The 72,089-nt window shown below is 30.1% G+C and overlaps 6 protein-coding genes across 13 annotated transcripts in view; 3 read left to right on the plus strand and 3 right to left on the minus strand.

Moving 5' to 3' along the window:
- The first annotated feature begins 13,623 nt into the window (after positions 1-13,623).
- On the plus strand, positions 13,624-19,817 carry LOC106775796 (putative axial regulator YABBY 2). Of its 5 annotated transcripts, none has more exons than XM_022778554.1 (8): positions 13,772-13,855; positions 13,983-15,556; positions 15,693-15,757; positions 16,034-16,153; positions 16,381-16,510; positions 17,476-17,524; positions 18,020-18,095; positions 19,287-19,817. In XM_022778554.1, the coding sequence occupies exons 2-8, from the start codon at positions 15,457-15,459 to the stop codon at positions 19,389-19,391; spliced, it is 645 nt and encodes a 214-aa protein (XP_022634275.1). In that variant the 5' UTR covers positions 13,772-13,855; positions 13,983-15,456; the 3' UTR covers positions 19,392-19,817. The 5 variants fall into 5 exon arrangements, with proteins under 5 accessions (XP_014518490.1, XP_014518483.1, XP_022634275.1 ...); XM_022778555.1 differs by having other exon boundaries at positions 16,387-16,510; XM_014663004.2 differs by lacking the exons at positions 13,983-15,556; positions 15,693-15,757 and having other exon boundaries at positions 13,624-13,855; positions 16,387-16,510.
- Positions 19,818-38,581: 18,764 nt separating this feature from the next.
- On the minus strand, positions 38,582-43,371 carry LOC106776828. 4 transcript variants are annotated; one of them, XM_014664309.2, is made up of 5 exons: positions 43,141-43,371; positions 42,516-42,771; positions 41,004-41,224; positions 39,792-40,199; positions 38,582-38,900 (listed from the first exon to the last, which is right to left on the minus strand). In XM_014664309.2, the coding sequence occupies exons 2-4, from the start codon at positions 42,754-42,756 to the stop codon at positions 39,837-39,839; spliced, it is 825 nt and encodes a 274-aa protein (XP_014519795.1). In that variant the 5' UTR covers positions 42,757-42,771; positions 43,141-43,371; the 3' UTR covers positions 38,582-38,900; positions 39,792-39,836. The 4 variants fall into 4 exon arrangements, with proteins under 4 accessions (XP_014519795.1, XP_014519801.1, XP_014519807.1 ...); XM_014664315.2 differs by having other exon boundaries at positions 39,823-40,199; positions 42,516-42,788; XM_014664321.2 differs by having other exon boundaries at positions 42,516-42,744; positions 43,141-43,370.
- Positions 43,372-44,763: 1,392 nt separating this feature from the next.
- On the minus strand, positions 44,764-49,760 carry LOC106775942 (putative phosphatidylglycerol/phosphatidylinositol transfer protein DDB_G0282179). Its single transcript, XM_014663201.2, has 4 exons — positions 49,528-49,760; positions 48,388-48,489; positions 47,949-48,109; positions 44,764-45,106 (listed from the first exon to the last, which is right to left on the minus strand). The coding sequence occupies exons 1-4, from the start codon at positions 49,628-49,630 to the stop codon at positions 44,999-45,001; spliced, it is 474 nt and encodes a 157-aa protein (XP_014518687.1). The 5' UTR covers positions 49,631-49,760; the 3' UTR covers positions 44,764-44,998.
- Positions 49,761-50,720: 960 nt separating this feature from the next.
- Positions 50,721-53,302, minus strand: LOC106756321 (dnaJ protein homolog). Its single transcript, XM_014638703.2, has 6 exons — positions 53,040-53,302; positions 52,683-52,851; positions 52,444-52,582; positions 51,635-51,911; positions 51,351-51,549; positions 50,721-51,269 (listed from the first exon to the last, which is right to left on the minus strand). Exons 1-6 carry the CDS (start codon positions 53,187-53,189, stop codon positions 50,947-50,949), a joined length of 1,257 nt encoding a protein of 418 aa, XP_014494189.1. The 5' UTR covers positions 53,190-53,302; the 3' UTR covers positions 50,721-50,946.
- Positions 53,303-63,454: 10,152 nt separating this feature from the next.
- Positions 63,455-67,075, plus strand: LOC106754597. Its single transcript, XM_014636640.2, has 3 exons — positions 63,455-63,902; positions 66,406-66,513; positions 66,603-67,075. Exons 1-3 carry the CDS (start codon positions 63,603-63,605, stop codon positions 66,912-66,914), a joined length of 720 nt encoding a protein of 239 aa, XP_014492126.1. The 5' UTR covers positions 63,455-63,602; the 3' UTR covers positions 66,915-67,075.
- Positions 67,076-71,210: 4,135 nt separating this feature from the next.
- The window catches only part of LOC106756497 (GTPase LSG1-2), a 3,854-nt gene continuing 2,975 nt past the window's right edge, over positions 71,211-72,089 (plus strand). The window contains exons 1-3 of the mRNA XM_014638956.2: positions 71,211-71,625; positions 71,715-71,882; positions 72,066-72,089. The exon at positions 72,066-72,089 is cut by the window's right edge and continues 70 nt beyond it. Of these exons, the coding sequence (XP_014494442.1) occupies positions 71,411-71,625; positions 71,715-71,882; positions 72,066-72,089 (407 nt within the window). The 5' untranslated portion in view covers positions 71,211-71,410. The remainder of the gene's footprint in view (positions 71,626-71,714; positions 71,883-72,065) is intronic.

The raw sequence follows: 72,089 nt of genomic DNA on the forward strand, positions 1-72,089 counted from the left end.
GAAATACACATTAGTAAATGTTTGATTTATATTTTAATTCATAATATTAAAATATTGGCATCAACTGATTTAATTTGTTAATACAACTTAAGTAGAGCAATGTCTGAAATAATTAGGAATATAATCTAATTCAATATAGCAACAAAATATATATTTCACATTTTTTAATGATATTATGGAAAAGATCTAATGGTTGAACGTAATAACTATATGTCACTCTGAAATCATGTGTGTTTGTTTAGTTTAACAAAATTCATATTTAAATATAAAATGACATCTAAATAAAAAAATAATTTAATTTAAACTAATAGTTAATTACTAATACATTTAAGTTTTACTTATCTGATCTGAATAGCTTGGTCAAAAAATTTGGGTAAAATATTAAATATAGGGGTGTTGCTCCTTCCACCCCTTCTCCTTCCAACTCCTCAATTCTCATAAAAAAAATTTAATTACAAAAGTAGTTTTTTTTTATTTTAATCTTATTTTTTTTTGAAGTCCTAAATTTTTACTATTTTTACTTACTCATTTTGATTGACGTAGTCTCACCTCCCACTTTTCTTCTCTTTTTCTAGATTCACATCCCCTTTAACTCTAACCAGATTTCTTTCTTCTCATCTCCCAACTCTTATTTCTCTTTTTTACATCTGTTTGGTTCTTCTCCATAATTCTGTCTCCATATCCGTTTGGTTTCGTGGTGTAGTGGTGTGACTTTTCGTGATGCGAAGGTACAAGGTGTTTGTGGTGGTCATTTGACGGTGCAACGATATATTTCATGACTAACAATAATGAATATTTTTTTACTAACATCATTAAAATATAATTTTATTGACATTGATAAAAAAATTCTAAATGACATCAATAGAAACATATATCATTAATGTTGGTAAAAAAAATGATTTCAAAATAAATATGGAAATTAACCACAATCCATTGTTAACCTGAGAGAAATATTCATTATTGTTAGTAAAATGTGTTAAAGTATTTGTATCTCAATTTCAAAACGATAACGAAATAAAAAAAATAAAAATGTATACATGAATTAATTAAAAATTTTCAAAAGTTCAAAATTCTTACTATTTAATTATAATTTAAAATTTAAATGATCAAATTTCTCCCTTAAAGTTTTAAAATTTCAATATTTTAATTTTCTTATTTAAATGATTATATAAAATGTTTCAACTTTTTTATAAAATTAACTATCCTCCACAATATTTTTTCTGACACATTGCGACATATTTTTCTTCCTCATGTATTAACATTTTTTTTATGTGAGATTGTTTAACTCTTCGTAAACAATTAGAAAGTTCAAAAGATACAACAATGGAAAGAAGCATAAAAAACAGAGAGAGACAGAAGAAAATGAAACATAGAAACATGGGTCCACCATTAAAATGGTTGTGTTGGGTGATGAGATTGAAGAGAGAAAGAAATAGGATGATTGTCAATAACAAATGCTTGTTGGTTAAGCATAAACAAGACCATCACATTCACATAAGGGATTGAAGTGAGTAGAAGTTAAAAAATATTAACTCTAAAAATAAAATTGTACTGAAGGGTAAAATAGGAAGGTGGAGGGAGCAAGGGGTGGAGGTGGAGGGAGTAACACCCTAAATATAGTGTTGTTAAAATGGGTTATAACCTGCGGCCCAATCCGGCTCACCACGGGTTTGAGTTGGGTTCGATTTGAAAAAAATGTAATTTTTTTATAGGGTTATTTTTCAATCCGACTTACTTAGAATCCAGCTTACCGGATTGAACACATGGTGAGCCAGATTGGCTCGTTAACCCACTAAATTTAATTTAATTATTTATTATTTTATGTTTTAATATTATTAGTTAGCATTTTTTTCATTATATTATAGATGATGATAAAGAAGAAGATGTTTCGAGAAAAATATTATAAGTTTATTTATTCAAGACTCTAATATTATAAATGGATAAGTGATACAAAAAATATCAATATTAAAAAACTTACTTGTTCGCCTTTCGTACATGTTTTTGAATCACATTTGGATTGTACGATACTTCTTCTTTTTTTATTTATTTTGAATTGTTTATGAAATTTAAATCATTTTTAGTGTGACACTTATTTAGATTTGAATTAAAAAAAATTGTAATTTTTTATTGTAAAAAACTTATAATTAAATGAGTCAGAGAACCAATCCGTTTAATCCATCAACCTATGACGGGTCGGGTCGAATTCGAATTTTTTCCACTCATCTATAAATGAGACAAGTTAAATTGACTCACTAAATAACTAACTTGTGATAAATCAAGCTAAATTACCCGTTTTGATAGTTCTAATTAAATATGAGAGTAATACGTAAAGTAGAATCATATAATTAAGGTAACGAATAAAAAGAAGTCACAATGTCTAAATGTTTTTCACGACGTGATTCGATTTATTTGTCAGTGGAACTTTTTATTTACTTGTTCATAGGACTTTTTATTAATTTATCTTGAATTTTCCATAAAGGAAGAATGTTTAAAATTTTTGTTTCTATCTCGATATAAACAGATTTTATTGTTTGAGAATAACTAAGTATTATATTTAGAGATATTAAATAATTAAATTATTATAATATTTTGAAAAATAATAAAATATGATAATAAGCTATTATATTATAAAATATTATAAGATATTTTATAATATTTAAGGCATGTATATAGTTTTTTATTTACATTTATTTTTTTTAATTGGTTATATAAATTGAGTTAATTATTAGAAAATCTATTAATTTATTGTCCACATAGTTGAGTTATGTACTTTTTTTATATTACAAGTTGAGTTAGATAGATTTTTTTTAATTAATTTGCAAGGACATAAGTTAATTTTGACATTTGTTAACAATTTAACAATTTCTTATTATTGTTGTAAAATATTAATAGATGTGTGAATCTCACACATCGTTTATAAGTTAGTTTCCATCTATTTTTAAATAAACTTTATGTTTATTGATCTATGAATTAAAAAGGTTCAGATTCAAAACTCGATCTTAAAGCAAGTTAAGGTTAGTGGCAAAGTGGATTTAAATCTATTAAAAATTTTAATTAATTTTAAATATAATATATTGAGTGAGAATAGAAAGTCGAGTTGAATTGATCTAGATTGAAAACTGAGCTGAATCAACCTAAATTGATAGTGAAGTTGAGTTATTATACACTAAAACTTGAGCTTAGTCAATCCAAACTAAAAGTTCAGTTGAGTAGCCAAGGTTGAAAGTCGAGATAAATAGTCTAGATCAAAATTTAAGAAAAAGTTACAAGAGTTGAAGTTCAAGAAAATTGAGTAAGGGTCGAAAGTTGAGAGGAGCCATTCAAGATTGATGGTTACGTTGAGTCAACAAGAATCAAAGGTTGGAACAAGACAACTTAGCCAAGGTAGAGTCAAGTTGGCCCATATCGAACGAGTGGAACCAAATTTGTTGAAGTTGAAGTTGAAGGTCGAATCGAGTTGAAAGGAAGGTTGAGCAGTGTCAACACGAGCCAAAGGTCGATGTGAGTTAGCCGGAATTAAATGGTGGAATTGAGCTAATTCGAGCTAAATAATAGAATTGAGTCATCCTATGCCTAGTCTAACATGTCTATTTTAACCTAAGACAAATTCATACATACTAACCCATAAGTTATTCCTTATCCATAAAACTTTTATTACTATTTTGGTCCTCTAAACTTTTTTATTAGTTTTTTTCAACTTTGTGAGTTTTTTTTAGTTCTTATGAATTAGACAAAAATGACAAATATAAATATTAATAAGAATTAAATATATCTTTTTTCTTTAACTTTCAATAAAAATTAAAATTAGTCAATTTTTAAAACTTTGACCAAATATAGTCTCATAACACATGTGAATTTAATTTTTTTAACAAAATTATATTAAATTTATTTGACATTTCAAATACATTTAATGATAACATTTGATTTATTTACACTATTTAAATAATTTAAATATATTAACTAAAAACCGCAATTAAAACATAAAATAAACTTAACAAAATTCACATGCTTTTAAATTTAAATATTAAATTAGGTCAAATTAAAAAAAAAAATAATTTCAATATTCATTAAAAATTGACAACAAAAAGTCAAATACGGATAGACTTACATTATGAAAACCGTAAATGGAATCTCATGTGAATTCTATCATAGACATTATAAAAAAATTATGCTACATCGTGAAGTAAAGTGGACACTAAATTCAATATCTTATTTTTAACTTTTATTAGTAAAAGAACAATATAAAATACGAAATTCTCCTTGTTAGAAACTAACTATTTATTTAAAAATCTTCTTTTAGTTTTTTATTTTTTATTATGAAAAGTATTTTTAATATTTTTATTATTTATGATATATATATATTATAATGATAATAATAACTTGATTAATTTTTAATTAAATGGATAGAAAAAAGTTTCATCTGATACATTTTATTTACTTTGTCAAGCATTTTTCTATCTCCGTTAGGATTGTGAATATTGATGATTTCTTAAGATATGATGTATTTTAACATTCATGAAAATTTTGTAATCTTTCAAAGTGTTAAAGTTTGAGTACAGTAATGTCAAACAAGAAAGACATATATGATCTGATAGTTTTAAGGGTTTTGTAATACCTTAATTTGATTAGATGTTGGACCTAACTGATATAACACTTTCATAAAAATTAACATCATGATAAACATAATCTTTTTATTTTATGTTAAAATGTTATTAAAAGTGCCTAAAATATCATTTCTCCAAACCTCTTAATTTCTTCTTACACAAATCGCCAAATTCCATTAAATTTGAAAATTTCATCCACTTAAATAGAAACAACCACTAAAATTATATATCGGTGTAAGATTAACCTTTTAATTCAAAAAGTATGAACAAATCCAAAATCTTATTACAAAAAGTTGTGAGTAAATGTATCATTTGGTGTATTTTTTTTTAAAATAAAAGAATCAGTATTTTTTTTTGTTATTACAAGTTTTATTGTAAGTCATGGTATGTGAAAATGACTTCATTATAGTCAAAATAGAAGTTATGGACTATAATAATATTTGAAATTGGATAGATTTATATTAATGTACAATGATTTGATAAAAGCCAAATTAATGTTAACTCATTATTATAAACTCGATTTGTAAAGTAAGATTTACACATTACTTATAGGAAAATGATATTTTAACACTAATTTTTTGACATTATTTTGACACTACACACGTGTCAAAATGTGGTTGGACGATTTTAAATTAAAAAAAAACTTTGGTTTTTCTCTTCCAAATATGTCCTTACCTCAACATTTTTTAATTTGAAATCGTCCAATCACATTTTGACACGATAGTGTCAAAAATTAGTGTTAAAATATCATTTTCCTTACTTATATATTATAATTTGACCTTAAATCTAGTCGACGTGAAACTTTTAACAATAGATTTCACATATCTTAAAAAACAACTTGTCTGCAACCAACAACAACCAACTATCAATCTATCTCACCAGCCACCATATCTTGTTGTAAATATCCCTTCCAACAATATTAGTTAAGGAAATCACCAAAAAGTTCTCCCAACTCCTTTTAGCCATCGTTTATCTGCTTTACATATTACCTTTTAATTAAGCCAATATTACACTCAATCACTTCTCATACAATAATTCCTTTACAATAATTTACTCTCAATCACTTTCTAAACAACCTAGTTTAATATCTTACTTTAAATCATGCCATCATGTTGTGACGATCGATTATAAATCTTTTTTAAACATGATATCATGGCTTTGAACGAATATACAAAAGAAATTTTTTATATTCCTAAGAATATGTTTTAAATTTTAAAATAATTAAGAGAAGATATAATGTAGGTAAGATAGAATAAGAACGTAACTTTGTTTAGACTCGAGATTTTTATTTTTTACAACGTAAAGTGAGAAAATTTAAAATGCATAAAATATATACTTTTTATAAAATTTAGTAGAATGTTTTGGCCATGCATGATTAGTGTAGAGGTACGTTTTGGCTGGAACATAAACCATAACACGACTCACGAGGCTTAGCCACAACTTTTGCTTACAATGAAGTTACATCCACTTTAAAAATTGTCTTCAAAATATCTCCAAACCATTCAATATATATTGTGATGAAAAAGACCTCTGTAATGAAAGCAAGTACTAGGTTCAATTGATCTCTTTTTTTTTGTGTGGTTGTCACTAAATATGAACGTTATATATATATATATATATATATATATATATATATATATATATATATATATATATATATATATATATATATATATATATATATATTAATTAATTATGACTCAAAAGTGTTTACATTAAAATTCAAAGCTCAAAAATCATAAAAATAATAAAATATAAATCACATATGTAAATTTTTTGTCTAATGAGATTGGTTTGTCTAACAAACACAAAGTAAAATTAAAAAAAAATATATTTAATTTCCTAAATTATTTTTCGATTGTACTCATGATCTTTTTATATTCTTTAAATGATCTCTTTCAAATAGCATTATAAGATTCAAGGAGACTGTTTTGATTTTAGATCTTGTCACAGATCTTTTAAATAACAAACGTTTTTCTTCAAGTTCTTCTTATTTATGTTTTAGGAAATAATCCTCTATCTAATAGAACTATTATAAATATAAGTAAAGATTGATCGTATGATCTCGTAAAAGTACATTTTGAGGTAGGAGAAAAAAAAGGAATAAATGAAGTAAGTTGGACCTATGATCATCATGAGTCATACATCACGTTTTTTGTTGAGTTCTGATACGTTGACATGCTTATGTGACAAATACATTCAAATGGCAAGGAATTTGTGAAGCTTTTCTTCCAAAATTAACCTTTTGCTTTTAATAAATATTGGAAAAGATGAGACTCACCGTGTTATTTGAGTGTAAAAGAAAAAAAGCCGTGTCAAAGTATCATTTCACTTCTTTGTTTGAAGGTAATAATGTAGGTAGACAATTAAATAAAATTTCCATGTGAGACTTAATTCTAGTTCTTAACCATAGAATTTTGTTTTGATTAGCATATAATAAGATGAGCCCAAATGTTATTTCCGTTGTTAATCCAATTTTTATCATTTTTAAAGGATGAGATAAATATCACGTATCTGTCCTAATTATTGTTCTCTAATATTTCAAATTGCAATGGATGTTTTACTCAAAGCAATTTTCTTAGCATGTAACATGTGAGTTATATATACTCCATGGGAAAAATAAAATTAGGCTCTGACAACAATAAATTTTGAGAATGCAAGTTCTGATTGTTTTCTTATCGTTCATCTTGTATTTTTCTTTTCAACTGAATATTTGTCATCATTTAAAATATTATTTATTATTATACTAATAAGCTTTTTAATCCGTGAACAAGAATATTTCATATGGGTTATATATTAAAATTTAGAAAATGTAGAAAGTATGATTTTGTAAGATATGAAGAACTGAAATGATATATTTTGGGATAAGTAGGAACTAACCCTAATATCGAAATCCCATAGAATGTCATGTTGGAAGTGACCTTTAACACATGAATGGGGTTTGGGATGATGATGATGATGATGATAATGAGAGAGAGGACAAAGAGACATAGTGTCAGAAGGGTTTTGCATGAATACGATCTTGTACAAAGCTCTTACAAGCGAGAAGGAGGAGCTTCTTGGTGGCCCTGCTCATCGCAAGAACTATACCGCAACAAAAGGAGGCAAGCTATCGTGGCTTTGACAATGAGCTTGAAGAAGAATGAGATTGGTCACCACCTACAAAATTAATAATACATAATATTATACTTTTATTTTTATATATATACTATTTCTTTGAAGAATATCTATATTTCAAATATCATACTAAATATTAATGATAGTACGATAGATTTAAAAAACAATAAATCTAGACTGATAATATGATAATTTAAAAACAACCAATGTTACTAAAATATATAAATCTCATAAAATAAGATTCGAATTCATTTATATATGTTATAATTTGATTTTACTCTAATAAAGGTAGGATCTCCTACACAATAAACATATATTTTCATATAGGACAATAAATAAATTATAGCTTTAACACAATAGTTTCAACTTCTTTGTTTGATTTCCATCAATGGTTACGGTTGACGTGATTAAATACTGTGGTTGATTTTTAAGAATGATCGCGTATATTTTATTTTAATAATACATGTGAAAATTAATAAAATTAATCATTAGCAGAGTTAAAGCAAAATTTTCAAGAATTTTTTAATATTATTGAAAATTTATATCAACTAAAAATAAAAGTTAATTTACGGTATAGAAATGGAAACCTTATATTATAAATTGATTTGGTAGAACTATTTTGTTTTTGAGTGGTGAAAAGTATTATTATGAGAAAATAAGTTTTAATTGTTTTTTTTGACAATTATATAGATTCTGCTATCTATCTCAATTATTTTGGGGGGAAATTATTGGTGGGGTGCTAGTTGTAGGTAGTACGATACGTATCCCTACTTTGTGCTTCTTCACATTTGTAGTTTCGACAACTGCATGTTGTCTTTCCTTTATTCCTTTTCCTAAACCATTTTTTCTAATTAATCAAATATATAACAGGATAATGATACTTAGACAACATTTTTTTTAATTAATCAAATATATAACAGGATAATGATACTTAGACAACATTTTTTTGCCTAAACATCATCTATGTGTCATTGTGTGATTGGTCCATGGTGATGTTTATGATTATTATTATTGATTGTGAAGTAATTTTGGATTAATCACACAATAACACATAAATGATGTTCAAATATTGTCAAAAAAATATTGTCTAAGTATCATTATCCATATAGGATATACGAAGGTCATGTAGTCAAACTTTTATATTTTCTAAAAAAATTTACCTTTCTCCACTTTCATTTATTTATAATTATTCAACTAATATTAACATTTATAGGTTTGAATTCTCACTTTACATTTGTTAATTAAAACTAAGAAACACATACGACAATACTCTCTAAATATGTATTTGATTGGTAGAAATTAATTGTCAAATGTGAATTATTATTATTGAATGTCAATTTTCTATTTTAATTTTTTAATATAATAAATATATGTAACCGGCAACCATTTAAATAGGTACTATGAAAAAAAGAGGGGTCCGGACTAGTGTCCTTCTTTTTGTCATAATCATACTAATTTATAATTGTTTTATAAAGTTATCATTTCGTATTGCGACACATGTTTTGCATTCACAATTTTGTTATGGAATATTTATTTTTACAATATTTTCAATTAGGAAATGATCGTAGTATCAATATGTTATCTATCATGTTTAGAATTATCTAGTTTAGAATAACCTACTCTATTATCCGTTTAACTACTTGTCAAATATTCATGAAAAAATATTTATGTTTTTATTTTTGAGAATATTCAAATTATATCATTGATAATGATTAACAAATAGGAAATATCCACCTATCAACTAAGAGGTAATTAAAATACCCATATTTATTATCCGTATATATGTAAGAATTAAGTTAATAATATATTAGCTAATAATTTACATGAAGTGTTAAGTATACTTAATATATTAGCTAAATCATGGTAAATTGTCCAATCAATTCCCCATCAATTGACAATTCTCTCATTTTCTACTTTACATGAATAATATACGCAACATTTCTAGCTGGATGTTGCGGCATCACCGTTTATTGTAATTATATGTTTCGTGTAATTAAATATATTTCTAATTACCTACTCTATTTTTTCTTACGTCCAACGTACTCTCATTTAATTTAAGCAAAATCTTCAACACTGATAGATCATGTGAATAGACAATAAAAATATTCGTAATTTTACACATTTTTTCATTACTATAGTTACCCCTCCTATATATCCTTTTTTTTACTGTATATGAAACCTGAAAATATAAATAATTTGTTCCAAATTCTTAAAAAAAAAAATGAACGAGAAATAAAAACATTTAAAGATGAGTGAGTGGACTATGAGAAATGAGAAATTCTAAAATGGTATATATTAACTATTGTTATTAGATTTATCATGTGAATTAAAACGTAATTATAATAAAGGCCTGTAATTTAATGCACTGTAATACTAACATGAGTTCAGTAACATTAGTGTGTTATTCGAGTCAATATATTCGAGATCTAAATATTCTGGGAATTGGAAGATTTGAATCCGATAACTAATTATAGAAGAGATATGGTATCAAGTTTTTAACTAATGGTATTATCGACCTAAAAATAATTAATTTAATTATGTTCAACTTTTGGTAATATAGAAATTTTATTATTTCACTTGACAATGGTGAATTAGGTGAATTGATGCAGTTAAAAATGTTTTGTTATTTTAACTTATTTTGCGTATTTTTTATCACAGTATAATGAAGGTCAAGGTGAATTAATTTGACTTTTTTTTTTTATTTATAATCATACAATTAGAATGTATATTTATTTGACCAAACATTGTATAACATTATTATAAATATAGTAATTGAAAATTAAAATATCAATATATATATATATATATATATATATATATATATATACTTTGATAAACAAACAAATTAAACTATTCAAATATTATTAAACAATACAAAAATATCAATTTGTTGATTTATATAATTAGAAATAATAAATAATTATGATAATAAAATTATAAAACAAGGTAAAAAAGTACCAAATATTTGTTGTTGATGGATTATAAGTTAATCCATTGAACTCAACTCAAACTTGTTTAATTTGTAAGTTAAGCAAGTCAATTTGAATTTGACCTACAATTAAAGAAAAAGAAACAAATTCTTTTCAACTTAACCATTCTTAAACTTATGATTGTTTAAATATAATTTATTTTTAACCTATAATTTTAATATTTGAAGTTGGAAGAGTTACTCACAATTTATTCCATTTTAAGTTTCTTCAATTACATCTTTTCGTATTATATATAGGATAATGATACTTAGACAACATTTTTTTAACAACATTTAAACATCATCTACGTGTCATTCTGTGATTGGTCCATAACAATGTTTATGATTATTATTATGGATTGTGAAGTAATTTTGAACCAATTACAAAATGACACGTAAATAATATTCAAATATTATAAAAAAAATATCGTGTAAGTATCATTATCCATATATATACTTGAACCTGAATGACAGAATGAATGAATTATGCAAAAAGTTGTGTGTGTAGAGGGTGTCTTTTATCGAGCAGCTGGCGCGCATAATTTGGTAATTATTTGTTTAGAATAATGAATGATGTTGAATGAAAGAATATGAAGTTGTGCAAAGGTGATGCAGGCGTGTCTTGCACACACACAACGCAGGCATAAACTTTTAAGCCGCTACAAGTTATAACTAAATTTAGAAAACCCCCTAAGTTCTTCTAACCATATTTGTGAGTGTTAACTCTTCTCTCAAACACAAACTCACATCATAATTTTCAACACTTTATTTTCTATTTAAACTTTACAACATCCTCTTTTTGGAACAAACAATCTGTTGCTCCAATTTTGTTCCTCACTCCTACTTTCTCAAAAAGGAATGTTTAGTATATAGTGTGAAACTAAACCAATGAATATAATTATACTATTGAATTTATAGAGCAATACTATTTCTATAGTGATTTTAAATAAAGAAAATACACATGATAAACTTGATAGAATGAAAAAAAAAAGAGTAAAAATGTTGAACACATTTTAATACTTTTTAATTTATAATATGCACAACTATATATATTAAAATTTTCAAAATCACATAAAAATACCCGATAAACTTGTTAATATGTTTGATTTTACATGAAGGACTTAATTAATCTATACATGATTGCGAGATGAATTAACTTTAAATAATTTTTGTTTAGTCCTAAAAAATTATCATAAATTTGTTTAGAAGAAAATCATTAAATAACAACCAGTTTTAAAGAAAAAAATAATTAGTCACTATATTGTTAAGTTAGATACTATTTTATAACAAAAAATTATTAATATTAAAAATAGGTTTTATTATGAATAAAAGATTATTATTACTTTTTAAATTAGAATTTAAATTGATCTCTACTAAGATTTTAGCTAATTAGTATTATTGATGCTAAATTAGTCTCTAATTTTGAATTAAATATATTAATTTAAACATTAATATTAACTAAAACTTTAGTAACTAATATTAGAAATTAATTTATAAATTTTAAATATAATAACTAATTACTTTTACCTCTAAAATAATTGTTATTTAATGATTTTATTTTTTAATTTTTGTCTACTAACTTTTTTTATAATAGAAATTACACATAGATTAAATCATTACTAAAATCCAATTTTAATGCAATCAAATTTATTGAAAGATGTATTATGTTTTATTTTAATTAATTTATTATTAATTTTTATTTGTATTTTAAATTTAATTATATATATATTTTTTACTATATAGTAACTTTCTAAATTTGTTCAAAAATGTTTTTTAAATTAATATTTCGCTTTTTATATTTTTCATAAATTATTAATAATTTAGTCTCACTCAGAAATAAGTATTTTCACTGACTTCTTATTCTACATAAAGGAACAAAACATTGATTAAGTAATTAAGATCTGTTAAAAAAAAATGTCCTAATAAGAATTATAGTGACCAAATATTTATAGATAGAAATAGACAGGGAATTGAAAGAGCTAGCTTATGAATATTTAACGACATGATCATTGTGAATGATGTCAGCCAATGTTGGTGACAAATGCACATGTTCACTCTGTTTAGTTTTGGATCTGAATATGATTAGGGTTTTATTTTACGAAGGAAACGAATAAAAAATGATTCTAATTATGGTGACAAATTCCACGTGGAGAGTTTGACGGAGATGAATGTGTACAAGAACACGTCTAATCAGTACACTACACCGCCATAGATAAGCAGAAACAAAAATGGACAAAAGTTATTTTCCACCACTTCCTATTTCCATACTCTTTTCCACCTCATGCTTAATTACATTAAAAATCTTAATTAATTTTCTTAATCCCACCTGTTCCATCATTATTTTATATTATTTTAAGAAAAAGAACATACCTTATTTTCTTTATATTCGAAACAATCCAAAAGTAACAAATACAATAAGACAGAGAGAAAGTTAAAGAGTTAAGTTTTGAAAAAGTTTCCTTGAAAACTAGAAAGACAATAATTATCTTTAAAAACCCTGCTTAGCTAGGTATCTATCACTCTTGAACTCTTTGAAGTAAAATGAATTGTTTCATTCCACACATAACAACCTTAATTATAGATGGTTTTTTTAATGTTTTTTGTTTTGCTAATGTTAGATTGAATTATGAATAGTTTATTGGTTTGGAACACATCCCTAAACATTCATTCCAAATTTCTAAGCATTCATAGCTCGCCCCCCTCGTCCGCTACAGAAAGCCAGTATGGTTAGAGATGGGTCACTCCCACCCACTCATTCTCTCAATCATAACACACACCCACTCTCTCATCGCACGTGTCACTCACACGCGCACACTTCCCATAATCCATCTTTTCTTCCTCTAACCCCACCCCACTTCCCCGACCATACCACACTACTTCCTCTCTCTCTTCTTAAATAACACAACAATAATAAGTAAATAAATTATTTATTTATTTTTTATTTCTTTATTTATTTTCTCTTCCTTCCGCGTCTTCTGTAAATCGTTGATGATCATGTTCACTTTTCTTTCAGCCAAGTGATTCTCTCCCCCGTGATCTGCCTATAAATCCACCAAGCACTCACTCAAAGGACACAGTCACATATAGATTAAAAATGTCAATGGAAATGATGGCAACGGAACGTGTTTGTTATGTTCACTGCAACTTCTGCAACACCATTCTAGCGGTACAGAACTCTCTTTCTCTTTCTCTTTCTCTTTCTCTCTCTATATCTATCTACCTATCTATCTCTCTCTTTGCTTATTTCTTTCCATACTCTTCTGAGCTTTCTCTTGCGCCACGCCCTTCACCAGCTAATTTGGCAACTCTGGTTTTCTCTAATTTCTTTAATCGATCGAGATTCTGAGATGATACAAGAGCCAGGAATAAAGAAAAAGCGCTTCTGGGTACCCCTCAAAAAGCGAAATTCAGTGCAGACCTAATCAGAATGCATGTCTCTGTGTGTGTGTATATATATATATATATATATCCACATATATACATATTACATAAATGGATGAAAACTTAACTGTTGGAAAGCATGCAACAGAAATACCCCAATTTATACATAAGGTTAACTTAATTATCGGGAAAACACTCCAATCTATCACTTAAGTGAATAAATTCTGTAAATGGTGTGGTTTTTTGTACCGAGGATTCCACTAGTATGTAATATTTTATGAGAAAGTGTAACTGGGTTTTGCTCCCTAACCTCTACCTTGATATGAGTGGTGCTAGTTTGGTCAGCGGCAAGAGATATATATGTATATATATTTATATTATATATGCAGCCAAAGTAATAGCAGAAAGTTATGAAATTAAATAATTGAAACCCCTACCCGTACCTAACAACAGAATTGTGAGAAATAAAGGAATTGTGGAAGAAATTTTGAGATGCTTATTATTAAAAATGCGTACACAGGCACAGCCTTGAGATCTATATACTAGGGTTATTCACAGGTATTAGGGTTCCCCTCTTTTGTTCAACTTTGAAATAAATAATAATTTGAAGAATAAACAGCAACAAGTATATGAGTATATGATTTCATTTGGTATATGGTATTTTTTATTCTTTGTTGGTCTGTGTACTTGTGTGCTAAATTAACACGGCTCAGAAAATTAAATCTGAACACAACAAATCCATGTGATGGTACGCAGTGCAGTTTCTCTCTCCTCAGTCTTTGATTTGATCCCTTAATTGCCTTTCTGTGGCGATGAGGGTGAAGCATCATATCGTCTTTTATGATATCGTATATATCATCAAGTTTTTTCACGGTTTCAGCCTTGTTGCTTCCCTTAAGTACAGAGGCAGTGTCCTCTCTTTCTTTCTACAAGAACTTGTAGGGATTCTGATAAATTCATATTTCACCACCAGAACAAGCTATATCACATCATATCATATGCCCCCTTTCTCCTTTTCTTGAGTATTTCTTGTTACTTTCTTTTCTTTCTCTCCTTTCATCATAGCATGTTGAAATTATAATTACCCCTTTTGAGAAAGCATTCTCTTGAGATCTTATACCATGGCCTAAAGGGCTAATCTGCTTCATCATGATACATCACTCTCCTCTGGTGGCAAGCACTAGTGGTTAACGGTGGTGTAACCCTTCAAGGCCTTGATGGATTCCGTTCCAGTCAAGTCGTTTTCACCCTCTCTCTTTCTTCCACACTATGTGCAACAATTTCTATCTTTTATCATCTTGCCTTGTAGTGTCAGCAAAAAGTGATGCGCACCCACAACAAGGGGACATTGTGAGAGATTGAGAGTACTGAATTTTAAATCGCCCCATGTCAGGTTCAGAGCGTTGCTGCTATTATATGGATGTATTCAATGTGCCACACCACACCACACTCTCCCCAGCTGGACACTGCACACACACCCTTAAAAGTATACCTCTCTCAGAATGAATGAGAAAAAATTACTGCATTCGCTTCCCTCTCTAGTTTATTTATCTTCTTCCTATAACCTCTTTCTTCTGGCAGCTATGCATTTTGTCTTTTTCTCTGTTCATTTTTCATTGCAGTGCTGCATGGTGTGCTTTGGAAGCACTTTTCTTGGGAATGTGAAAGCTTCACTTATCCTATACATGTATAAACGCTAACCTCTTTTGACAATGTCAAGACCCGTATATGTATGTATACACACATATCTATATATATAATACACACACACACACTTAAGTGTGTCCATTGGTGATCAAAATTGTACAGCTTTAAGTTGCTGGTTTTCATTCGTTAATGCATGTTTTACTGTATGCATACAAGTGAAGAGGATGTTCTTAGACTCACTTTTCTACTTTATAGTGTGTTTATATTTGTAACTAATGACAATATTTGTTATGTATTTGAAAATGGGGTATTGCAGGTTAGTGTTCCATACAACAGTTTGCTAACCATAGTGACGGTTAGATGTGGACATTGTGCTAATTTGCTATCAGTTAACATGGGAGCGTCCCTTCAACCATTTCCTCCTCAAGACCCTCAGGTGTGTGTGTGTATATATATATATATATATATATATATATATACATATATATTTCAGACTGTTTCGGTCAATTCCCTCTTTCTGACGCCATGGGCAAACCATAAATGAGATAATATAATTTCTTTATACTCAAAGAAAATAAAAAGAAGAAAAAAGCCTGCAGGTCTTTGAATGAATAACTGTGTGATCCTTTATTAATTCTTCTGTGTAATCTGTTGCTAATGAAGTCACAGAAACAGCACATAAGCTTTGAAGAACCAAGCAGCAAGGAACTGGGATCCTCGTCTTCAAAATGTAACAAAATAGCACCCTTTGAGGCAGTAGAGCATGAACCACCAAGGATTCCTCCCATTCGTCGTGAGTATATACATTCTCACATTTCATGATTAATTTCCCTCCTTTTGGTATCTGCTTTTGGACCTATCCTAATTCGCCTAAATCTGAATGAACAAAAAGGCAACACGTATAACTAACCAGCTAACCTGGTGAGGAACTTTTTAATATCAGTGACAAGTTTTAATTAAGGATGAAAAAGACTCAAACTACTCTCTCCATAGCAGCAGAAGCTAATTTAATACAAGCAGCAGCAGAGCAGAACAACCTTATCATTGAGGGCCACTAGTCATAAAAACAAGTTTTTCCAGTTTTTCAGAGAGTCGGCGTCCATATGAGTAACCAGTTTTTATGTGCCCAATTGGGGCATCTTGTTTTCTCCATCAATTTTAATGGCCCCCTCTAAGATGGTGACCTTACATAACAAAAAATTGACCCATCCTTAATTCATTGCTGTCATGCCATGCCCTAGAACAAGAACAATGACTTGTGTATTTTATATCACACACATATACACATTTGTATGCAATTATCCACGTGTAATTCATTTTACAGTCACAGATTCCTTTCACCATTATATAATAACAGCTCATCATGGTAATTATATTGATACTTGCAAGAAAAAAGTAGTAAGAGGTAGCAGTACTTAAGTTATATAGTGGTCGATTTTCTCGCTCGGTGAACTGTACAAAGCAATGACGACAAAAACTGTTTCAGTAATAAGAAAGAAAACCCAATGGACTCTTGGATAAACAACGGAAATTTCAATGCTATTTGAATGCTAGAGCATATAATTGAATGGTCCTCCACAACCCAGTTCCACAGCTTCAGTCTGTCTAGGGAATTTGGCCTTTCCTGTGAAAAATTCCATATCTCAACCAGCTTTTCTGTTGGTGAATCTGTGATGTAAATTTTTTGGGTTACAGATCTAGTACAAATTTATGATTCATTCTACTAATTTTTCTCTTACATATATGATTGTTCAACAGCTACAGAGAAGAGACATCGTGTGCCTTCTGCTTATAATCGATTCATTAAGTAAGTAGTCTTCGACCCTTTGTTCTTTTAAAATCAACCTCCTTGCTTCTCCATATTTACTGTTATATTATGTAGGATTTGATTAAGGGCTGCAATTATCATCATCAAATTTATTAGAGATAATTATACGGATGACTTTTACTTTTTTTTTCAGATTATAAAAATAAAAGTGATGACATGATAATAAATTAAATTTTTTAAGAATCAATAAATTATTATATTGGGTAATTTGTCATTGATTAATAACATTTATCATTACATTATTTATTCTAAAAATTAGTATATTTAAAGATAACAGTAAAGGGTGTAATTACTAAAGAAAGAAGCAAGCATTATTAATTTCAAGCGAAATGATTAATATTTTATTTTGTATTCAAAGAATAAAGATGATCGAACAGTCCAAGTAAATATAGTTTCTTAATTCTAAAGTATAGTAGAGATGATTCCATTGAGTAAAAACAAATAGCAAGTCTTTTCAAGTGTCTGATTTTGCAGGGAGGAAATCCAAAGGATTAAGGCTAGTAATCCAGATATCAGCCACAGGGAGGCTTTCAGCTCCGCAGCCAAAAACGTGAGTTTAGCCTTAATTACTACATTAATCAATATATATCATTCTGTGATCCATACAACAGCATGCTGCACTTTTCTACATTTTTCATGTTTTTTGGAGCCACTTCTGTCAGTTTACAGACACTCTTGTCTCTTCTATAAACTTCTTCCTCAAGGTCACAATCCGATATTCCTACAGTTATTTCAAACATATTTCAAAGTAATCATCTAGCTTGAGGGTATATGTGGGAAATCACATTCATTAATTGGTTTAGAACCCCGGGAACATGCTATTTTATGTTATAGCCGCAAAAAAAAAATTAAAATTGTTGATTTCAGAATATATATTTATTTATTTATTGGTCATATACAACATGAGATTATCCAATATTGCAAAGACAAAGTTTACAAAAAAGCTGATGCATTAGAAAAGGGAAGTGAATCAACATTTTTGTGTAAGGAATATGTTTAAGCATTTGATTGGGCAACTATGTTCATTATGATAAAACCATATCAAATCTCCCTTTTAAAATGCCTACAAGCAGTCAAATTAGGTCAAGTTTGATAGGCCATAGCCACTTTCACGTGATCACTTTCTTAACCCTAACACATGCTGTAACCAGTGTCACTTGTCTAGTTCGTCTACATGTGATTCCATCACTCTCCAATGTTGTACTACACTGTGCTGCTTTGAACTCTCTTATTTTTCCTATGTACCATTGCATGTTTTTCACCGCATTTTATTTTGGAAGCCACACACAGCCCGAGTTGATTGAAAAACCAGACCTGATCGATCACCCTTCTTCAAAATGACCATGCCTGTTCAAAATTATGCATGTTAAATTGTACAAGAACAGCACAAGCATCACAGACATTAGAATTTACAGAAAAAAACTCACTTTTTCCATCACATGTCAATGAAAGATATATACAGAAAAAATAACTAATAAAATGGATCTGAAAGTTTTGTAAAGTGAGTTAGTATAATAACATGGTCATGCTAGCCATTTTAAAGACTAACGAGTGAAAATCTGTTCAAAATTTTGAAGTTAACTTTGGAGTTTATTAGTTATATGACCTGCCAGTTGCTGCAAGAATCTTGACTATATATGGCATAAACAGCAGTTCATTGTTATATATAAATATACATGTTTGTGTGAGGCCATGAAATTTGTCTTTATGAAGAGTGCTTGATGTTTAAATGTGTATGCAGTGGGCACATTTCCCTCACATTCACTTTGGGTTAAAGCTGGATGGTAACAGTCAAGGAAAGTTGGAGCAGGGAGAAGGAGGTGAAAAGACCAATGGATTCTACTGATATAAATGGAAGCCTGTGAGTATGAGCTTGTTTTTTTCATGCTTGACCTAAATCAGTGAAAATGAGGTTGATCAAATTTCCCAATCGTACAACTGGATGGGAGACTCCTGCAAATTAACCTCACCCTCTCTCACCAATGTTTAATAGTACATGTATTGCCCTTTTCTATATATATATATATATCGTTGTTATGAAATGATTGCCATTCTTGTGATTGCATTTATTGTGTTGAATTTGAGCCCTTAAGTAAACAACACGTTCCTCTATATATCATAATGATGATGATGCTTCTTCACTCATCATAATCTGAAGTGTTTGAGTGTGTTTTAAATCTCTTTGCTTTCACATTAATTTCGAACACGTAAAGAGAAAAGATTGTTACATTTATGTACTGTTTATCTAAATGATTTATTCTTTTTATGACAACCCCTAAGCACACCAATAATATTTCACCCTCTCATAGGACCACATGAACACACCTTTTTCATCTCTGAGAAGTTTACCGTTTGACCATTTTTGGGTATATAGTGCTTCCTCCCGAGGAACTCTTTTTTACCCACCTTGCATCGTAGTTCCTTCAGTAAATTAAAGAGTGTAATATTGCATTTCTTGCTCTTTAATGGGTTCCTTTTTTCTTCTTCATTCTTTCTATTTTTCTTCCTGGACCATTTTTTCAGTTAATGGAGTACAGCCCTATTAAAAGAGCAACATGTAGTGCAGGTTCTGCATGCATGATCACCTCTGCCACACTCGCAGAACTCAGTTTGTTTTTAAGCTTCTAAGTAAAAGGGAATTCTGTGGAAAACAGTGAGGGAAATACTCTATCTCCTCATAAATTCAAACCACTCTCCAAGTTAAATAAACTATAATAAAACAAAAATATAAACCAACCTAGGAAAATAGGTGGCAAAAGAACAACTCCCATAATTAATCATGAAATATCACTATATTCTACAGATAGTTGTGTTTTAATCCTTCAGAATCATATTCTGTCATTTAAAAGATTGTAATATATACTCTTTAGCATCAGTATAACATTTTCTTTATATATCAACATGCCCATCAGTTCTAAGCAAGAATATCAGATAAATCTTCCTCAAGTATACAAAATCCTAAAATTTTAGTGACAAAATGATGATTTGTTTAATAATTAAAATTGTCCTGTCAGATATAATGATAAACTTTTCATGTTTTGAAGAGTTGAATCAGTAAATAAATGTATACGAACCCAGTTAGTTGGAGTTCATTGATGAACATCTGTTGCCTTTATGTATTTCCGTATTACCATAATTAGTTTCATTTTCATCTTCTACTTTTATATTATATAGAAAGAAGGAGACTTAAATTTTGATGCTATATCATTAATGTAAAAGTATCATCATCTTACATATGATTTCAAAATAACTATTACAAAAAGAAATAAATAATCATATCCTTTATGTACGTGTATATATATTTTGTGAATCTTATTTAACTATGATTACCTTTTATTCTCTCAAATACACTTTTTATGCATATATACTTAAAATTAATGACCTGGAAGCTTTCATTATAAGAATATATATATATATGTACTGTTTGATATTAATTATAACTATACTTTTGTATTAAAATCATTTATATATATAACCCAAACAAAAACTGCTTATAAATACTGAATATTAAAAATGAAACATTAATGTTGTAAGTATTTTCCTCTATTTTAGGGTGAGTTGCAGAAAACAAAAGATTTTAATTATACATCTGTAAACAGTTCTGTGTTTTCATAAAGCTTTGTTTAAATTAATGAAAAATACAATTATGCAACTTGTTAACAAACTTTTGTCATTTTATTTAAACAGTTTGATTTTTCAGGATCGGTTGTTTGCAAAAGACTTCGTCAACTAATAAAATTTACTTAAAATATAACTTTTAAATTGTAATTATGATTGTTATAAAAAGTAGAGAACTGATCATTCAATTCCAAACAACAATGTACTGTAAACCACTTCAATTTTACCATAATTACCTTAAAAATCATATAAACAATATTTTCTTAATCAATTTGGAAACTACAATTTCTGTACATCACTCATATACACTTATTAAACTCTCATAAGAAAAAATAATTAATTATAGGCCACCTCTTACATTCATTTTGCAGAACTATATATATGCCTATTAAAATCTTCCTTTACATTTTCATCTTATTAAGAATCTGACAAGCACCAGTTGGTTATACAAAATTCTACTTTTTATCAAACAATATTGATAAAATAAAGATGTGAGATTTAATGAGTAAAAACATGTATAAGTTGCAGGGTTAAAGAGAAAAAGAAAGGTGATGGTGGAGCTCAGTTTACCATTAAGAATTAAAAAAGAAACTGTCAGTGATAGAAATATATAGTGTTATATATAGAGAGTGATAATTAAGAATGTAATTATGAAGTAGATTATGCAGTAAAGAAAGTAATAAGAAGGGTGTGATATAATTAATTAATGTGCAAAGTGTGAAAAGGCGCGTGAGAGTGGTGGAAGCAGAAGATTGGATGGTAGCTGCAGAAAGAGTATGTTTTGTATTGTTGTTGGGAGTGTTTTCCATTATGAAAAACGACTATTGGTGCAGTCATGGTGACGTGACGTATAATGTTAGACACAGTAGAAGGGGTGGCTATATATGGTTATGAGATGCATGGTCCTTTGAAATGCTACTATTCAAGAATCATAATGTTTGATAGTTGATTGAAGGATGAAGGCACACGTGAGAGAGAGAGAGGAAGTATTAGGTATAGTTTTAGGGTTTTGATAGGTTAAAGATGGTTTAAGAAATGGAAGATTAGAAGAATGGTGGTGTTTGTTTGGTGGGAAGAGGTCAAATGTAGAGAATCTGAGAGGTCAAATCAAGGAGGTTGGTGGGGTTAATTGGAGGGTGTTGTCTGATAGATGGATGGATGGATGTATCACTTCACTTTATCTTTCTCTGCACAAAACAATAAATGGATGTCTCTCACCCAAACCTATTCAGACTGTCATGTCACTTACATACACCTTTCATCTTCCCACTAATAACCCTAACCCTAATTAATCCTCTTTTACATCTCATCATCACTCATTAATTTAAATTACCTTTCTCATTTCTCTTCTACAAAACTATATATACGTATTTAGTAAAATACACCTTCTCTACATAAATCATGATAGCTATCTCAGATTACAGCACATCTGGAAACTATTTTGGCACGAAATTGTGTTTTGAGAGCTTCCTTAAATTAAAGTATTTATTAAATATTTAATTTTTTCCAAACTATCCTTTTTTTATATTTATTTAAATTAAATTTTAGTTTTCTTAAAAGAAGTTGTAAATAGTCAATGTAACCTAATATGATAATATTTTATCAATTCAATTTATAGTTTAAAAAGTAATTTTTTTTTTAACTTTTGGAATGCACATATTAAAATACTAGTAATCAATTTTACTCCATGTATTCTTATAGCGTAGATTTTCTATTTTTCATTGACAAAAAAATATATAAAACACTTAAGAGTATTTCAACTTTTTTTTTTTTTACAAAATTATCTATAAATACAATTCAAACACTAGTGTAAAAAGGACTTTTTAAGTCTGCAAATTTAAGTTTGTTTATAAGCAAACAAATGTAAGAACATGACTTTAAAATAATAATAATTTACGTCTGTTACCTTTTTATCAGACTTAAATCAGTATTATTAAGTCTGGTAACAATGGAATAAACTTAAAAAAAAATCTAAGACATTCGTAAAACCTTTTCACTTCATAAACAACAAACTTCAACATCCAACCAGCATCGGCTTCCTCTTCCGCCTTTATTGGTCGTGAGAAGGCCATCGTCATCAACTTGGAGCACATCAAGGCCATCATTACCGCACATGAGGTTCTCCTCCTCAACTCATGCGACCCCTCCATCACCCCTTTCATCCAAAAGCTCCAGGATCCTTCGCCATCACCAGACACTAGTGCAGAATTGGCTTTTAATGTCATCCATTAGACATCAGTTAGAGAGGGTCGTGACGTAAATTATTGATCGGTGGGAGTTTTGCAAATAAGTCAGGCCCTAGATGTCGGTTAGAAGGGGGCACCGACTTCTATAATATTATAGACGTTGGGGCCCCTCCTAACGGACGTTTAGAGGCCTGACAGGTAGGTGAAAGGTCATTTATTTCCGCCATCTGGATGTCAGATCCCACAAGTCTGACGTCTATATGCGACTCTAAACGTCTGTTCCCTCCTAACTAACCTTTATATGTCTGACAGTAGGTGAAAAGTCATTTTTTTCACCAGTTAAACGTCTAATCCCTCCAACCGTCGTCTACATTTACCACGAATATTAATTTTGAAATTGAATGGACGTCATATTAGTAAGGTCCCCGACATATATTAGATTATAGACGTCGATTTTTGTGGCAACTGACGTCTCATTTCTTGTTAAATCAGTCATCGCGAACCATTTTCGTGCACTTCATTGTCTTCATTCGCCTTTTCTGTCCGCTACATTGCCTTTCAGGTGCGTTTGAACTCTTTTGAACCGTTTAAACTTTGCTTTTACTCCGATTAAACATGCTTTTGAACCATTTGATCTCATTTGAACCGATTGATGCAGTTTTTCTCGTGTCTTTGTGTAGCGTAGTGCACCTTCTCCCTTTGCTAGTTTCCTCGTAAGAAAAGCTTGCGTTTTTTGGATCTCTTATGGCATTTCAAGCTGAAGCCGAACTTGGGTTGTTGCCTACTTCCCCTCCTACCGCCAAAGAAAAAGAAAACGGTGTCATCGTATTCTTTTTCTATGGCGAAAGAAAAAGAATACGGTCTCAACGTATTCTTGTTCTTTGGCGATTGGAATGGAACTAGGCAACGACCCAGGTTCGGTTTTGGGTTGAAATACCATGAGAGATGTAAAAGACGCAATTTTTTCTTACGAAGAAACTAGAAAGGAATGAGGTGCTACTATGGTACCCAAAGACACGAGCAAAACTGCACTAAAACACAACGAACATTGCGTAGACGTCAGTTATTGTCATGCCCGACGTTTATAGTGCCCTTAGATGTCGGTTTATGTCATGTCCGACGTTTATATAGTGCCTTTAGACGTCAATTTGTGTTGTGTCTGACATCTTTATAGTGTCTGTAGACATCGGTTTGTGTCAGGTTTGACGTTTATACATACGTCGGTCAATGAGATTAACCGACGTCTATAACGACGTTGAAACTGCAGAATCCGACGTCCCATTTAACGTCACCCATATAGACGTCGGTTTGGGATATAGACGTCGGTTTGGGATGTGACGTTAAAAGCCCAAAATAACAGACGTCTAAAGTCTTTTCTGCACTAGTGAGGCCTTCTCCTCTTCCAAACACCACTACCACCACAACGACTCTGACCCCGACCCCGACCATGACGACGACCCCGATGCCATCAAGATTCTCCCTTTCGAGTTTGTGGCCATGGAGTCCTGCCTTGAAGCCGCCTGTAGCATATTAGAGAGCGAGGTCTGTTATTTCCTCTTCTCTTCTTTTCGTTTCTTGTCGACAATTTCCCTTTGTCTTTACCCTAAATCTCTCTCTCTCTCTCTCCCTCTGATGACTCACAGGCAAAGATATTGGAGCAAGAGGCTCATCCCGCCTTGGACAAGCTCACATCCAAGATCTATACTCTCAATTTGGAACATGTTAGTCAAATTCAGGGTCGATTAATCACCATCGTTGTCGGGTTCAGAAGGTTGGTTGATCAACTACAGACTTAAAATTTAAGTATGTCTAATCTAAGTCTATTGTAAAACAGACTTAAAAGACCCAATATAACATACTTAAAAAAGCCTGTTTTACATTAATGAAACATAAATAAGTTAAAGTATACCAAATAAAATTTATAAAACAAAATGTCGTTCGTATTTTTTTTTATATTCTATTATTTTAACAAAACTTTAGACGACTTAAGTTAACTTCTTTTTGGAACATATTAAAACAACGTGGATGCATTTTATTAGGATAAGATTACATAAATATAACCTAAATCTAACCAATATAAAAAATAGATATCATTTTCTATCTAAAACTCTTACAATACTTTTATATGATAAATAAGACAAACATTTGATTTTAACTTTTTTTTTATTTATTATTTTGAATTATTCCCAACTAAATATCCATGTATATCTTTAACCATTAAGTATACAAAAAACAACATTTTGGCATTAGTTAACCATTTTAACATAATAATATAATATTAAAAAGTCGTTAATTTAGACAGTTATATCATTATTTTATTATAAATTTATATAAAAAATAAAAGTCGAACATATTACCTAAGTCTATAAAATTACTAAACGGTAAATCTACACATCAAAATTTTCTTTTTTAAAAAATAACTAACATACTATAATATATTTATATACGTAGTTAATCATAATAAATACATATTAAAACAAAATATAAAAAAAGGTATAACTACTAATGTCTAGCACAAACTCCATTGTAGGTTTTGCTGCAGCACTTGTGAGGGTTGCAGAAAGAGATGATGGAAACGAGTTTGGGGTATCTTTCAACAGCTTAATCAGATGGATCTGAAGAATCCAAATATGCAGTTATATAAATATTAAAAAATGGTTTTTTTAAGTCTAGTTCAAATTCACAAAATTAATTTATAAGATTTATAAGATGAAGTTTATATCTTACTTATATATTGTAATTTAATCTTATTTTTAATCAACGTGAGATTTTTAATAATATATATATATATAAAAGAGGAAATGTGAAGTAATTGCAATGTAAAAAGAGAATACATATAAGAAATAAGAATAGTGTGTAGAAGTCCTTGAATGGAAGTACGTAAACAGTGACAGGGAAAGTAGTGAGTGGGAAGAGATAAGAATAGGAAGATGGTGGAATTCCATAGCAAAAGTGGTGATGATGATTAAAGGAAGAAGATGATTCATTTCTTTATTGTGTTCACACAAAGTAGTAGGCCACATGATATGTAACAAGACATGCAAGTGACATTCATTCTACTCTAACATGTTTTCATTACAATGGTAATATAGTGTACCATTCAAACATTACCTCATATGGCAAACTATCTCTGCTCATCGCTCAAACTCATCGAAACCTCAAAAAAACATTAAACATCCATGACCATTCATCCTCACATCACACTTTCAATCTCAAACTCCAAACATTCACTTCATTAAACATTAAACATCGATGTTACTATGATTTACATGCAGTTTACTCAGCTACAAGTTGTGATGAATCTCTGGTTGGTTATCTCATTTTCTTGGTTATGTTATGTGCTTTCTCTTCATAGTGTACTTTAAATCACATCTCTTCTTAATATCAAATATTGTTTGATGGAAGTCTAAAAGACTAATTTATAATATATAAATATATATAAATTTTATTTTATAAAATAATTTTATGAAATTAAATTAGACATAAAATTTACTTTTTAATTTAATATTAAATTTGTATTAAAATATTATAGTTGTTTGTTTGATATGTTATTTGACTCGATAAAAGTTTAACTAATATAATATGTATAAATCGATTTTAGAATGAAATTTAGATCCTATTATACAATTCTATTTATTTCATGTCACGATTTTAGATTTGGATTATGAAAAATGAATGTCTTGTTCGGAAGCACAACGTTGAAGTACCGATTTTCAATTAAAAAGTTTTAAAAAAATAGAAACAGTACACATTATGATCACAACTTCTGTGTGAATCAGTTTGTGATAAAGTCGTGTTTTGATTTGTATTTTATAGGAAAAAACAAGGGTGCTTGCAAGTGTTTGTAGCTTTTGGAAACTGGAAAATTATTTTTTAATTAATAAGCATGCCTGTTAATTTGTATAGAATTTGAATTTAAATTATTGTTACACTTATTTAGGAATAAGTTTTAAATATTTAAAATTAGTTTTTTATTTTTAAGTTGTTTTTTATTTTTAAGCATAAGTTATTAATATTCCTTATATAAATGTATCTCATTTGAGAAGGAAAAATATGAATAAATGAATGAGAATTATTTTCCATAATTGTTTTGACATGGTATCAGAACTTAGCCCCTAAAAATTTCTTCTTTTTTTCTTGAATTTTTTATTAGATCTTTTTCTTCTTGAATTCTTCTTGAATCCTTTTTTTTTGAAGCAATTTTTTGAATTCATCTTCTTTAATCTTTTCCTCTTGAATAATTTTCTTTTTGAATTCCTTTTCTTGAATCTTTTCTTCTTCAAATATTTAATCAATTATCTTCTTGAACTCTTTCTCTTAAATTATTTTAATTCTTTTACTTGAATCATCTCTTTCTTGAAGTTTTTTTTACGTTAACCTTTTTCTTTTTAATGGACATGCGAATTGGAGCTTGAAACAAATCGGGTATCTCACTAGCACAGTGACGAAACCCTCTATTGATGACTCAACCTATGATAACTGGATCACTGAAAATAAACGGAAATAAACGGGTGAATAAACGGGTGAAAAGCTGACTTATTGACTCCATAAGCCCTCCGTCCGTAGATGCAGTGGTTTATTCACCCATCAAATTTGGATGCAATGAAACTTGCCTCTTCAAACTGAACTATCCCCTCTCTATATTGGACTCTCCCCTCTCCTCAAACTAATGTTGTGTATGAAGGTATCCTAGGACGTCCAGATCACGGTGATTCTTGGCTATGATATTAGACGTGGAAGGGTGTTTGCAGGTTGGGCATGAGTGATATGAGTGTTGAAGATAGAATTTGAATTTAAATTATTGTTGCACTTAGTTAGGAATAAGTTTTAAATATTTAAATTTAGTTTTCTATTTTTAAGTTGTTTCCTATTTTTAAGCATAAGCTGTTAATATTGCTTATATAAATGTACCTCATATGAATGAATGAGAATTATTTTCCATAATTGTTTGTTTTTACAGCACTATAATAATGTTATTCTTAATCTTTTCCAATAAGGAAAATAATGTTTGTTTTAAAGCAAAGTTAAATTGACCGCTAAAATTATTTAAAAAATATTATAAAAATTATATATTACCAAAATAATAATTATACCTTCAATATTAACATTTCTTTGATAGATGAAAAAGTTAGTTTCTATTTTAATATCTTTTAAATAATTAAAATTAGTTTTTTTTCTTTTAGAAATAAAAATACAATTTTCAAAAAATATTGTGATGTTTAGAGGATGATACCTAGGCCAATATCTAAAATACTCTGGAAATACACCTAAAGATCATATAGAGTATGGGGATTGTATGTGTTCGTTTGGACTGATTGTAGAGAGTGAAGGTGTGAATTTGAGGGATACATCCTTTGAAGTTGCTCGGATCTGCATAGATTAGGATGAAATTCTAAAATAACTCATCACCATTACTATATTTACCTGGTTATATTAAGAGTGTTGAAGGAAAAGTCATGTCCATTGAAGATGCTAAAGATGAAGATGGTGTCCATGGAGGTTGCAAAGGGGTGAAACTTGGAGCTGGAACCGATTCCACCAAAGCCTTATTCGATTCCAAGACTTGTTGAAATCACACAATGCATGGATTCCATTCCCTAGACATTGTATTCGGTTACAACAATTTGTATTCGGATCCAAAGAAGTGTATGCGAATACACAATCATTTATTTGACTCTCTTTCCTTCATATTGTTATATAATGAATATATTCAGTTAAATAATAATAAAAAATATAATAATAATAATAAACAAACTTTTTTAATGTTAAATTTTTTTTTTTTTTATTCTTTATTAACAATTATCATTTTATATTACTTTTACTACTAAAGATATTTTGGTATTTTTTTAATTTCTACCGATTAAATCATTTTTTATATGTCAAATCACTCAAATTCTATGCTAATTTTCACACACTTTACCTTCAAATTCACTCTCCCTCGCCTCCAAATCTCTTAAAAAAAACAAAACAATAAATTCACTCTCAAATCCATTCACTCACTCTCCTCCTTGACTTCAAAAATTTTCAACCTTAGGAGTTGTACTAGTGAGTCAAGGAAGAAGACACATCGGCCTACACGATCACATGAGTCAAGAAGGACACTTTGATATGCATGTCCACATGACTCAAGGAGAAGATAATGTTTGACCTACACTACAATGTATTGGTTGGACGATGACACCTACGCCTAGATGTCCACTAAGTCCTTTTGCATGGTCATTAGCATTCTTCTTATTGTGGTGTTTCTTAGGAAGGACTTCTTTGTGAGTTGGTTGATATTGGTCGAGGTGAACTCAATGAAGACCATGTATTTGCAGTCTACCTTAATTTAGTTGTTTTTTTATAAGAACTAAGACTAATTTGATCAATCTTAGTCAACGAAGTATCGACAGAGACCTTAACTAAGTCTACCTGGCCCAATAGGTTCTTAGTAGGGACTTGTAAGATTGAGTTGGTTTGGTCGATCTTGTTCGAGGAAAACTCAACAAATATTTAAATTAAGTCTACCTTGGCCAAGAAGGTTCTTAGCAGGAACTTATAAGATTGAGTTAGTTTGGTCAATTTTAGTCGAGGAAAACTCGATAAAGATCTTGGTGTTGTACCTTTTAGATACTCGTTACTTGGTGACTTCTTCCTGTATGTGTGCTCTTTCCTCACTTCCAACAATAAATTTAAAGCCTTAGTCAAACACTGGCTTATTCTTTATATTGTCGTTCCTTAGTTAGTAATTCTTCAATCTCAACATGTATTAGGGTGTCATTTCCATAGGTAAGACTATATAGGGTTTCCTTAGTGGTGGATTAAGGTATGCATCAATATGTCCACAACACCTCCAACAATCCTCAAGCCAATTTCTCTTAGTTTTCTTTGACATCTTTTTTACCTTATTAAGGATTATCTTATTAGCCGTTTCAGCTTGTTCGTTTTTTTCGAAAATGGTTTACTAACTCATGACGTGCTTGATGTGAATCTTTTGAAACAATCATTCTAAGTTCCTCTTGATGAACTTTCTATCTTTATCCGTAACAATTGTATATGGTACTCCAAACTTGCAAACTATATAGAAAAATTTGGACTTGATGAGCCATAATAGATGCGAGAAGTTCCACTTCCCCCACTTGATGACCCTCCATTTTAATGTTATGAATTATTATGGAGAGGAAAGTTTGAGAAAGGTCAATGTTGGCGGCTAATCAAAGTCACTATAGTGGTCTTAGTTACAACATGGCATGTGTACTCAGTTTTTTGTCCGTTCCGTTCCTTACAAAATAATGCATCTAAACTTTAACCCAAATAAGATACGGATCATTTACATTGGCCCTTTTCTTTTTTTTTTTTTTTTAAAAAAACTAACAAATTAAATATTTTCTTTATATTTTTATAAGCTTATATCCTTGCGTAAAATTAAGTAAATTAATTTGATCTATTTAATAAGAAAAATTAAAACATCTATATTTTTGGGTGACCAAAATCATATTTTTTTGACAAAACAATTATAGTCTTTTCGGACTCTAAACAAAATAAAAAAAAAATACCAAAAAAATTTGGAGAGAGAATATATATATATATATATATATATATATATATATATATATATATATATATATATATATATATATATATATATATATATATATATATAAAGTGTCTATAATTGGCATTAATAAAGTAAGTTTCTGACAAAATAGATTATATTTTTTACCATATATTTGCAAAAAGGTTTCACAACTCTCATAAAAATTATAATAAATTTATACTTTATCTTATTAACTCTAAACAATATAATTATAAAGTTATCTTGATTATTAAATGTTACTTTTCATTAAAAAGAAAATAGAAACTTAAATAGTGATCATTGTCCTAATTTTCTTTTCTTTATCTGAAAACTCATATTTTAAGAAGACAATTTTGATATGATTCCATCTAAGTTTTGACCTCTTATTTCCTAAAAAAAAAAAAGTGTAAACGTCATTCCAAATGTTTTGTTTTCAGTGGCAAGTGCAACAAAACAAAAATGCATTGAAAATTTATCTGACTAATAACATTAAGAAAAATTAAGAAAAGATAATGTTAAATAAATGTAAAAAATTATTTATACTAAAGTTTTTTCTTTTTAATTTAAAAATCGGTGGTCAACAATGTTATCTTCATCTAGGAAAAAAAAATCATTGAATTCAGTAAATTCTCTAATTTTACAAAATGGTCGTTTTATTTATTTTACACCAGCTCCATTGTCATTTTCCCAAGCTAAGGATACAAGTGAATAAGGTTCTACAAATTAGAAATAAGTTAGAACTTTGTCTGGTCTGAATAATTAATGCTTAGAATCTGAAACACTGAAATTGAAATTCAGTCAATCTGAATTCCTCCTAAAAATGGATGTGTACTCAATATTTCATGTTAGAAAGCATCGTACCTTAATTTTGCGACAAAGCTTGATATCGTTCATGCTTCTCTTATCGTTCATGATTCATTGTCCCCAATTTTTCTCACCAAAACTCCACTTACTTTTTTGCAAGAATTCAATTTGCATCTTCAATGAACCACAAATCTAATTTCAACATCAATATTAACATATTCTTTAATCCCAAATCACGAATTGATTTTAACCTAAAGATAATGAAGGATAAGTTACAATAGAGGTTGCAATATGACTCGATATTCAGTGTGGTTGGTTAATGGTGATGAAGGTTGTAGTGATTAAAGAAGAAGAAGGAAAAGTGTGATGAATCTTCTAATTTTGAGTGGAAAGGGAACTGCCACGTGACAGTCCCTCATTGGGTGAGTTTGCCGCACAATGACTAATTGAACAGGTCATTCAGGTTGGTCAGAAGAGTAACTCTACCCTTAACATTTTTAACGCATAAACAAAAAGGATTAACTTGAACTATTTTTTTATAAAATATAGGATATTTGTGAACTTTTGAAAAAAGTAAAACCAATTTAAACACACATAACAAACTGAGAGACCAAAATAAATATTAAACCTAAAGTTTTATGTTCTATTGATAGTCTACACATATAAAAACCCTTAAAAATACTCTTTTGAAAGAGATGACTTTATTTTTTAATTAAACTTAGATTCTAGTTTAGATATAATGTATGATGATATTCATTAAAATAATCATTAATAAGAAAATTCTTGCATATAGGCTCATCAGATTAGGGATTTGTTATGAATTTTATATAGAATTTCCATATTCATTATGCATAGGTATAAGAAAGAAATTATTTTAAAAACTCGGTCCTTAAATAATAGAAATCGGTCATTAATATATTTTATAATTGAATATGTATGGTAACAAAAGTCCTAATAGCAAAGTAATTACTGGCTGGTTTTTAATTTTGTCGTTAAAGTAATCATTTTCTCATACACATTCTTTGTTTTAAATTAATTACAATTTTAGTGTATTATGTAACCTAACGTATTTTCCTTATTCTCCTTTTGTTTCTTTAATTCATTACAATTGGAAAATTCTTCTTTTGTTACATAATTTTTCATTATCTTTATTAATTATTTGATTCATTCAATATTCACTGAGTTCATTTTAGTTCTAGAGGTATTTTCCTTTTCTTCACAATTTTAATTAAATTTTTGCTTTCATTTGTATAATTTTGTTCAAATGAGGTATTACGTCTCAAAAAACATAAATCACAATTTTATCAAAATTATATAATTTTTAGATTACATTTGACTTTTTCTTTAATATTTTTTTTTTTGCCAGGAAATAATTTATTTACCAATAGTGGAAATCCTTAGTTTAGTTGGTAAACTAAAAAAAAAACATTTTATTTTTTTCTCGGATTCTTAGTTTTATTTTATTTGAAGAATTGTTTTTTCCTACACAAAGTTTTATTCTCCATCCTATTAGTTGGACTATTTGATAAACACCGAGATCACTAAAGTCCTTGTAGTTATTCTATTTTAAGAGTTTCCTTTTTTTTTTTTTACTTTGATAACGAAGAAAATAAAATATATGTTCTTTTTATGTTAAATAATTGATAATATAATGTGTTTTCTTCTTTGAATTTTATTACTTTATAAAAAGATTATTTAATTAATATTTGGGATAGTATGATCAAATTGCGAATTCATACCTATTATTTAATAAAGATAAAAATGAGAAATTTTTATACTAAAAAAGAAAGATTGAAGATAAAAATAGATACAAATTTTTATTGATTTAAACTCTTAGATGGTCCTTATATTTGTTTAGTAATCTCAATTCGGTCTTCTCGTTTAAAAATGTCTCTCAATTTGGTTTTAAATTTTGTAAATTAGTATCAATTAAGCCTTTTCTTACTTGAAAATAAAATTTAAATTATGACGGGCAATTCCACCCAAATTAAGGTTCTAGGGGATTCTTGCGCCGTGCAGATATGAAGAAGGTTTCCTGATGGTTGTTGGTTCTATCATGATGGCGCATTGTAGAGTTGAGTTTTGTGGTCTTTTCCTTTTTGCAAATTGAAGAAGCCAATGGAGACAGTGCGTGAGGTTTCCTAGAGAAGATGAGGTTCTTGCGAAGCTCGCAAGAATGTCATTTCTTGTTGGTTTCGATTTGCAGGTGGTGCGATTAAGCTCACTAAGAAGGAGGATTGCACAAGGATTTTAGATTAGGGTTTCTTTTTCTATGTAGTTTGGAGCACGATTTGGTTTTTGTTGGTGATTAACAGCGAGGTTGATGGTTTTGCGATGAGGAGCTTGCAAACTTACGAGTTAAGGTTTCAATTTGTGTTTTTCTGAGTTTTTCTTGTTTTGAGTTATCTATGATTGCAGGTGCATGATGATGGAACTTGATGGTTCATGACTGTTGCAGTTGCACGATTCTCACGATTTGGTTTTTGCAGATTCGCGAAAAAGATAATTCATAGTGTAAAAGGAACTAAGACACGAGACCGTGGTGATGCTTCTCTGGTTCACATAATAAAATCATCCAAATCAACATGTTTAATATACACTACATTATAGCATGTCTTGACACCACTTCTTTATTTTCAGAAAGAGAGAACAAGTGTAAACAAAGTCACTCATCTCTTTCTAATGTAATTTTTAGCTTAGGCATTTTTAGTTATTTAGTAAATTGAAATAAATATTATTAGATCACATAACTTTTTTCAATAATTTAAGGACTCAATTTTAATTAATTTAACCTAATAAATTAGATTAAAGTTTCTTTGCTTGAATTAAACCGAATGAATTAAGTACTAGTTTTATAGGTTGAACTCTTTTTTATCTCTACTCTTATTTCTTATTTCAAGATGTGAAATGATTAGGTGTGTTAAATGAATTTTAATAATTGACTGTATATTTTTAAAATATGAAATTCTTTAAATATTTTATAATATAATTTGTTTTTAAAAATTACTATTAAAGTAACAAAATAATCAAAATCTGAAAGAAAGAAAAAATCAAAGTTAACTATACCTAAATTGCTTGTAAAATCTCTAATAAAACTAGTTTTTTAAAAGCATAAATTAAATGCTGTTTTCTTACAGCAATATTAATCTATGGAAAGTAATTCTTAAATTCCTTTATATCAGAAGCACTATTTTTTACTACATAACAGACAAGCCATTATCATAGTAAGAACAAAAATTAGCATGGAATAATCTCTCAGAAAACTATTTGTTAAAAATCATAAATTAGATTGTGGTGTTCTATAAAAAAACAGTGTCTGAAAAGTAATTATTAAATGATTGTATAGCAGAAGCAGTTTCTTATTTTGGACATAACAAAGAGGCCATTATATATTAAATAAGTGAAGTAGCACAAGTGGCTTCTTCTATGTCTTATTTAAAACTTGCATTTAAATTTTTATATCTGTGAATGTGAATGACAAAGACAAATTCATGAATGGCAGCAGTTACTGAATTTTAGCCTAAGTCCTATCAATCACTATATATATGGTCCCTCCCTTAAGCCTGTCTCAAGTACTTTCCTACAACACTTCTGCCACACCTTAACATCAATATGGAAATGTGGTCCATCATCCTCAAAACTAACAAATGTCAGACATTATCTTACTATACTACTGCTCAAATCACACCTTCAAATTTTTCCTTCAATCTCTTCAAGGCCTTTCGTGTTTAATCTTTCTCATGCATACACATTCATCTTCTTGTGTTAATAATTCAATCACAGAAGAATATGCTACTTTTGTTAGCTATATATATTGTATTCTATACTTTGTAATAATGATAATAGTCATAATAATAGTAACAATGTCTTATCTTATCAGCTACAAGAATTTTACAATGTGATTGTCAGAGTTAAAAATCAAAGTTTCAAGATATTATTTATCATAACATGTCTGGTCACAATTTCATCCTCATTTTTGTCTTCTAGTCTCATAGTGAGAAGAAAATTAATTTATATAACACAAATAAGACAAGAACTTAACTTATAAAAAATTTACACCATTTTCAATCGAAACATCATGATGTTTAATTTTTTCTTTTTTATTTTAAATAAAATTTGGATTCCAACTTGGATTCTCAATAATCCTTTTATTAATATAAATTCTTTTATATTAAAAATTTTAATTCCTCTCAAGCTAAAATCACGAGTATCTCTTTATTTATATTTATTAACACGTGATCTTAAGAAAATATTGATTGAAAAGATATGATATCAATCAAACATGAATTTAATACATTAAATTAATATATTTTTAACCAAAAACTTTAAAATTATAAATTCAAAGATTTCTTTTTCTTATATAATATTCCATTTTTTCATTTTTATTTTATGTGAGACTTGTGTTTATTCTTACAGAAACACTTCTGAAGAAAAAAAAAAACATAGGCAGCTGCAGATTTTGTCTTCTCTTGATTTGCTGATGGCGTGAACATAGGTATTGAAAAGATGAACAGCAGTTTTAGATGGACAGATGCTCTATAATGAGCACCTGGTAGCATAAAGGAACATGTACGTAAGATTTGTCACTTCCATGCGCAATACAAGCTGACAGATATCAAGATTATTATCTGCAGGAAAATCAACATGTCTCCAGCTTGTTCTTCATGAACTGACTATATTGGAACCCTTATCAATGACCAAACTCTCTGTTAGTCTCAACGATCTAACCTCTCACTAGCTTCACAATACCTAACCTTACACAAAACTGCACCTCAGAAATTACTAACACTCATTCACACACTACACAATGCGCAGTATAACCTTCATGGTAACAACCATTGTTCAAACTTTAAGTCAATTCACAAAAAAAAAAAAATTATAGACATGTTTTGTGTGTAAGACTCTAATATAAAGAACAAAATGAGAGAAAAAGCCATAAATATAATCATATGAAATACTTACAAGACAGTGTTTTCTTGCAGAAAGTGTAGTATATGGAAAGTACTTCTCATGTATTGTTAATGATAGTCTAGTTACTGTGGCATTGATGATAGACTCCACGTAAACTCTACTTGAATCAAGATATTTTAACAATATTTTTTAACAATTTTTTGACAATAAGACACATGTTACCATTTTATTTATCTATTTGAATTTATTTAAAAAAAAATATTTAAAACGAACCAATCATAAACTACCACGTATGCATTTTCAATAAATTGTAAAAAAAAAGGTTCTTAAAAGAAACTTTTTCTAACTCCATATTGTACAATGATGACTTACATTATTTGCATGTTAAGAGTTTACTTAAAAAAATATATATTTATAGGAGTTTACTAATTTGGGTAGCCTATTTTTCAGTTAGTACATTTTAGCAATGTGTAGCGGGTTTTAATAAACAAAAATACCCTAATATATCATAGATTTTAAGTTTTAAAGTTAAAAGTATTTTAATAATTTTCATTCTCAACTAAAAAATAGAAATCCCAAAACCTTTGCTCACCTCTCTCGTTCCTTTCAACCCTTTCTTTTTCATCTCTTTCACTCCAACATTTTCTCTATCATCTCTACTCTAGTTCCAACTGAAAAAACATTGTTGTTAAACAATTGCCTTTTTAAAGAATTCAGTCATTTCGCCTTCAGGAAAATGTTCATTCAAGGTCTCTTCAATTTCATCATCTTCACTAACCTCTCTAATTTCATCATCTGCGGAGGTTGAATCGTCATCTCTAAAAAAAACTTTCAGGCCAATTATCAATGCCTTCCTATATTATTATGCTTGTGAAAATTAGATAAAATTAGATAAGACAAAAATTATGAAATGAAAACTCATTATAAAATCATTTTTTTGTAAAAAATTGTTTAACTACTAGTGTTTCTGATTTTTTTTCAGGACTACAGTAGCAATGATAGAGAAAATGTTGGAGTGAGAGAGATGAAAAAGAAAGAGTTGAGAGAAATGAGAGAGGTGAGGAAAGGTTTGACAGTTTTTTTTTAGTTTTGAAAATAAAAATTATTAAAATACCCTTCAAATCAATGATATATTAGGATATTTTTGTCTACTAAAACTCGATATGCAACACTAAAAATGTACCAACTGAAAAACAGGCGTAGTGCAAGTTAACAAACTCCATATTTAAAAAACTATTAATGACATGTATATATAACAACTCCGTAATAAAGCATAGGAAACTACATCTGTGATTATGTATTAATTCTAAGTAAGATCAAACTTCATGAATAATTAAATCGTACATAAAATTCACAAATGAAGATATAAATTTCGAAGTGAAAATATTTCTAAATGAAGTTAATTTTTCAAATTATCATGAGTCCTAATCAAATACTAACCTTGTAAGGTTAATGGAACAAAAATTACATATTCGTAATTCAAGAATACATACAAGTTTACTCGAAATTATTTGAAAGAGTTCAGCAAGAAGTTGGGTTCTTTTTTCTAACTATAATTGTAAGCTTATAATGGTTATTCAGGGTCTCCAGCTCAAAAATAGATCCCCTGAAAATTTTGCTATTTGTTTTCTTCTTGATAACATAATTGTCCACTTAATTGGCAATCAGGCGCGCTCCAATCTCGTTATTAATTTCTTTTAAACCCACTTATGTGATCCATCAACGTAACTTAGCTTGAATAGCAGCAGCAATAAATTTGACCTAAACATCCAATAATTTCAAAGAGAATCTTTAATAATGCAAATGTATTGGTTGTCTTATTCTGATACAATATTTTCTTTTATTTTTCTTCTCATTGAATAAAGTCTGTGTTTTATACAGAATACAGTCGCGTATTTTACCGTTATATAGAGAAGACGAGATAATGGCAGAAGAGAGAAGAAAAACAAATCAGTAGCAAGAAAAATCAGAACCAGTAAACTTGAAAAATTAAAACCAACAAACCAACGAAAAAGCTTAAAAAGATGTTCTCCCTCTACAACCAATCAGTGCCAACAGATGCAATGCGCAACAACAGTCTTCTTGGAATCGCAAAGAAGCTCTTTAAGAAGCACTATCTGATGGGCTTGTACAAGTTCGCGATCCAGGCCCACCGAGTGGTTCGAAGCATCGTCTTCTGCCGTATTCTCCTTGCCTGAGCTCCGATTGCGTCCACCCCAACGCTACCATTCTTCTCCCACCTTCTGATCATGCAGGGCTATGGTGTGTACGGTTACATGGGCTGGGGAAGAAATTGGAATAAAAAGACTTATGGTATAAGTTTAACTACAAAAATTATATGAATTGCTCATTCTTCACCCTCCAAACAATTTTATACAATAACTTGCTTATTTATAATATAACATCAGTCACTTAATAAAGGTATTAAATTTATGGCATTAGATATACTGCAACATATGTCCTATCATGAGTCATTGAAACATTTAAAGGCCATTCTATATTCTTTTGTGCCCAGCTTGGATTTTAGAGTTTTTTCTTTTTTTTCCAGGAAATCACTTTAGTCCTAAAAGTGTATAACAATCACAATAGTCCTAAAACTGAAAGATAAACACTAAAAAGATTATCTAAAGTATTATTGATCAACCATAGTACTTTAAAAATTAAAATGTGACTGAAATTATAAGTGACCAACATGACGATAAATAGTAAGGCGTAGAAACTTATTTATAATCTCCTTAGCTTCAAAAGTCAAGGTGTGAACAAGACACATTTAGGAACTAAAATGGTTCACTCGTTTGTTATCTGTTTGGTTTAAAGCGTTTTTTTACTATTTGAATCACAAACATCGAAGACCAGCAGCAAAAGCATAAGGTTTGGTGCTTTGCTATGCTTCTTGTGTGGTTGGCATCGATGCTTGCTACAAGTTATCCGAGTAATGCTATCTCTCCGTATGCAGTTGAATTAAATAAAATACTGTATTACATAGTTTTTTATGTTATTGACTTTCATAAGCACAAACAACAAATATCCTAGCGGTTCTACATCTAAATGCACAACAGCAATGTTGCACCTCCAATGTTGATCTATATAAATAACAGTTAACTTCCATAAACAGGGTAATGAAAAGATGACAAAACGACAAAGCATTAGATCATGTCAAATATAATTTCACCTGCAGTAGAAACCCAAAATGAGAGATAAACCTTTGGGTCAAAACTCAATTGTAGTAGCGTGAACCAGTGTCGTAGACACGACCACCAGGATATGGACCCCTAGGTTCAAATCCTTGATCTCTACCACCTCCAAGAAATCGAGCTCTCTCCCTGTAAGGATCAAAGTGATCGGCAGAATAACCTCGTTGCACTTCTCCACCTACACCTGGAGCATTCGCATTGTTGAAACCATGAGGGTCTCGGGGTGGTGCCATGCCACTGCTTGGGTAAGGATCCCTTATGAGTTGCTGGTACTGTTGTTGCCTAGCATGTGCTTCCCTTTGAAGAAATTCAGCTCTTCGGTTGCTATGCTGAGCTCGAAGTGCTGCCAGTTTTTCTTCATACTGAGCATTGATTGCATTAATTTTCTGAAAAGCAATATGTAGAACTTAGTTAAAGCTCAATGGAATTGAAAAATATACAGAATTCAACACGAATAAGATTATCCTTGCAACACCCAGTGTGCTGCAAATATCCAGCTTCAAGACATAGTTATATAGATTATTCAAAATACAAGGAAAGATGCAGGTAACAACTGGCCCAGTGCTCACAGTTAGCTAAGAGAAGAACCCAACTCAATAATAAAAAATAAGAATACTCATGCAGAGATGACTTTGCACATCAATTTAATATTGAGGAAGTATCATAAAAATGGGTCACAGAACGATCAGACAACACACTGGGCAAGTTCATATAGTTTAAACGATGCACAAAAGTAAACGCAACTGCTGCATTCGAAGTTTTGCATTATCACGTCAAGTTTATCAACCTAGATGCAAAAGGAGCAGTATATAACTGCAGTTTCGCATTTGCATAATGACTTCAAGTTTATCAAATGGAAAAAGCCTAGGTATACAAGTTACAAGAAAACTATCCATTACAAACAATTTTTTCCTTCCATAAATGGGGATAGCAATCCGTTGATAAGCTTGCATTGACATAGTTCGATCCCTGTAAATCGTAATTCTAAGAGGATCTGTATCTGATACCTTGGTGTGTTTCTAACTTTCAATACAGTATCTTTAACAGCTTCAAAAAAAGGTAAACTGTCTAACATCTATTAGGAAAAAGAAAGAAACAAGACAGAAGAAGTTGCAAAAAGAGTAGAGAACAAAGGGTATTTCAAGAACACAAACAAATTAATAATGTTTATTTTTATGTTTATCACAAACCTCTCTGTGTCTGGCATATTCTGCATCTTCAGCATCATTCTGTTCTTTAGTGAGTTTAATAATGTCATCACGAAAATTCTGCTCAAGACCTTCAAAAGTTTGTGATAAATGATTTCCTTCGTATCCAACATCCATATCTTCTTCATGAGCCTGAGATCTGGAATCATTGTTGTTCCGGCCCTGCCCTTGAAAATAGGACTTTGAAGCATCAACCCCTTGACCTACACTAGAACATGAAACGGTTCCCCTCTGTTTAGGAGTTTGAAAATTCTTTCCGTAATATAAACCTGTGTAACCAGGCCTTCTAGACACGGAAGCTAATGTTTTAAAAATTCAAAACTAAAATAGGTTCTGAAAATGCGCTATGTTTGCTGAATTAGAACTCCTCAAAAGCAGACATCAAAAGTAAAATAAATTCATCTCCTATACATCAAGTACTACTTTCAAGTCAGTTCATTGAAAAAGAAGAAAAATTTGCAGAAAGGATGCCAGGAACAAGAATAACTATAGCCTTTAATAGCAAATTGGAAAGGATGACGTTTAAAAGGATTATGCTTCCCAATTTAGTCACGTGAATTGTTAATCTGTTTTCTGAAGGATTATGCTGCCCAATTGAGTCGCTAATACCTCACTTCTAATTTAGAAACAAAAATCTCCATATTGAAATACAGAAGAAAGGTTAACAATCACAATCTACAGGGAACTTAACTGTTTTTTTTTTTCATTTAGTAGAGAAGATTTCTCCGCACAAAATTAAAAAAAAATGTATATATTTATATTATATTGATTTTTAGTCATTGAAAGTTACAAAAATCATGAGCTTTTTTAGTCCCTCACCTGAAAGTAAAACCACATTTTTTAAAATGTTGGGACTAAAAACAAACAAACCTTATATAGGAATTAAAACCAAAAAATATCATACTTTTGAGGACAAAAAACATATTTAAGCCACAATACTTTAGATAACTATGACTACACCATATATCGTCTCTTCCTCTTCTTTTCCTAGTCTTCTTTATAGTCTCATTTACTATCTCTTTGTTTCCTCATCTTCTCTTTACTCTTTCTCAAATTCAGCATTTTCATTTTCTCGGTATTTTTTTACAAAATTCAGTACACAAGTGCAGCATGAGTTATTTTTCTGTCTTATGCCATTTATCAGGTGATTTAGTTCTGGCAACAGCGTAAAAAGCAGCAGATATATCATACATACACACTATTCTCCTTTAAGACTACATCATAGATCCTATATTTTATTTAGTGAAAAAGCAACGGTTCAAGACTCCACATTTTTGTCGATTTCATGAAAAAAATGGAAAGAAATGAAAATATAAATTATACTAAATAATCATAAAAACTTGTAAAAACAATACTTAGTTACTAATTCAAGATATATGGGCCCCTCACGTGACATACTTCAAAAACATGATTGTTTCCGCAAAGCCAGATGCAGCACATAGCTAGGTTAACAGAAGGATAAACAAGTGTGAAGTGGCAGCGAAAAATACTTGCCTTCACTAAACATTCGAGATGCCATTGAATTGGACATCTTCGATTCGTCCATTTCCCATCTCCACTGACCCTCTGGCTTGGAATTCGCATACGGATTCTCTCTTTCTGGAGTAAAGGCTTCGAGCCGTCCTTCAAAATTACCAGACTTGGCCTCCCCCCTTGGACCGGCTACCATATGATGCATCTGGCCACCAACACTAGTGTTGGCCGATGGATCCCCATAGTGCCCCTGCCGTCGCATTGTCACAAACAACGCCTATGTGAACACAACCTCTGAGACATCAAAACCACAAAACCCAAACCAATCACTAAACCACATAACCCACACTACAATCATATAGAAAAATGCATGTACCGATTACTTGCTCTCACATGAAACATTCCACAAACAAATTGATACATATATTTCAAAATAATTACAAACTGGGAACATAATCCCAAATAGAACCATCAAGACATATCAGTCTGTATAATAAACATAAGTCATAGAATCCTAGGGTTGAATAAAGAAATCAAACTAAAAAGTTAAGTAAATCAATCATAGAAGACAAGCAAGTGTATAGAACGTGAAAAATAACGGGAAAATAAAAAGGATAAAATATGTCAACTGAGCTATATAACGTACCGAATCAATTAGCACTTGGAATATCGAGCTAGCGAAACGGAACGAGAGTGGAAATGTAATGATATGTTCGACAGTTAGCAATCCAAAGGAAAAGACATTGCCGGTGACGACGATGATGAAGTGAGAGTGAAATGAAAATCTGAAAACCCTAATTCAAGAAGGAGGAAGAACCCGTAATTCTACCAGCATTGCTCACAATTTGCAAAATACACATGGAAAAAATAAAGACAGATTTTAGCAACAATAAAACAAAAATATATAAGAATTAAATAACATTTTCGTAAATTTGCGAGTTTTGAATACGTTCTCAATATTTTTTTTCTTCAGTTTTGGTATCACAATTTTTTATGTGTTTTTTATTCTTATTATTCAGTGACATTCAGTCACAAGTTGTCTGTATTTTTTGTTTCCCATAAATCTATATATTTTTCTTTTAGTCTTCAAAAAAAATTTCTCACTTTTTTCTGTTGTAAATTTCTTTTCTTAGTGTTTATGTATTTTATTAGGAAATATGTAAACAATTAAATAAAAACCAGTATTTTTTAAATATATATATATATATATATATATATATATATATATATATATATATATATAATCCACTTGAAGCAAATGATGTTCAATAAGGGGTTTAATATTTTTTTTCTTTTAATATTTTCTATTTGAAGTTCAAATCTAAAAAAAATAAAAGCCTTATGCATGTTAATCTTTATATATTATGCGCTTGAGCAGAAATAGGAGATTTAAATTCTAAAAAAAATGATAATATATTTAAGCTATTTAAATAAACAGTAAATATCAAAATCAAAATTTAATTCAAAGACCATAATTTTTTTACCTGAGAAATATATGTAAAATTCATAAATTTATAAAGAACAAAAAGTCATTTAATCTATAATGAAATTAAATGATATATACGTTTTGAATTTTTATTTCATGAAATTAGTTTAATCAATAAAATGTTATTTTATTGATAAATTTGTTATATAACTTGCGTGTTTGATTTTTTAAAAATGTAAATTTGACATTTTTATAGTACTTTTTATCGTAAATTGATGTGTGCTAATTTTAATTTATACTATCCTATCTTTTCGTGTAATTATTTAAGTATGATATTGCTAAATAACTTGCTTTCTAAATTTACTCAATAATTATAATACACTTAAATGGTCAAAATAATTAACATTATGTTGATGTGGTAAAGTTAAACTCGTGTTTTCTAAATAAGATTTCATGTTAGTGCTTAAACCAACACTTGATATAATCAAGGGAAAGAAAAATGTTAATAATAAACTTATATTAAATATGATAATATATGAACAATGATTTAGCATAAACAAGAGAGAAAATTTAAAAAAAAAAAAGTAGTAGTAAGTTTTTAAAATTTAAATAAGACAATAAAGAATACAAAATGAGATTTCTAAGAGAATATACTATTCCAACACTGGATTAAGTGAAAAACAGGTAAAAAAAAAGTGAATATATTATTTCCATAATACAAGTTTTTATTACTGCTGTATTATAGATGGCTAAAGAAAAAAAAAAATGCATTTTTTACACAACTATTTATGGAATAATTTAGTATTGATTAAGATAATTTAGTTTTTTTTTTCTATCTATACCTTACTAGACAACAGGCAATTTTATAAAATTGAATTAAATCTAAACAGAAATAAAATTTTCAGTCACGAACCTTATACAGCATCACAAGTCCAAAGTCATGCAGTGACTTTGACATCACTGAATTTTAGCCTTAAATGATTCTGACTGGTGAAAGGTGATATACGGTACACATTACAATGAAAACACTTGACAATGAAGCAAAGAAGTTCGCCAGATCAATCATACAAAGGACACTTCATATATCAGACACCAAAGATCCAAGAACGATCTTAAAATTAAACTTAATGCAAGTTAACAACTCGTCCCGATCATTCTTCAGTGTCATCTTCAGAGAGTAAGGTCCCTGCAAAACGAAAAGTGAGGGAAATGAGCTCAGTAATGTGAGGTTTAACCAAAACAAAATTTTGCTGTCTAAGACAGATGACTAAACCAAGAAGACAGAATTCAAGAAAATTTTACCACGTGATTATTCTGTGCCTTAGGACCCAACCAAAACATCAGTACAGTAAGTGACAAAATAGGTGCTGATTATCACCTTATCAGTGTCTATTACCCTGAGTGCCAGATCAAGCATCAAACGAAACAAAATTGTCTTTTTGTGGGAGATGGCTACTCTCACATTTCACATTCAGCTACGTTTTTTTCTTGTTACAATAGGATGGTTTTTTTTAGAGGGCTGTATTAATTAAGAAGAGATTATATAAATGTGACAGATGTTTATTTCATGTAAGGAGTTAACACCACTTTTAACACAAAACCTCCAGACAATAATATTTAATTTTATCATTTTTTTTTAATATAGAACTTAGATTCATACTTAAATTATTCTGAACAGAGTAATTACGAAGCTGTAATATTTTTCTTTTATCTTGTGGTTTGACCTTAATAACTAGTTATTTTTCTGTTTTGTCATCAGCTTTATTTTCTATTGCATGGGTTATTGTTTTTGTGGGGATGTAGCACTATACGGTGGAGTGGTTTGTTAGACTCTCTTTTCCGGATATTGCTTTATCTGCCTAATACTATTTGGTTTGGCCTAGTAGGCTCATTGAAAAAGTAATCAGACAAAAATAACATACTTCTCTCTCTAAAATTTTATCTCTGCCTTCTCTTTCTTTCCTTTGGCAAAGGATACCATTCATAATTCTGGCTTCCCTGTTTCTGGTTATGGACATTCTCCGAGTTGTTCTCCCTGAATCCAAATTTCATCACAGTTTTCTAAGATTTAGACATAGTGACACACCATGTGGAATGCACACTTCATCCCCAAATCCCTGACACGAAACATTGAAAGAGATCACAACAGTTGACATTTAGGAAAAGCAAACATCCCAGCACCCGCTCTAACTTTACCATTTTCATCTACCACTTCCTTCTAGCTACCTTTAGCAGGAAACTCCTTCCCTTCTAATATTCTATTACATCTATCCACCAGTGCATAAATGTGCCCATCCATCCTTATAGCTCCAGTCTATTCTATTATTCACCTTCTGCCTAAGAAGGCCTTATATCCCTAGAAGATTAGAAAGGTTTGCACGCTATGAAGCCCAGATACGGATACGGACAAAGATGCAACACGGATAAGGACACGGAGCTAGGGCTAAATTGAAAAAATAGAGGACATGGGACGCGGCATGTATACACACATTAGTTTCGAACTGTCAACTAACACAAAAATGAATTTAATCTATCTATCTAATATCTAAAAAGTGAAAAGTAGTGATCATATAAGATTTGTTCCTTATTTTTATAATCATAATAGAAACTTATATAATAAGTTTAGAAGTTTGTGATTTTTTTAGAAAATCATTAGATTTGTGGTTATTAACACTCTGTTGGATTGGAGCCATGTAAAAATCATGTCAAAGACAAAAAAAATGTTTTTCAAATTGGACACTTTACGGATGTGTGTCATAAGAGTATCGTATGTGCGTTGGTGTCCGATATGTGTCAGACAAGGGACACGCCATTTATGAGGTGTGTCCGATCTCCATAGTTTGCATGTGCATGGGACCAACAACTGAGTCAAATCTAACCTTTCAGACAATTATATAAAATAAATAAATCCAGCACATGAATCATATATTGTTCTTGCCTACTAAAAGTTTAAATGCCACTTGAAAAGAATCATGCTCGACTAGCTGCAAAGTATTTCATAAATTAAAAAAATATTAAGAACCTTAGAAGATACTATAGATGGAAGTATGAACACCAATGACTTAATATAAAAAAGACAAAGGCCTAATGTTCAGTTAAACTCTTTATAGTAAAAGCATGTTCTAACGGTTATTTTTCTGAAGCTTCATTCAGCATTCCTTTATCACTTTTGATTGAATTATCTTCCACTTGATTAACATTTCTTGATAAAGCTTATACTGTTCTTCCCATATGTCCGAACATAATCTATCAATAGGAGATACTTCAACTTTCCCCAAATACATTTGTTCCTAATTTTATCTTTCCTCGTGTCTAACCATATAATCTCTGCTACACATGCTTATCACTGCCTAATATTAACTATCATAGAGCATTGACCATCTTATACATGTACTGTAACAGACATTTGATGTCACAGGTCTCGCTTTAAACACTTTTAGCCAACAGAGACTGATTTAGACAGGCATAATAACGACTATTGATTCAAATTCAATATGTTACATGGGTTTGTTAACTCAGTCTCCATGACCATCACAGATATAAATAGCATTTCAATGATCACTTATTTGCATGTTCAATGGTAGCAAAATGACTTCTGACTGATTCGTGATGTCACAGAGAGAGAACAAGACAACTTTTAAAAGTACATTTAGATATAGGAAAACTTGTTATGTGAAAAAAGGGTAGTTTGAATGTCTCCAATAAACCCACTTTTCAAAAGGAAAAGAAAATCATGTGTAAAAGAACTACATGTGAGATCTCCTGGAAGTAACACTGCAAGACATTTCACATTCTAATGGGATAAATTTAATTACTCTCTTGATCATAGAAAACTTTAAATTGCAATAGTTTTTAAGTTAGAAGCCTATAAAAGAGAAGATGGTGCAATACACACCAACTGCAAATTTGTAGATGCCAAACATAAAAAATAAATTAGCACCAGAATCAAAGGAAACTATATTTCCTGATAGGATTATAGTTTTACAAAGTCATCAGCATTGGTAAGATAGTGATAAAATGAAACTAACCGGTGGAGTAATCACAGGCAATGTTTGGGTGTGTGAAATCACAAAATTGCCATTAGAAACAGGGCACTTCACTTCGTTACAAAGATCAATGTTTTCTGTATGGACAGGCACCCCAACGTATGAAACTCCAATTACTACCTCTCCACCAAGGATAGATTTACCTGCATGAAGGATAGACAGAAATCTTACTTGTAATTTGTTAAAATGACAAGTGATACTCTGAGATAAGGAGCAAATAAAGTGAGCCAAAAATATAAATGATAGCTTCTGAATCATTTGCCAATTACAGGCCTCTAGACAAATTATTTTGCTTACACATACTTAAAGTTTAAAAACAACGCTGAAATGTATGCAATGTACATGCAGATAAAATAAAATTTGATGGAATTTTTGAAAACAACAAAACTAGACAAATAAGAAGAGAGGATAAGGGTATTACCTGAAGTAGCATAGATCTTAAAGGTAGCCGGATGGCCACTCTTCACAGGGTCTGGTGATATATCAACTCCAGTCACCTTCACAGGATAGTTTGCCTTCTTATCTGCAAGGATTGTTGAATGGAAAAATAAATATACACAAGAAGATAACCATAATCTAAATAATCTGAACAAACCATAAACACAACAGATAAGCTACCAGAACTACATGACATCACACAGTGATACAAAAATTAATATAAAGAGAAATATTAGCAATACGTGCTCTTGCTCAGACTAAAGCACGCCTTAATATATACTAAAATTTATTAAAAATGACAGTTTCATAGGTCTCACCTAGCATCCAAAATATACGGTTGCTTAAATGAACTCTTTAGCTTAATTTTATGGATCTTGAAATATCATACAGATTTAAACACTATTCAATGAAACTCATCTCAATATTAAAGTTGCTATATAGTCTTTGTTTAATCTAGTTTTGCGGATCCTACGATTGATTCCTTTTAATGATTTTTTTTTTGGGATCAAAGTTCTATTTCTTGAGTTTCATCATTCAAATTGTTTAGGTTTCATTGCACGTTCTGTCTTGTTGATCGATAATTTATCTCCTCGATAGTTTTTTTTTTCTCAAAAATATTTTAAGCAACATTTCTATAGAATCAATTGTGCTAGTATAGTCAACGCCAGCTCATATGCTTGGATGCTACAAAAATTTAAGAAACAGTTTTTATCACTGATCAACCTCTTAAAAACGCACACGGGAGGAGATAGTGGTAAGGAGCCAACCACTTTCATGATTTTGTTGTTTTCAATAAATTTCAACCTAATAATAGCATGTTCCTGCAGTTTTTCTTCGTCCAAAATAACAGGTTCCGATTTCAAACAGAAACCAAATCAAGACCCAAAAAAGAGGTTTATATTTTCGCATAAACTTTGAAATTTGCAGGACCAATTGGACTGTGGGAAAGGGAACAGAAAAACCCCATTATACAGATGAAAAGTTAATATCAACAAACAGAAGTAGTCAAACATTAAAACACAGAGAAGTAAAACTGAATTTCTAATCCTATCTTTAACTGAACGGATCAAACCAAAATGATAAGAATAAAAGGTCAACACAGAAAGAGAGAGTGACGAAGTACCGCAGTAAGAGATTTTAGTTGCAGCTTGTGCTTGAAAAGGTGAAAGGAAGAGAATGGATAAGGAAAAGATAAGGTAGAGTTTGGGAAGAGAGTGAAACTCCATGGCTCAGTGCAAATCAGTGAACAAGGAACAAAGCTTGGATGAAGGAGAGGTGAGAAATACCGATAAACACAAGGTTTTGCTTAGATATTAAACAAAATTAGTGGCTCCCGCAATATGAACCAAGGAATACAGCAGATTCAACGTTCAATATGACTGTGAAAGCACGTGAGCGCGTGTGGGTATTTTTCCTTTTTCAATTACCAAAATGAAAATAACATTTAGCACAGTAGTTTTTATTTTTTTTAAAAATAGTGCAAAAAGTTATACCAAAATAGTATAAAAACAATAATGATATCAGCATGATGTAAATTTCGTTATGTTAAATCGTAGAAGTTATAAATTTTATTTTTCATTATTGAATCGTAAGAGTTATAAATTACAATAAACATATGACAAGCACCGCGTGGAGTGCATGGATGTAGTCTTCTAATAAAATACAGAGGTCATGGATTCATTTAGTTAACTAGATCCTAAGAGGCTACATCTAAGTTGTTTATTAACCTTCTTTGTATTAACAAAAAGGCATTTAAAGAAGTTTACTTAAATCTATAAACGTGATATTAAAGTTAATCTGCAACGTTCAAGCTTAATTTTAACTTTCGTAAACTAAAAAACATGATTTTCCTTTAATTAATTAAATTATTTGTTCAACTCCAACGTTTAACCTCGATGGTTCTATATATCATCTTCTAGTATATCATTAATAAAAAAAAAAAAAAAAAACTGATTAAACTGTTAGGAATCCATTAATTAATGAACATATTCAATTCAAGCACAATCTAGGAAATGAACAAAAAGTTACTTATTTATCAGCATCTCCCTGCAAATGATGTTGGAACTCCAATAAACCTGTTGGTCAAGACCTATGGTACAACAACCCACCATATTTCGACCACTTCAACTGCTCATCCAACTTCATACTTTAGAAACCAAAAAACATACAATTGAAAAACTCTTCCTAATCATGACAAAACCTTTCAGACAGAGATACTTCGTTCTGTGTGAGAATAGTAAGGTTATCCCCATTCCACGCCAAGTTTCTTAAATGCACTCTTTAGCAAGCAATCACATTCAAGAAATGGTAATAAAATTGAATAACCGAAACAGAAATACTTAAAATAAACAATAAGCGAAGTATTTAGGACGCAAAACGAAAATTATCCTTTCCACATTACTGTTTCACTTTCTCACAATCAACTACTAAAATGCTACTCATTTTTTAGTCCATAGTCCACGCTACAGTTACGGAACATCAAAACAGTATCATCATCATCAGTTTCATAAATTCAGATTCTACATTCCTTCCGCAGAAGTTATTACTGTTGGGCGCACTGTACCCTCTGTGCACCACCAGGCATATCATCATCCTCCTCATATGCTTCCTGAGCAGCTTGTTGCTGCCTCCTCCTAGACTCCTCATCCATATTGACATCATGAAGTGTGGTCTCCTCACATTCGTCCAGCTCCATGTCTGTTAACTGAGAAGGCTGCTTTGGGGGCAGAACGGCTTCCAAAGCCTTAACCTGATCAGGATTTAGAAAATCTGGGAATTCCACAGTGAAGTGAAGATAAAGCTTCCCCTTCATGAATGGCCTCTGGTACATGGGCATCCCCTCGTCATTAATAGCCTTGTATGAATCTGCATGTGTAGACCTTACAAAAGTTAATGATCACAGATAAATAGAAACCTAAAAGGATTACATGTGAATCATTTATGTACCAGGTTTCACAACTTCCCCAGGATTTGATTTGATAAGAAGCTGACGGCCATCCAAGTGGGTCAGGACAAATTGGAAACCACACAAAGCCTCAGTGAGAGACAAGGTGTGCTCAACAAAAAGATCTTCAGCCTTTCTTCTGAATTTAGGATGCTCCTTCTGCTGAAGCACAAAGACAATATCCCCAGTAATTGTGTCCGGCTGCACACACAAACAATCATTAAACGTCAGATAAACTATGTAATCAATAATCATAAACTAAATGCCAATAAGTATCACAGCATACCGCTTCATCAGCTTCACCAGGGAATGTAATCTTCTGCCCATTCTGCATCCCCTTTTCCACAATTACTTCAAGAACTTTCTTCTCCTGCACAACCTTCTCTCCCTTGCATTGTGGGCAGCGATCTCTATCATTGATAGTTTCTCCAGTACCCTTACATTCATTGCAAGCATGCTGCATTTGTTGAATCATGGATGGACCAAGGTGTCTTATAGAAACCTTCATACCAGTTCCTTGACAACCAGCACACTTCATTGAAGCCCCGGATTTAGAACCCTTGCTGTAAACAATTCACAAACAACTAATACAATAAACCCCATGGATAGAACACACAACATAATGCAAACAATAAAATCCAACGGGATAAATATGATTCCGCTTATATAGTCCAGTAAATATAAAAACGTTGTTTTGTTATGCATGGCACATGTCCACAAATGAGAAAACAAAAGGAGTCATTATATAGGTGATCATTGTCCTACACAGAGGGACTAAAAAGTAGCAAACACTAATCGCATCCTTCCCTCAAAACCAAATAAGGCATTATTCACTTGAACTTAATTGGAGTCAAGAACTAAATCGTTCAATGCACCTACAAAGAATAAAAACCACTCCATGTCTAAATTAAATCAAAAAACAAAAACTGTCCCTAAAAATTAATTTGTTCATAAAAGAAAACATTCAACCTCCCAACAATATAAAGTAGATCATGTCCAAACCAACTAATAACATAGTTCTAAATCCAATACAAACGACTTTTCCAAAAAAGAAAGCTACTATAATCAATACCAAACAAATTCTGAAACACCCACCCACTGCACTTGGAGCATATGACATTTCTAGAGAGGGACAGCTTCTTTGAAGTCCCTAGGTAAAGGTCCTCTAGAGAGACCTTGAGAGGGTGAACCACATCTTCTCCGCGCCTCTGTCTCCTACCTCGACTACTACCACCTGTTCACATAGCCTTAACCCCATTAGCACACAGTCAAACTTATCATAAGATTATGAATCAATTAAAATTAACAAACATCCATTAAATGAATAGCCATACCTGATCCAAAAGGACTCCCACCGCCAAAGAAAGATGAAAATATATCAAATGGATCATGGCCACCGCCACCACCCATTCCTTCCTTAAGCGCATCTTCACCATACTGATCATATATCTCACGCTTCTCAGGATCACTCAGAACCTCATAAGCTTGAGCCAACTCTTTAAACTACACCATACAACAAAAAAAACATAAGCATAGCCTCACTTGCATAAAAGCTACAGAGGACAGGGACAGAAAGCAATTAATCCCTAATTCAACCAACAACCCCTAATTAACCTCACAATTGAAACCTAAATCAAGGAATTAAACCCTGATCAGAGTAGAAATGGAATAATTGAGAACTGATAAGGTACCTTCTCGGGATCACCGCCCTTGTCGGGGTGATTCTTGATGGCAGCTTTCTTGTAAGCCTTCTTCAAATCATCCTGTGAAGCGTTTTTGGAGACGCCGAGGATTTCGTAGTAGCGTGTGTTATCGCTCTTCTTTGGTGCCCTCCCAAACATCGTGCTCTAATGGATCGAAATGGAAACCCTAGTTTGAGGATGCGAAGAACAGCGAGAAGGGAAAGTTAGATCGGAACAAACTAGAGAAGAAGAAACACCCTAGATATGAAAACTCTAGAGTTGAATATTTATATTTATATTAAAATTCTTCTTTATTTTTGTCTCTATTTTTTGTGGTGGAGATTCAGTGAAGAGTGATAAATGGACGGCTGCGATAGGGGTGTTTGTGGCATGGGTCCCAGAGTAGAAGAGTCTAGAATTTTTTGTTTGCTTGTTTAGGTGAAGTTGAAGATTTGAACCATTGGATATGAATGTGTGTTTGATTTGGAATTTTGTTCTAGATCCTTCCCCGTAAGCTCTAGGAAATGCAGGAGGGTTCTATTTCTTTTTCTGATGTTATATTCTTTAAAAATATTTTTTTTTATTTTTTATTTAATTCAGTCAAACTTGTAATACCATAACTTTTTAAGCAAAGGAGGGTCAGATATATATATATATATATATATATATATATATATTCTTACATTTACTTTATAATTTTATTTTTTAAATAATTTATTTTAAAAATTTAAATTAATTATTTTATTAACATAATATTTAAATTTTTAAAATTTAACTATTTCTTTTAATTTGATCATTTTTTAAATTTATAATATAAATATTAACATTTAATTTTATAATTATAAGAATATATAATAAAAAGTTGTTACTTTTTATCATTATAATAAAAAGTAAACATTTGCATAAAAAAGTTAAGTGAATGTGAATTTGCTAAAGTATTTTTTAATTGTGTTGTAAACCAAATGTTGATAGAAGTGTTTTTTCTTTGTGATTTGTAGTTTTGTAATAATGTTTAACTTATTTTACTAGGATGTTAATTTACTGTTTCAAAATAATTTATTCATGTTAAGTTATTTTATTTTCAAAAGAAAATAGAAATATGAAAGTTAATTACATTTCAGAAATTTTTTTCAGTTACAAATTTTTAATGATTTGATGTAATGTTATATTTGTTTTTGTTTTAATTATTTATTTTTAATAGAATGCCTTTTTATTAAAAAAATGTTAACTATTTTAAACTATCAAGAGATTTTTATACAAATATTATTTGAATCTTAATGTGTATACAAAATTGACTGTAAAATATTTAAAAATTAAATTAATTTATAATTATTAAAACTTATAACTACGTAATCTTAATATTTGAGTAAATATTAAGATAAGTTTGAGATGTTTATGCATATAAATTATTGAAAATTTTATTTCTGAGTACCATATGTAGAAGTTTATATATATATATATATATATATATATATATATATATATATATATATATATATATATATATATATATATATATATATAACAATTATTTATATAAAAACAATTAAAATTTGTGAAAAAGAAACTAAAAATATTAAAAGGGATAAGCGAATTTTTTATTTAAGAATTTTTTAACAATTTTACAAAGTTTTATGTGATAAATTTGAAGGAGACAAAGTTTAATTCCAAAAGGAGATAATATGTATTTGATTTAATTTTTTTAATTTGTCATCAATAACATATATTAATAACATGTAACGTAAAGATGATAAAAAATATATAGATTTGTAAAAAAAAATGTTGATTCATTCGATAAATCCAAACTACATTTAATTATTGATTAATTTGATTAAGATTTCATTAAAACGTTATGATGGAATACAAGGTAATTATTATTTTGACTCAACCTCTTATATCTAATATAAATATTATCTTAACACGTATATTTTTCGTTAAATCTAAGTATTATTTTTAATAGAGTCATTTCTACCAAAATATTTATTTTTTAAAACACAGTTGCTCTTGAATATAAATTGATTATTCTTTAAATCCAATCACTTATGATTAAATTATTTTGTTAAACAAATTATGTGATTTAGATCACGGGTTGCTAACTAAAACTGAGATAATATTCTAATACATATATTAAATAATATAAAGATCTTATTTAACACAAAAATATTCTTATTCACAAAAAAAAATGACCCAAGATTGCTTAAAATATTAAGAATATTAAGTTTATATGATGACACTTCATGTTCCTTTTGAAAGAATGAATACGCAAACAATTTCTACATATAAAATAAGTATTAAAATATCTAAACAAATATTATAAATATTTTACTTGTTAGATAAAGTTATATAAACACAAATTACTTTATACTTATCGAATGGACCAAATATTTTAACCTTTCATAAATACATTTTACGTTTTAGTTTAAATATTTACAGAAATCAAAATAGAAATCTAAACAAAAATACATTTAAAAAATGTTAATATTTGATTCAATTGTTGATCATGGTTTAATTTACCCTTTTACAATCTGAAGCTGTTTTATTAATTAGTTTTTATCAAATGTTTAACATATTAGTTTTGGAAATTTTTACGACTTTTTCTTTTAAGAAACTTTAAGCCACTTTCAAGCTAACTTTAACAAATTAATATATAAAAATAATCACCAATGAGATATTATTTTAATTAGATTGAATATCGAAAAATCGATAGTATATTTCTATATCTAAATTTTAATTATTATACCTTTTAAAGATTACTATCCTATTCTTTTTTTAAAAAAAAATAAAAATAAATTAACTAATTTGTTTGAAAATATCATTCATTTTTCAATAGTTTTTCTCTTAAGACTTTTCTTTTTATTCTTATTTGAAATTCTATATTCTTCCTTAGTTCTTACACCTCTTCTCCTGCCTTTTTCTTTTTCACCCCTTCCCCAATTATTTCATATCGTTTTTAATTTAAATTAAGTAGTCTCTTTGTTCCTAATTATAAGACAATATTCTCTAATTATTTTAGGGTAATTAATACATTTAGTACAAAAAATAATAATATATTTTATTTTCAATATAATGAAAAACTACTAATAAAAGACTATTAACGTTAATTTTTATTTGATAAATATACACATAATTTCTAAAGATAAAAATTATATTCAAACAACATTGATAAAAATTAAATTTCTGTACTAATATCCTTTTATTGTATTAAAATAAAAATATTAGTATTTATTATGCGAAATTACTGTATACATTAACTTTTTGTCTTTCTTTTATTATTAATTATCAATATACATATACATATTAATTAATAGTTATGTAATATTTATATATATAAAATTACTTGGTCACGAAGTCAACAAAAATAATTAGTTGGTCATAAGTTTGCAAAGATATTCTCCTAAATAGGAGTATGACAATAGATGAATATATTGAGATGTATCGTGCATAATGATTATTTATAGTATTTGCATGGGTTAAATCTTTTTTGGTTTACGATTCATGGGTTTATATAGTAATGTTAAAACATACTATTTGACTCGATCCGGTTTGATCCATTACGAGTTTATCATTTAGTGAGTCAATTCAACTTGACTTATTTATTAGCGAGTCAAAAAATTTCGAACTCGGTTGTGGTGGGTAAACAGGTTGGCTCAGTAGCTCACTTAATTACATTTTTTTTTTAAAATATTACAAACTTTTTATAATTCAAATCTAAACAAATTTCATTCTCAAAATTCACTCCCAACATGGGATGTTTAATTAGTATTGAAATAAGGAACTTAAATAATTTTTTCAATGAAAAACAATAAAAAATATTTTTTTATAAAATTAAAATTAAATTTTAATAAAATAAAATTAGGTAGGTGGGTTGGTGGACCAACCTAACCCACCACAGGTTCAACCCGCATGAGTCAAGTTTAAATGAGTCGGGTTGAAATCTGACCAATTTTTTCAAACCTAACCCGGCCGAACCCGTGGTGGGCCGGGTTAATCCGCGAGTTGTGACCCATTTTGATAACTCTAGGTTTATATCATTTTAGGATTTCATAACCCAATTAATTACCTTTAATTCGTTGTCATTTTGTTATAGTTTATGCTTAAAGTAATATTACTTACGTGGATGTATGAGGATATCTCCTTCTCCGCTGACATGTTGGCCTAGGTGTTCCCCTCCTTGGTCCTTTAATACACTAATCCTTTGGGGGCGAGACATTTTGGCTGAGAGTCTATGGTGATGGTCATGGAAGAAAAATTCTCATATCTTGGTGTCTTGGGTTCTCCTGGGCCATATCAGTATAGTAACTTCCAGCCTCAATGACTACACAAGGGATGAAGAAGTTCAAACTAGAGTTTCATCTGGCTTGGCCCAACAATGATGGGACATTTCACTTTTCACTAGTAAAAAGGAGAGTCGATTAATGCCCACACTTGGATCTAAGTTGATCTGACACTTGGGGCTTGGGTTGGCAATGGTTGATTGTCCCCCTCACATCTATAAATAGTTTTTTTTTGTGCTTAAGATGACCTTTTTTCCTGATAATCGAAGAATTTCAAGTTGCTTTTGTATATGTGTCAAGTATGTCTTCGTCTTTGTCTTCATCTGGTTTTATCATTTTGGTCGATATGCCCATCTAGAGCGTTCAAGGGTGTCTTCTATTGTGTCATGTAGTAGTTCTAGTAGTGTTGAGACTACCTAGGTGGACAAGATTTTAGAGGGTGTTCCTCTGCGTACTATGTATGAATAGGTTAACAATAGTGTACAAACGTATTTATATCAACACAAATGGTTATCTTTAGGTCGTAGCTTTATCAATGAATTCCAAGTCTTAAAGGGGGTTGTCCAGACGATAGTGTATCTCTTAATTGAGTAAGGTTGGTAGGTAATGTATGTCATGCCCAAGAAGGGTACCTTCGAGACTTCTTTATATGTATTTGACCTTGATCACAAATCTTCATGCCAAACTCCCTTTTGATGAGTTGACCATAGGGGTATTACATGTGTTCAATGTCGCCCATACGCAACTTCACTATAATGTTGCGACAGTGCTCAAAGCATTTCATATAGTTTGTGAGCTTCTTAATTTTAAGTCTTCTCCTCAAGTGCTTTTGTATTATTATAGTACTCGACATAATGATCCTGTCAATTTGTTGTCCTTGTTCAATCAACCGAAGTTTTGTCTTTTTTCACATTATACCTCTTATCAATATCTAATTTCATCTCAATAAATAACAATTATTTTTGGGATAAAGTAAACTGTCTTCACGGTGGTCTCCATTGAGTGATGATAAAGTGTACAAAACCTTTGAAATAGTGTGAATATTTCTTTAAATGGTGTAAGTGATGATATTGGACTTGAGAAGTTAAGACATTAATGGGAGGTTCACCATAAAAAGTGACAAAATTGGGACCATTATAAAATTTAATAGTAAGAGCACTATAATTTGTCATATGTAGCCCAAGTGTCGCCAGCCATGAAACTCCCAAAATCACCTTAATTCAAGCAAACTGAAGTAAAAAGATAAAAATATTTATTGTATGTTCTTGAATCTAGATAGGTATGTGTTTTACCTTCCCTTCACAAATTAAATAGTGATCATTACCTAACAGGACTTGAAAATTGTGTTCATCTTCCACGGTTAGTCCTAAAAATTTTCCAAGACGAGGTTGAATGAAATTATTTGAAGAACCACTGTCTAATAACACTTGAACAATATGAGCCAAAATAGATTCCTAAAAACCTAAGGTTCTTGGCCCTGATGAACCATGGATTGCATTATGGGAAAGATGATGAAATTCTCCCACTTTTTCTTCCAACATAGGACCCTCATAATTATTGCCTCCAACATTCGCCAGATCATGTTAAGGGTCATCATCACATCATTGGCGTAACAATTGACGATTGGGATAATAACAGGACATCATGAATTTCTCCTCACATGTGTAACAAAGCCTGTGATCTTGATGGAGTTGCATATTCGCTCGTGACAATTGTTTAACATTCTCCTCAGGGATTGGGAAGTTAAGTTTCAAAGTCAAAGGTGTGGGTAACAACCTCTAATAAGACATAATTGGTTGGGTAGGAATATATGAAAGGACCTCAAAGTTGTAATGTCCAGGACAAATCTTAGTCTCATATAACTTTATATGATAGGCCATAACTCTCATCAATGACGTTGGAACTTAGACTACAATGTCTCATTTAATGTCTGGTATAAGCCTACCAATAAAATACTCCAAGAGAGATGCTTCTGAACAGTCTGCCATGCGATTAACAAGCATTGGAAATTGATGATAGTATTTGTTAACAAATTCATTCAGAACCAATTTTAGTATCATTACACGAGACAAATGAAAAGGAGATGACCCATAATGGCTTTCAACAACATGAGCCAGAGCTTGCCAATTTGCAATAACTTGAGAATGTTACAATATTTGGAACCAAGGTCCAACGTCCCCTCCATATGAATGCCTAAAATAATTAATCGCTCTAGTTTTGGAGTGTGATAGAGGGGGAATTTTTTATTTTTTTTGCACAAAATAACCAATTTAATGGTTCAACACCATTAAGTGTAGAAAATTTTAATTTCATCAAACGAAGGGAAACAACATTACCTGTACTTTCTAATTTATAATCATGGCAAACAACTCGTTCGAAATGACATGACATGGTAAGGATATCCAAAGTAGACTCCAAACAATCCATATGTAAAGGGTCATATGATTTCATGAGATGCTATAACTATTTTTATAATTAAGAAATGTGATCAATGTCTCTAGATTACTAAGAAGCCATAACCTCTTGAAGTTTGTGGACATTTGCAACCATCTTTTTTAAACGAATATTCTCAACCATGGACTTTCTCAATAAAAGTGCCAATTGTTATGATTCTCAAATATAAAATGAAATTGATAATTTGAATGGTTAAAACAAACTTCCACTTCTTCTTGAAATTCTTATAAAGTAAAAATAAGAAGAAATCTTTAAAGCTCCAATTGAGAGTTTAGTCACAAGAGAAGGAAAAGTTACATGACAAAAACATATTTCCCCTTTACATGCCTCCCCAATCCCATAATATACTATCATTATTTCCAAAATTTTTCAATTTTTGCATTACCTTAACCATTTTTATTATATAATTACAACTTGAATTATTAAAATGATTAATTTTAAAAATAAAAATATATGATTTAATGCTAAACCAAATATAACAAATTAAAAGAAAAAAAAATAATTTAAATATGATTTTAGTTTTGAAATTTTAACACGTATTTTTAATTTGTCCTATTCTAAATTTTGATATAAACTCAACCACTAATTTACAATATTGTTTCACAAATAAAAAAAAAAAACTCAACATAGTTGTATTAAATGTTAAATATGTTTTTGGTCTCTAAACTATCACGCGATTTTGGTTTTTGTCCCGAAACTTTGATCTAATTTTAAATTCTTTTCCTTTTAGAAAGTCCCAAATTTGGTCTTCCATGACCAATTATGTTAGCTTTTTCTGACATGGCTAACAACGTGTCCCGTCCTCAAGACACATGTAATGACGTTCCCACCATGTCATTTGATTCTTTTAATAGATCATTGTACATGTGTCAATTGTAATTTTATTTGTGATTGTAATTAAAATTAAAAAAAAAAATAAACGTGTATGGCAAAAACTGGGAATCCCTCTTCTTGATTCACGTGTAGGGAAACTTCCCCTTTCTCTATTCATATTAAACGAAAACATCCCAGGTTGTCGTCAAAAGTGGGGCCTTTACAACCTTTTTCCCTCTCCATCCCTTGTCTTCCTAGATCAAAAGTGGCATCACTCCCTTACCACATCGTTCGAAGTCACAACCATTAGACTGCCACTATTACACTACTGTCGCTAACGTTAGCCACCATTGGTGTTGTCAACGACATTGGTGCAACCATTTCCTTTAAGGTTTATCTCACCATCGTGCTTTATTACCAGTTTTGTAGGCCTCATTCGAGTCTCTATCTCATTGTGCCCTTTTGAGTCGTTGTATACATTAGGGCTTGGGACCAAAAATTGATTATTGGCGAAGGCCTCTTCCCCTCGACTTTTCCTTTCACTCAAGGATCCAGAAGCACATAGGTGTTGCCACTACACACCTCCTCTAACAACCATTGTTGTCGTGATATTCATTGCCATCCCTTTATTTGATTGAATATTCCTCGATTTATTATTTGGGTAGCAAATATAAATGTGGGAATGGAAATATCTGTTTTTTTTTTGTGCTTGCAGAGGTGGAGAATTTGAAATTACATTGAATCTTGACAATGGAGCGGTTAAGCTTGGGAATAAATAGGGTAATGAAGAGTATTATGAAGATGATGGTGATAGACACTGATGATGTAGTGGTTGGGAGAGGCTGATGATAGACAAAAAAGAAAAAAGAATGATGAGGAAAACATAATGAATAATAATGTTATGAGTTAGACATTGTGAAACATAAATCTATGGAGTTGGGTGACAAACTCGTGTGGGTTTATGAGCAATAGAAAGTGGGGAACCATGGTGACCTTGGCTGCTTTTGTTGGCCATTTACGCTCTCTATTAACGACAACACTTGAAGGTTCACCAAAGATGTTGTACCTTAGATGCTTCTGTTTGGCATGAATAGAGAAATGGGAAGTTTTCCCATGCGTGAATGAAGAACAAGATGGACTCTCAGTTTTGGCCATACATGTTTGATGTTGTTTTTTATTTTAATTATAACAAAAAACAAAATTATGATTGACATGTGTATAAGTGTCAAAAAATCAAATGACATGGTCAAAACGTGTTAACTCCTTGACAAGCGTACCAAATCGTTCAAGTAATATATAAACAGTGTTTGATTTAAATAGATTGCAAACATATAAAGTTACTAAATATAAAGTTATAAAGTGATATGGGTAAAGGCTCATCGGGGTTGGACTTCATAACCCAAACTTTATGCACTCATCGGGGTTGGACTTCAAGCATTCACGTCACAAGTATAGAAGCAATAATTCTTTAGAGACAAGTTCTAAATCTCTGTGTGAAAATATTAATCCCTTAGATATTTAAACACAAGATTTGCATTAAGATAATACGTCTAGAATGACCAATAGCCTTGGTTTATGTGTATAACCAAGCTTCTTGATTGTTCTATCCATGTATAGGTTCCAAAACATTTTCCAATTATTAGACACCACCAAAATAACATAGATGTATTTCATCATGCAAGTGATTAAAAAGGATAGAACACAAGAAGTATGAAAGATATTCTAATACATAAAAATAACTACAAAGAGTTAAGGTACATTACATCCAACCCCAATGAAATGGAGTTTAGCTACTCCTATACATTCGGAACACAAGAATGGATTGGAATGATGAAAATGAGGGGGGAATATGGAGTTCTTGAGCCCCATAAATGCCTCAACTTGTGTATTGAGCGTTTGATTTGTTTCCACATCCAAAAATTGTCTTTTTCTTTCTCCCTTGATACTTTAAAATGTTCACCAAAAATTGTTCTCTCATTGGGCCACAAAATCCTCTCGTTGGACACGAAAGGTAGTTTTTTTGACACATTGGCTTTTTTAGCTCATTGGACTTCTTAACTACACTAGTGTTACTAAGGTCTCACTCGACGAGTGAAGATGACTTTTTGAGCAAATGACTTCTCTTTTTAATCTGCTTCAATTTTCCATTTTCTTGCAAAATAAACCAAAAAATATACAAGTATCTATTTATACAAATTATATACAAATCTTTTATCTTTTCATGAATTTCAACACAAAATAAATATTAAAAGGCAAATAAGAAATCTAATAAATATGAATAATAAATAATTATCACAACAATGTTACACGTATTTTGCAAAACACTATATATTTTATTAGTCATATTAGGAAAATATTAATAACTACATTCAAAACTTTTTTTTTTTTAAAAAAAGAAAAAGGATAAAAGTTGATCAAAGTTTTAAAAATAAACAAAAACAAAAATTACTTAACAGTTTAGGAAAAAAGGCTTAAATTTTTTACATAAAAGTATATCCCATAAAGAAAAATTCTAATTCTAACATAGAAGTTTAAGAAAAGAATTATATATATATATATATATATATATATATATATATATATATATATATATAACCCAACAACTTTTAAATTACAAAGATTAATACAATCAATAGTTAAAAATACAAAAATAATTTTATTTTGAGAAATAAAAATACAATTAAAAATAAATTAGTTCCGCCTTTTTATTTATCTTTGTAACACATTCTTTGCTGCAATATTATGAAAATATACTAAACTTAAAAAAAGTTAACAATCTAAAATTGAACAAGTTAAAAAAAATTCAGAAAAAGAAAAGAACTTTGTTATTTGTTACCAAATTTGCCATCATCCTAGAACTCTAATCACCTTTTTCTTCTTACAGCTCTCCAAAGTTTGTAACTTTACATAGTAGGATAAAAACCAGCTACACCCCGTTAGTAGCCAGTAGATTCAAAGTTGAGGGGAAAGAAGAAAACAAAAGCTTGGAACTCCTACCACACTATCATCATCATCAAATCCAAACACAACAATGGCAGCGAAAGGGGCATTGTGGTTGATGCTGCTGCTACTGGTAGTAGCTGTTGTTATTGCCACTAACACCAACAACGTGTACCAGCCTTGTGCTGATGCCAAGATTCAGAGATCTGATGGCTTCACTTTTGGCATTGCCTTCAGTTCCAGGGAGTCTTTCTTCTTCAATCAGTCCCTTCAGCTCTCTCCCTGTGACCACCGTCTTTCTCTCTCCTCCTCCAACTCACAGCTTGCTCTCTTTCGTCCCAAGGTTGATGAGATCTCTCTCCTCACCATCAACACCTCTAGTTTTTTCCCTGTAAGTAACAGTGTTACCTCTCATTTCGTTTTCTCACCATCTGGTGTTATTCTTTGATCGTTTTTTTTTTCTGGGTCTCTGGCTGATTGAAACTGATGATATCCATTTCTTTCTCTTGGTTGTTGACTTTTGGGGCTATAATCTTACTGTGATATGGATGTTTGATTCTGTTTGTGTTGAAAAGTTTGGAACTTTAAGGTGATATGTTGATTGTATTCATAGAAATTTATCGTTTTGTACCATAAATATAGAACAGAGTAAGAGATGACAGTGCTCAGGATAAAATAGTCGACTTGGTGATATTGTTGTACGAATCAGTGATGTATATTAGATGAAGACTATATTTGGATAAATTTTATTGATATAAAAGTTTTGTACAAAATTAGTTAGTTGGTGTGATAGAGATAGAGGTAAAAGATAATGTTAAAGGAAATGGTGGATGATACCATTGTACAGACAAGGGATCCCTTATATTTATGTGTTATAATTTTCATTGTAGAATATGGGATGGGGATGATGGGATTGTGGCTTCTGCTCATTGGTTGGTCAAGTGGGGCACTTCTGTATTTGATATTGACTTGGTGACTTCTCGGGTTTGTTGTAGTTCTTGTGAGCGATGAATTCATCTTTCGTGTCATGGTGAAGGTTCAACAATCAGTCGATATTCTTTTGGAAAATATGAATTTGGTCTGGGAAAATGTTAGAAGTAGAAATAAGTTTTGATACATTTTTATAGCTGTCATACGACTTTCTCGTTTGACATGACCAATGAACCTAATTTTATGTTCTAGTTATGGCAAGAAGAAATTAAGCTGTACAAGAAGGTTATTGAGGTTGTTGAATGTCATAAATCAAACTTTAAAGTGTTTTAAATGAGATATAAGAGGTTATTTATTATTGTAGCACATGGAGGAGAAATTGTTTTGTATTTCAGAAACTTTTGCTCCAATATAGAAACATCAAATATGGCACAATATACCATGTTGCTGAGAGATCAAGTAGAGCTTTGGTAAAAATGGTAAACATAAGCCAGGGAATATAGATTCAACCCCCATTGCAGTAATACCCATCATGTTATGCACGCCCTGTCCTGAATCCTGCTTAAAGGAGTTAGGTACAATGAGCAAACCTTACCTATATTCTTTGAATTTAGATCAATAATGTCATTTTCTTCTGTTTTTGCACTTTGCTGATTAAATATTTTCTCTTGCTAGTCTTTGCCTCAATAGGATTCGAATAGTGCTCATCCGCCAGTTTCAACCATAATGTATTTTTACTGTGTTGACATCTTACTATGTATTAGTCAATAGGTTTATGCTTAATTTGATCTCAAAAAACTGGCTTGGAGTGCAGATTGCATCTTATTTATATATTATAATTTGACTTTTTTCCTAATCAATATGGAATCTTTAACATACTCTCTCATGTTGAGGAATAAACATCTTGAATGTTGGATTAGATATTTGAGGGTGGCTTAAGTAGAGCACAATATCCGGTGACAGAATAGCCTTAATGAACTTGATTAGGATTTACTGCTTTTTTCTTAATTACTATGAAGACATATCCCGATAATCTGCTATTTACAAACTATTTCCCCTTATTCTTGTTTTAACTCCAACTTAAAGTTAAGCCACCCTTATTGGTACAACTGTTGAACTTGATTGCAGACAGTGTACTGACCAAATTATCTAATGTTTTTTTCTGTATTTATCTTCATTGTTGAAATTAAACCACTCCTCAACGAGTATATGCTGAAGTCAGGCCAACTTGGCAGTATTTCTGTTTCTGTTTGACATGATAAATTTGTTTAACACGTTGTTCAACATAAACTCAAATTAAGATAGTGAAGCTAACTATGACTGTTAACTGTTAGGATTGCAGTATGCAAATTACTCTTAACTATTAGGCTCATTCACATGTACTTAGACATAAAATCAATAACCACAAATTCAAATAATTAGGCAGCATAATCTGAAGTAAGGAGGTTGCTACTTTTAGAGAAAAAAAAATTAGATGTACTATTAGTGTAAAAAAAATTAGGCCACAACTAGTTAGAAATCATGGGAGGAATGAATTTTCATTGTGATTTGGTACAGTTGTTGTCTAAGTTGACAAACTCATCACATATAGTGATTTTAACAGATAACTTTGTAAAAACTTTTTACACTGCTATTGTATATTATGATTTTTGTATGGAATTTGAAAATTGAGTTAATAATAAAATGGCTTTTATGTTTTTCATGAAACATTCAAATTCACAAGATTGTTATACAAGTTCCCTGGTTATTGGAGGAGGCTATACTCAAACATCCGTTTGAAACGCTTATGCTTTGATAGCATAGAATTGAAAATCACAAGTCATGGTGACTTGCACTGGGATCCCTTAAACCAACTTTTGTTACCCTGGAAGCAAAAATGAGAACCACAAGCTGAAATAAAACTTGCATGAACAGTGGCATCATAACAACTAATTTATAACTTTCATTTTCATCTCAATGAGTAGGATAGTTATGGTGGATATATGGTGGCATTTGCTGGAAGAAAGTATGCTGCACGGTCTTCACTTGCATTTGTTGCAAACAGTACATATACAGTGACAAGTTTCACACTGGTAAGAGATGTAGATCATGGACACGATGAGTTGAGTTCTGTTTAGTTATTGAAAAATCTAAGGTGTGGTTGGAGTTTTCATTTGATTAGGTGCTGGAGTTTCAGAAGGGTAGGCTGCAGAACTTGTACTGGAAGAGAGATGGTTGCTCTTCATGCAAGGGAAAATCCAACTTTGTTTGCCTCAACAAACAAGATTGTGGTATCAGAACATCATCTTGTAAAGGCAGAGGAGGAGCAGTAGATTGCAGTCTAGGAATTCAGCTAGCATTTTCTGGTACAGACAAGCATCTATCAGTGCTTAATTCATGGTATGAAGTGGAAAACCTGCGGCAGTACTCTCTCTACGGCTTGTACTCAAATCTGAGGGACTCTCTCACCAGCCAGTATAACAAATTCTTTTAACAACATAAAGAAAATTTCTTCCTATGGATTGTTTTAATAGTTTGGGAATGGTATTGTAACTTCTGTGACTATATTGTTCTTTGTCTTCTTATTTGTTACTTGATATTTATTGCATACCAGTTTTTGGTTTATGTCAGCATTACACGAAGAGTATTTGTACATTCTTGCAGGCTGCATTTATTTAAAAAGATTTTAAATATATTTTAAAACATTAAAATCAGTGTATATTGGTATATTTTAAAGACATGACAAATGACAATATAAAAAAACTCACCACAGAATTTGAATTTATTTATTTCGTTAGTTTGATGAAAGAGTTTACTACCAAACCTGAAATTGTGTATTGAAAATGTGGCTTGAGAAGAGGTTATAGCATATAAGAATTGAAGGATACATACTGCAATGGCTTGAGAATGAAAAGAAAAGGTTCCATCTCAATTCAGACAGAAAAGAAAAAGATACAATGTATTACCTAATTAAATAATCACTAGCCATTCACGCAACTGTTCTTTAACAGAAAAATCAGAGTAGATTCTACACTTTATTAAAGAACATTTTCAGCATTTTAATTTGAATTTGAACCCAAATTCTACTCTCTCTCTCTGTTTTTTTTTTTTTTAATTCCACTAATCTTTTTTCAAATTAAATACACAAAAAATCTATCAAATATATATTTTTTTGTTTCATTGGAAATTTTGGTTCCTTAATAATTGTAGTATAAAAGACAATAGTAAAATAACATTACAGTATTATTAAACTAGTTTACAATTTTAGTTTTCTTTAATATATTATCCGAATTTTTATTCTCTAAACTTTCTCAAATTGTAATTTTAATTTAATTTTTATTCTCTTACAACCATAATGAAAGACCTGAAAAATTATAATAATTATATATATATATATATATATATATATATATAAAGNGAACTACTAATTATTTAATTTAAAATTTTATTTTATTATGATAAGAGATAAAATTGTTTATTAATTACTTGAAAAGATTTATTTTATTTAAAAGAATATGATAAGAGATATAATGATTTATTAATTATTTTATTTTAAAAAAATATAATAAAAGATACAATGTTTTATTAATTTGAAAATTTTATAATATGTAAAATATTAAAAAAATAAAAGCTTTGAAGAATAATTATTAAAAGAATATTAAACCAATTCTTTAAGAAACAAAATAGATATAAGAGATGTACAACTAAATTATATTTTATAAATATTATAACATAGTTATATTTATCCTAGTCAAAATAGGTGACAACTCATCATGGGTTGGTTTGAGTTGGGTTTGAAAAGGTTGTATTTTTTTTATACGGGTTAGATTTCAATTATGTTCATTTAAACCCGACTCATGCGGGTTGAACTCGTGGTGAGTCGAATTGATCCATTTATCTAATTTTATTTTATTAAAATTTAATATTAATTTTATAAAAAAATATTTATTATCATTTTTTGTTTGAAAAAATTATTTAAGTTTCCTATTTTCAAAGAGTGAAATTTGTTAAGATTTGAATTATAAAAAATTTATAATTTTTTTATTTTAAAAAATTGGAATTAAGTAAGTCACTGAACCAACCTTTTTACCTACCAACTCGTGGTGGGTCGAGTCAAATTCGAATTTTTCTGATTTACTAATAAATGAATTAAGATGAATCAACCCAACCAGATTAGATTAGATAACCTCTTTTAAACAACTCTAATTTATTTGATCCAACAAATATATAAGCATATTTTAATAAGTTCATTAGATATTTTTTATCTAAATTAGTTAAATAATATTAACAGAGATATTTATTGCCCCAACTATGGTATATTAAGAGAATGTATAGTTCACTTTTTAGTAGTTTTATTATATGATATATAGATATAGTAAACATCTTCCTTATATCATGTATCAACGTAATTTCAACCAAAACTTTTGAACTTTTATATTTCAGTCAAATATTGATAGTTTTCAGTTTTTATATTTCACCCAAATATTGTTAGTCTTTCTTTCTCGTTTTTTGACGAAGATCACAAACTCCAACATTGTTGATCCTCTAAAACCCTCGAACGCATCTCTGAAGGTACGAAGTTGTTTTAGTCACTAACACCAACGAGTCCTGTTTTGGCTTGACCAAATCCCAAACAAACAAAAATCTATTAAAGATGGAGTCCTTTCTTAATTCGGCAACGACAACATGGAAAAGTATCTACTGTATTGATATGACTTCAATACAGTGTTAATAGTAAAAAGAAAATAATATTTTTCTAAGAAATCCATAAACTTGTAAATTAATTATATAAGTTTCTATTATTATATTATATAAATAAGGAACAAATCTTGTATGATTGTTACCTTTTGGTTTTTGGATATTAGATAGATGGGTTGGATTGATTTTTGTTTTAATAGATAATGTGTTTAAATTATTATATTTGACTAACTTGTTCATAAATGATTTTGATTTTGAGATGTAAAATGTATAAATGATTTATGTTTAAATATTATTTTAGTTTTTAATTCCTCAAATTTATTTAATATAGTCCTATTTTTTTTTCGCTTTCAACTAGATTTTATTTTCATAAATTTTGTTTAATTTAATCATTTTCCACCACGGGAAAGATATTAAAATATGAAGTCAGCTTAAAGTAAAAGGAAATTTTGATAAAAAAATTAGACAAATATGAACTTGAACTCATGAGATATAGTAAATTAAAAGATAAAAATATATTGAAAGATGTTAGCACGTAGAATTAGTAAAATGAGTTAAACTTAAAACATTCAAAAAAAGAGAAGCAGTATCAACATATAATTAACTGGCATAAAGTAAATAAAATGAAATGCAAATATATACTGAAAAATAATCTCCAACAATAGGTCAATTTTTTAAACAGAAATAAATGCAAATATATAACCAGCTTAAAATGTCATGATAGATATATATAATTTTAATTATATATATATATATATATATATATATATATATATATATATATATATATATATATATATATATATATATTCTTATAAATGAGGTGAAGGTAAGGATGATAAGGGGACGAAGTAGATGTGGATTTTATTATCTCATTTCTGTAATAAAAAGTCATTTCTATCTTCTTACTCAAAACTAACGGATATATAATTTTATCTCATCCTTATCTCCATCGAGTAAAATATTAAAATCAAAATTTAACTACATTTAGGAAAAAGTTGTAAAAAGTTACCGGAGATTCTCAATCGAAAATAAATCCATGCTATACCTAACTTATAATAGTTCAATTAATACTATAAATCTACTAATTGAGATATTATATTAATATTTACTCAATATGTATTATATTTATATTCATACATATCATTCGAGTACAAATTATACTCCATTGATGTAGATCTAAAAGAAATAACATTAGATTAATTGACCAAATACTATATCGTGAAAATTACAAGAAAATACAATATTAACTTTCATCCATCAAGTGTTCTTATAATTTATTTTTCAAAGCATTTAAACTTAACTTGATGGAAAATCATTGATAAAATTAAATGTAATTAATGTTAATGATATTTAATAACATGATTATGTGCACAAGGATGTAATAAGAAGAATGTGGTGGGAGTGATACCGCAACCTCATTTCATTATGATGTTAGTAACTTTTATCAAATCTGAGATTCAGATAGAAATTCGGGAATCCTTAACGAATTCAACTCGGGTTTGCGGATTATCTTCTTTATTTTCTATTGAATTAGTGTATCTATTTTTTTTGGACCAGTAACAATTATTCATTTTGTTATTCATAATTTCTATCAACTTTTTTTTCTTTCTGCAATTAAATGTTAACGAATTTAACTTTGTTATTTAAAATAACGCAACTTCATTTGCTTATTACACATAAAATTAATTAATTTAAATTTAGGTACTTTATAAAATGATTTATTTTTATGTTTCTCTAAAATTTTATTTTACTAATACTCATATTCATAATAAAATTTCACTTTAAACTTTATTTCAGCCTTTATTTATATTCTTAGTTTTTTTTATTCATTTTTATATAATATTATTTTACAAAACCAAACATGCTCGCACTAAATAATGGATGAGTATACTATAAAAAGATACCAGGAAACAAACATTTTAAGTAGATGATAAACATTTAAATAATTTTTAATATTTAAGTAAATCTAACTTTTAGTAAAGTGTTGTTTTTTCTTTTAATGAATTATCTAATTATTACATATCGTTTATGAAAATTTTATTTATTCTCATCTTCATTTCTATCTGAATAATTTATATTCTACTACGTATGGTTATAGATAGAAGTATTGATTACATATGTGGTCGGTTTAACGGGCTAAATAAACCGGGCGGGGCCGGGTCACGGCACCTCTTCGTTGCAACAAATCCGAACCCTAAATACGAAACCAGCCATGGTAGCATAGCGGAAGCAGAAAGCGAAAAGCAAAGAAACAGAAAGAGGAAGGAGAAAAAGCACTGCGTGGAAGCCATGGGAAAGAAGAACGAGAACCAGAAAACGGGGCTAGGTCGAGCCCTGGTGAAGCAGCACAATCAGATGATTCAACAGAGCAAGGATAAGTCTCGCTTCTACAAAAAGAAGGTTCTCGAATCCTTCACCGAAGTCTCCGACATCGACGCCGTCATCGAACAATCCCTCGAATCTCTCCCCGAACACGCCGTCGCCTCCACCACCATCATCAGCCTGTGAGTCTTCTTTCTCTTCCTTCGGCACTCACGCGCCACCCCCTTCTTTCCGCGAATGCTCTGTGACTTTAATCCTTCTGTGAGAGTAGGGACCCTGCCGAAATGACGCCTGAAGAAACGAGGAAGCAGGAGGAGGCGCTCCACGCCAGCAGCCTCCGAGTTCCGCGCCGGCCGCTGTGGACGCCCGACATGTCCCCCGAGGAGCTTCACGACAGCGAAACGCAAGCTTTTTTGGTTTGGCGTCGCAGTTTAGCGAGGTTAGTTGTAGTTGGTTTAGGCTTGTCCGGATATTAGGCTATGAATCGGATTTCTAGACTAAATTATGGAAACTAGGTTTTTTGCATGTTCTGGGATTACGGATGTAATTTTCATCTTTGTAATATTGCTAGCGTTATTAAAGGATTTAGACAATTTTAGTTTGTGTTTTGGCGGTGTTTTAGGCTTGAGGAGAACAAGAAGCTTGT

The sequence above is a fragment of the Vigna radiata genome, chromosome 2, assembly GCF_000741045.1.
Source record: "Vigna radiata var. radiata cultivar VC1973A chromosome 2, Vradiata_ver6, whole genome shotgun sequence".
In the NCBI taxonomy this organism is placed as follows: domain Eukaryota; kingdom Viridiplantae; phylum Streptophyta; class Magnoliopsida; order Fabales; family Fabaceae; genus Vigna; species Vigna radiata.

Coding starts and splice junctions, on each gene's coding strand:
- LOC106775796 (XM_022778554.1), top strand. CDS start 15,457: ATGTCAGGTTCAGAGCGTTGCTGCTATTATATGGATGTATTCAATGTG. Junction 15,758..16,033: donor GCTTCACTTATCCTATACAT/GTATAAACGCTA, acceptor GGGGTATTGCAG/GTTAGTGTTCCATACAACAG. Junction 18,096..19,286: donor TCAGCTCCGCAGCCAAAAAC/GTGAGTTTAGCC, acceptor ATGTGTATGCAG/TGGGCACATTTCCCTCACAT.
- LOC106776828 (XM_014664309.2), bottom strand. CDS start 42,756: ATGCGACGGCAGGGGCACTATGGGGATCCATCGGCCAACACTAGTGTT. Junction 41,225..42,515: donor ATCTCGAATGTTTAGTGAAG/GCAAGTATTTTT, acceptor GTTCTAGTGTAG/GTCAAGGGGTTGATGCTTCA. Junction 40,200..41,003: donor AATATGCCAGACACAGAGAG/GTTTGTGATAAA, acceptor ATTGCTTTTCAG/AAAATTAATGCAATCAATGC.
- LOC106775942 (XM_014663201.2), bottom strand. CDS start 49,630: ATGGAGTTTCACTCTCTTCCCAAACTCTACCTTATCTTTTCCTTATCC. Junction 48,490..49,527: donor AACTAAAATCTCTTACTGCG/GTACTTCGTCAC, acceptor CAATCCTTGCAG/ATAAGAAGGCAAACTATCCT. Junction 45,107..47,948: donor TGCCTGTGATTACTCCACCG/GTTAGTTTCATT, acceptor TTCGTTTTGCAG/GGACCTTACTCTCTGAAGAT.
- LOC106756321 (XM_014638703.2), bottom strand. CDS start 53,189: ATGTTTGGGAGGGCACCAAAGAAGAGCGATAACACACGCTACTACGAA. Junction 51,550..51,634: donor CTGGTGAAGCTGATGAAGCG/GTATGCTGTGAT, acceptor TTGTGTGTGCAG/CCGGACACAATTACTGGGGA. Junction 51,270..51,350: donor TGGGGAAGTTGTGAAACCTG/GTACATAAATGA, acceptor CTACACATGCAG/ATTCATACAAGGCTATTAAT.
- LOC106754597 (XM_014636640.2), top strand. CDS start 63,603: ATGGCAGCGAAAGGGGCATTGTGGTTGATGCTGCTGCTACTGGTAGTA. Junction 63,903..66,405: donor ACACCTCTAGTTTTTTCCCT/GTAAGTAACAGT, acceptor CTCAATGAGTAG/GATAGTTATGGTGGATATAT. Junction 66,514..66,602: donor CAGTGACAAGTTTCACACTG/GTAAGAGATGTA, acceptor TCATTTGATTAG/GTGCTGGAGTTTCAGAAGGG.